The sequence below is a fragment of the Morus notabilis genome, unplaced genomic scaffold (assembly GCF_000414095.1).
Source record: "Morus notabilis unplaced genomic scaffold, ASM41409v2 Scaffold752, whole genome shotgun sequence".
In the NCBI taxonomy this organism is placed as follows: Eukaryota; Viridiplantae; Streptophyta; class Magnoliopsida; order Rosales; family Moraceae; genus Morus; species Morus notabilis.
The window spans coordinates 131,200-203,288 of NW_010367838.1; the positions used below are offsets into that span (position 1 = coordinate 131,200).

The 72,089-nt window shown below is 33.2% G+C and overlaps 4 protein-coding genes and 1 long non-coding RNA gene across 6 annotated transcripts in view; 4 read left to right on the plus strand and 1 right to left on the minus strand.

Moving 5' to 3' along the window:
* The first annotated feature begins 27,604 nt into the window (after positions 1–27,604).
* LOC21392140 (conserved oligomeric Golgi complex subunit 6) lies at positions 27,605–32,526 on the plus strand. Its single transcript, XM_010113479.2, has 8 exons — positions 27,605–28,293; positions 28,383–28,450; positions 29,652–29,775; positions 29,886–30,032; positions 30,133–30,396; positions 30,478–30,762; positions 31,363–31,509; positions 31,601–32,526. The coding sequence occupies exons 1-8, from the start codon at positions 27,763–27,765 to the stop codon at positions 32,123–32,125; spliced, it is 2,091 nt and encodes a 696-aa protein (XP_010111781.1). The 5' UTR covers positions 27,605–27,762; the 3' UTR covers positions 32,126–32,526.
* Positions 32,527–38,382: 5,856 nt separating this feature from the next.
* On the minus strand, positions 38,383–42,015 carry LOC21392141 (probable apyrase 7). The gene is made up of 2 exons (XM_010113480.2): positions 39,913–42,015; positions 38,383–38,865 (listed from the first exon to the last, which is right to left on the minus strand). The coding sequence occupies exons 1-2, from the start codon at positions 41,822–41,824 to the stop codon at positions 38,549–38,551; spliced, it is 2,229 nt and encodes a 742-aa protein (XP_010111782.1). The 5' UTR covers positions 41,825–42,015; the 3' UTR covers positions 38,383–38,548.
* Positions 42,016–46,343: 4,328 nt separating this feature from the next.
* On the plus strand, positions 46,344–58,420 carry LOC21392142 (beta-galactosidase 9). 2 transcript variants are annotated; one of them, XM_024175655.1, is made up of 19 exons: positions 46,344–46,629; positions 48,550–48,645; positions 48,760–48,872; positions 49,539–49,605; positions 49,734–49,826; positions 50,403–50,546; positions 50,784–50,872; positions 51,455–51,560; positions 52,160–52,247; positions 52,424–52,545; positions 53,438–53,641; positions 54,050–54,282; positions 54,643–54,758; positions 54,964–55,061; positions 55,153–55,263; positions 56,158–56,268; positions 56,512–56,720; positions 56,944–57,295; positions 57,867–58,420. In XM_024175655.1, exons 1-19 carry the CDS (start codon positions 46,441–46,443, stop codon positions 58,002–58,004), a joined length of 2,679 nt encoding a protein of 892 aa, XP_024031423.1. In that variant the 5' UTR covers positions 46,344–46,440; the 3' UTR covers positions 58,005–58,420. The 2 variants fall into 2 exon arrangements, with proteins under 2 accessions (XP_024031423.1, XP_024031424.1); XM_024175656.1 differs by lacking the exon at positions 49,734–49,826.
* Positions 58,421–62,019: 3,599 nt separating this feature from the next.
* On the plus strand, positions 62,020–66,251 carry LOC21392144 (uncharacterized tRNA/rRNA methyltransferase YsgA). Its single transcript, XM_010113483.2, has 4 exons — positions 62,020–62,335; positions 64,677–64,974; positions 65,432–65,482; positions 65,768–66,251. Exons 1-4 carry the CDS (start codon positions 62,046–62,048, stop codon positions 66,155–66,157), a joined length of 1,029 nt encoding a protein of 342 aa, XP_010111785.2. The 5' UTR covers positions 62,020–62,045; the 3' UTR covers positions 66,158–66,251.
* Positions 66,252–71,393: 5,142 nt separating this feature from the next.
* LOC112094538 overlaps positions 71,394–72,089 on the plus strand; it is a 2,992-nt gene continuing 2,296 nt past the window's right edge. The window contains exons 1-2 of the long non-coding RNA XR_002903587.1: positions 71,394–71,647; positions 71,730–71,778. This is a non-coding gene — a long non-coding RNA (uncharacterized LOC112094538). The remainder of the gene's footprint in view (positions 71,648–71,729; positions 71,779–72,089) is intronic.

The following is a 72,089-nucleotide window of genomic DNA, read 5'->3' on the forward strand; positions in this document are numbered from 1 at the left end:
AAGAAAAAAGTTAAAAAAAAAAAACACTAAATGTAACTTATAAAAATAGTTGAGTTAAAAGGAAAGAAATATTCAAGTAGCTTTACGAGACGGTAGACAAATGAAGCAAAGAACGAAAGAAAATAAAATAAAAAAAGAGTAAAAGAAAAGATGCGTAAAAGGGAAAAAGGAAAAAAGGAAAAAAGGAAAAAGGAAAAAAAAAAAAAAAAACCTAAAACGGTCCGTTGAGGACGACAAAAAGGGAAAAGTAGAGCATATCAGGTCTTTATAAAGGTAGGAAATAGCAAATTTTGACTGAAAAGTCCTAAATGCCCTTGTAAGAATAATAAAAAAATATGAAAACTATAATAAAATAATAGTAAAAACTGTAATTGCAAGAAACTAAGGAGACGTTTGGTTCATGGATTAGAATCATGTGATTAGAATTATTTTTTATTTACGTGTATTTTTTGTGAGAGAAAACACTATAGCGAATCATGAACTATGATTTAAATTATGATTTGAATCCTCCAATCAAATATCCCCTAAAAGAACAAGAAAGAGCATAAGAGAAATATGAGAGACAAAGAAACTTTTTATTCTTTCTTGTAAGGAGATCATACAAGCAAACACCTCCTCTATTTATAGTCTAAGGATCATAACATGCAAAATTAAGTAGTCATAGGAGAAGGCATAAGTTACATGCAAAATTAAGAGAGGAATAATGGTGAATAATACACAATATTAAGAGGGGAAATAATGGGGTCTAAATGAATGGTTTAATATCTATATAGGTTATAGAATATCAAGATATGACATCCAATGTAATTGATTTACAACAAAAACTTAATAATCAAGATAAAAAGAAGGATTATTTTGAAGGATATTTAGGTCTTTCCATGATTAAATACAGAAAGAAAAGATTTAAGATGAATTTGTTTTGTAAAGGTTTGATACCATTCAAAACATAAGGTTTAATTTAAAAAAAAAATACAAATGACAAAAGTTTAGCTATACATATTTAAAAGAGTCAAGAACATGATTTTTAAGGAGGCTATTTATTGGCTTTTATGTAGGCTCCATGTTGCCTCCTCTTTCTTTCTTTTTTTTATTTTTTTTTTTTACTTTCTCTCTTTTTTTTTTCTATTTTTTGGCTTTTTTTTTTATTTTTCTTCTCTCTTTTTTTGGCTATTATTTTTTTTTAATTTTCTCTATACATCTAACAATATATAAAAGAGTCAAAAGCTCTATTCTATTTGGCAACCCCTCCACTTACTTCTTTTTTTCTTTTTTCTTTTTATTTTCTTGTATTTTTTTACATTTTAATTTTTTGTGTGTTTTTTTAAAAAGATACTGTTCCTTTACTTTTATGATAGTAACCTTTTTTGCATATGTTTCTATTTATTTTTAATTAGTTAAAATATTTTTTTAAATGTGTCCTTACTTAATTTTTTTAATCAATTATTATCTTTACACATATTTATTTTTAAAATAAATATAAAGATCTTTAAATTATTATATAAATGACTTTCTTATTATTAAATAAATAATAAATTTTTTAAGTGTTTTTAACACGACAATACATATATATCACGTTACAAAATTAATATATATGTCTCATTCATTTCACCGATTTGAATTTTCAATTTTAAGTTTCTACAGTAAAAAACTCTCAGAAAATATCACATTTAATTTTTTCTGCTACAGTGAAAAGCTCTCAAAAAATATCACATCTCAGTTCGAATTGAAAACTCAAATCTATAAAGTGAACGAGGCCATAATAAAACCAGCCGATCTGACATTTAATGAAAACTAACTGAAAAATGATGCTGATGATGATGACCGGTTAAAAGAACCTTCAATAATAATTAATGGTACGATAAAATAAAGGCAAATTAATCTGGGCCACCTTTTTTCCTTTTCTTTACTCGGCTGCAACTTGCAAAATAATGACATTAGGATCATTATCTTTACCGTCTATATAATTTTGTGATGCCCAGAGATATAATTTTGGATAGGCCATTAATATACATACAATATGTATATATAAGTCATTTTTGCAAGGCTAATTAATTTAATAAAATTTTGTACTCCACATTCAAATAAAAATTGATAAAATTGAATACATAGGACACTGATCATCTAGTGGACAATTATGGTGCTTCCCACCATATATCATCCAAGCATGTAAAATATACTGAACTAATAATTACAATAGCTCATTTACTTGTCAACATATCTTAGGGTATATAACTAATAATTATATATTAACGGCAAATAATTAAATATAAGACAATACATATAGTTTAACCATTAACGAGCTAGCTAGCATTGATGCTAATTACTTTTGAAGGGTTAAACATTTATCTATATATATGAACTTGTAGAAATTAATAATCATTTAAAGCAAAATTGTTAGTCAAACATTAAAAATAAAAGATTCTCCTTTCAAAAATAAAAATAAAAATAAAAGATTGAGAGATGAGATTCGCACAAACTTTTTTCTAAGTTTTCTAGGACAATGACGTGTGTAATTCGGGGCTTATAAGCTTATAATTAGGATGAGACCTAAGATTATAGAAGAAAAAACAATGTTAAAGGAAGCAGCTTATTAAGAAAGACAATTAGAGGACGTTTGGTTGGAGGATTCAAACCATGTGATTTGAACCATTTTTTATTTACGTGTATTTTTTGTAAGAGAAAATACTGTAACGAACCACGAATCATGATTCGAATCAAAGAACGAATCCCTCTACCAAACATCCTCTTAATTTAAAACCAAAAAAGCATCTTCCACATATTCTCCTCGCCATCTCCTTTTGCATGTGCCTCGCAATCTGTACTATATATATATATATTTTTTTTTTTTTTTTTTTTCATAACATTTTGTCATCAGATATGAAAATTATCCTATAATATAATATAATTTTAAAAACGGTTAAATTTTTATTAAATATATAACGCATAATTCTCATTGTTTTTTTTATTAAGCCTAAACAAACCTATATTGGATCGTAATAATTGTTTCAATTTTTTTTCTCTTTCAATAAGTTAATATTAAATAAGAAATATTATTATTATTCTTGTCGTTGTTGTTGTTACTGTTGTTATTCATGTTTCTTTTTTTACCCCTTATAAGTGCATCCTTTTCCATCCATTGGCAACTATATGCACATGGCATTGAAACTTTGCAAATGTATGTATCAGTAATCATGTTGTGATCATTACTGAGAGACCACAAAGAACATATCCATTCCAATATTGTTAGTTATTTACTTCAAAATAAAATAAAATATTTACTTTTCTATATCAGAAAAAAAATATAGTAGTGGGCGTTATTTCCTTTTCATCAAATTCTACTAATTTCGTATTTACTTGAGTGGGCGTTATTTCTCTTTTATCAAATTCTACTAATTTCGTATTTACTTTTTATTCTAATATGATTTTTATAATTTAATGTACAAAATTACACAATAATAGTAAGTATATCCAGTGGCGGATTTAAGTACAGGTAGCCCCCACTCAAATTTATTTTTAAAAAAATATTACTTTTAAAAATTTTAAAATTTTACACTTAAACCCTCACTGAAATAATATATGTCCACACTAAAATAAATATATATTTTCTTATATGACCTCACTGAAGTAAAAGGTTGGCTCCGCCACTATGGCTACTTATGGCTAGCAAGAATATACAAATTGTCATATATATATATATATATATATGTACATTAGTGGTCGGAAAGTGAATGGGAAAGGAGTGATGGATAGTATTCATAGATTTATAAAGCTAGCCAAGGTGAATTGAGTTGTCCAACGATCGAATCTCTAGTAAATTTATATAAAAAAAAAAAAAAAAAAAAAAGTGGAAAGAAAGGGTTAGCTTTTCCTAGTATTGCAAAATGATTCTTAAATTCTCTTTCTAAAATAAACATTAGTTTTGTCGGACTGTAGTTTTCAACATTCGTATCGCCGAAATTCGATATGACAATCGTATATTATCATTGCATGCTATTCTATCACTAATATTCAATTAAAAGTTGGACAGAAGTAAGATGCTAAGCAAAGTCTCTCTTCTTCTTTGTTTGCTTTATAATATCCTCTCGTTTTTCTCTCTCTCTCTCTACATTTCAAACATTATAAGCTGAATAAGAAAGACACGAATGATTAAAGGGAGAACCCATCTATCGGATTCCAATTTATGTCCATAAAAATTAAATGTTCTTTCGGTCTAGGCTCTAAGATAAGGGGTATATGGGTCCTCCCTCTAGTGCATTTATTTTTTTATTTTTGTATTCTTTTTAATGGTCTCAAAGACTTTAGGACTCTTTTGGCTAGCTAGTTGAAGTGCGCATAATGTTATGGTGCATTCTCTATCTATCCCAACTTGTGTGCGTGAATATATATATATATATATATATGTTTGTTAATATAGTTGTACAACATTTAAAAACTCAGTTGATATAAATGGTTTTTTAAGTTCTTCCACTACTAGTGTCCCCTTAGACCTCGCTTTATTGACATATAAATATTCTCTTCGATTCGCGCTTTTCTCATCTACGTTCTCTAGCTTCTTGATATATGCTCGGATTCTCTTCATTAATTAATTCAGTATTTGTATTTATCTATTTTAGACTTTGTGTAAGAAATTTAGACATGAAGCCTGTTTCAGAATGTGTCCTTTTATTTATGTCTCCTTTCACGTTCTTTTAATAATGCGTGGCACGCCAATTAAATTACCACGTCAATTAAAATATTTTTATCACATTAATTAAAAAATCATGACGTGACATTTTATTATTGTTGGAATGATACGGAAGATAACTAGAAAAAGAGGCATATATGAATTCATTCCTGCCTATACCTTATCAAAGGATATAGCTATATATATACCTAAATAAACTACTTTGGACGTGAAACTTGTGTACATATATATGCAATTTACATACATATATACTTGAGATTCTAATGGTTACTCCATTAATGTTTAGTATTTATCTGCGTGGTTACCACTAAGTTACAGAAATAAGTGCATATTTTTAACTATAATTGTTGACATGATAATTTTACATGACTACGTATATTAATTGCTATAAATTGTATTGGTCAACTATCCACCGTCTTTCTTATCACATAGTTAAAACAACAAAACCCTATAATAAATAAATATTAAAGTAATCATTAAAACCGCACCCTCTATAAATGTATTGTTGGACATTAAAATGCCTATAATAGTGAATGGCTCAACACTCGGATTTTTTTTGGAATAAAATCCATAAAAGAGGATCAAAGTATCATTTTGAAAATATTATGTAATATTTCCAATGTCTATATTGAGTGAAACAAGTAATTTACTCTCTTACCAAATTATGAGAGAGATACGTACCATGTTCTATACATGCTCCTTTATGATAAATATATGGCTATTATATATGTGAAATTTCTATCAAAATCTCTCTTTCTACTATTCCTCTGTCGAGTTCTTGAGTTGTGAATTTTTATGGTTATATGAGTATTACTGTGTAATAATTAATCACACACACCATGAGTAATTAAAAACACGACCATATTTGGACATGATGATGATTTTCGTAGCTATAGAGTATCATGAGGCTAATTCGTGACAATTTTTGTGCGATGTTAAATTGAATATTTGACCCAATTACACCACAGTAGATGCTTCTGAACATATATATTTGGTTTTTCTTTTTTTTTTTTCCCTTCATATATATAGACAACATGATTCGTATATGTATTTCGTATAGGTTCAATACACCTTCCCATTTCTTTTACGCTTGAAGAGTATACTGGCTTGGTAATTGATCTCTTGTAAAGTATTAAAGGGAGGGTTGTACCTTTTTGTGGATGACTTTAAAGGTTTGTGCATTTCGACTGATATTCTACATAAAGATGCTGTCGAATCATTGTTTCCAAACCCTAATATATATATATATATATATATACACTCCCTACGAACTTGTATATACATATTCATATAACCCGCAGAAACAATACTTCAGTCTTCATCACGAGTAAAAGTACACGGGAATGCATCTATGATTGAATTTTATCAACTAATTGACTTGAGAGAAGTCTGGCACCGGATTACAAAAATTTATTTCATTAATTGATCAAAATGATGATTAACAAGTTTGGTGTACTGTATTAAATCTCTATATTGTATCATTTTAATACAATGTGTAAAATGAATACAATACATATATACTTTTATATGTTTGTTAATACAGTTATTGGATAATTAAGTAATATAATACAATCTGTTACATAGGCTTCTTACGCACTAGGGTTAGGTTTGGACACCAAGCTAAGGGTCAAGGAACGACACGATGGTCAAGGTCAGGGATCGACACGTAAGTTTGGTCTCAAGACCAGAACGAGCCCGGTCCATGACCAAGAACATGGTCAGTATTTTAGACTAGCATTGAGGTTGGGGTAAAGGGTTGGAACCAAGGCTGGAATTAGGGACTGACAACAGAAGAGGGTTCTGAAATTGGCATATAGGGTTAGGATCTATGGATTTAATACCGGGGATCATATTAGGATCGAGGTCTAGAGCATGGATCGAGATTGACACTTGAGATCAATGAGAGGGTTGAGGTCCATGGTCGGGCTTTGGTAATGGGAGACCGGGGTCGGGTTTGGGATGCCACTAAGGTTTTGGTTGAGGAACGAGTTCGATGTTCGACACAACACTAGGGTGGGGTCTAAGATTGACACATAATGGTCGTAGTCTTGGAAAGGCACCAAGATCGGGGTCTTGGACAGGCACATTGTAGGAGGATTAGGGTTTGGTGTCGAGATCAATGTCGTGCTTTAGAATCAGGATTTGAATTGGTCCAGGCTTGACACTAGGGTCGCAATCCTGGACCAACATCAAGTTTACATGGTGGGACTGACAACGAGGTTAGGGTCCAAGAACAATATCGAGCTCGGGGTCTTGGACTGACACCAAGTTCGGGCTCTGGTACTTCAATTTGAGTCTAGTTTTCACAATTCATTTTTTTATAAACGAAACAAGATAGTGAGGATGGAAAGGAGTACTTCTTATCTTGGTTAAATTGATTATGGGAGAAAATACATCATTATTATATTTATCTTTAAAATATGTAAATATATGGAGTTTAGTTTTTGAATTCTTTGTAATTATCTAGGTAATTTCCTATTTCTTAATATTTGAATTGTAAATTACTTAGAATAAGATATCTTCTAATCTCTTTCTGTATTCAGTTAATTCAATGGAAAACGGTATTGCGTAATTTCCCAAATTCACTCTTTATCTTTTCTGATATTGACCATTTCTTGTACACCTAATAAACGAAACCAAAGGAATAAACGGGATGCTAAACATGATGTAGTAATATTTGAGTAGGAGATATAAAATATGATACTCGAAATTTTTTTCAAGAAGAAAATTGTAAACGTAAAATACTAATATTATATATATATATGTATATATAGGCCGTATTTGGAATTGATCCTGTTTTTATTTTTCACGTTTTTCAAAAAAAAAACTAAATCGTTTCCAAAACGGCGTTTGGGACAATAAAGACAAAAAACAGAAATGAAAACAATTTTTTTATTTAGTGTAAAATGAGAAAGAAATAAAAAATGATTTTTAGTCGTTTTTTATTTTTTATTTTTGTTTTCTCCTCTCTCGAGCACAGATATATATATATATATTAATAGGTTTTTTATATTGAAAATAATTTCTAGATAAAATTACCAAACTCATTTTTAAAAATAATTTTTATCTGAGATTGAAAACGTTTTCATACAAAAAATAAAATCATTTTAAAACGAGTTTCAAACGCGCTCATACATTCTTGTAGTAAGAAATAGACTTTGAAAATAATCAAGTTTGTAATGCTAACATGTTATGAGAACGAAATACAAATTCGTATAGATAAGGCCATGCCGATATTTGTATTTGGCAATTAAGAGCCCGTTTGGTTGGAGGATTCATTTTCTGATTCGAATCATAGTTCATGGTTCGTTATAGTCTTTTCTCTCATAAAAAACACACATACATTAAAAATAATTCTAATCTCATGATTCTAATTTATAAGGTTCTAAGAGTGGACTGCGAGTGTGAAAATTAATTAAAGACTCCTTAATACATCAAGATAACAAGTTGCAATAAATATAACCGTCATCTGATGACAAACAAAGAATAAAGTATTAATAGAAAGCACTAAAATTTGGAATGCGCGCGCGCAATGGGATGAGTGGAAGTTGTCGTTTTGTAAGTTTGAGATGGAGTTGGGAATTTGACACGTGGTACGCACTCCTACATCCTCGTTGGGAGGATGATATTGTTCTTTAGGGTGTCGTTTTGTGGGTTAGGCTTAGACATAATGGCTATCAAAGCGTGAAAAGGCCAAAGGTTAAATAATAATGAAATGTGAAGTGATATCCAAATATATAACAACTCAATAAATAGTTCCCTCAGAAAAAAAAAAACCCATAAATTTATACATACATATATACTATAGTTATGTTCATTTTACCGATTCGAATTTAAAATTTAAATTTTGTTACAGTAAAAAACTCTAAAAAATAATCACATTTAACTTTTTTACTACAGTAAATTTTTTTTACATAAAGTCACATTTCAAATTAAATTAAAAATTCATATCAATAAATTAAACGGTCTTATATATAACATGCACATGATCTCATCTCACTCACATTTCCCAAATCTCAAATAGTGTGAGGATTGATTTGGCATTTGGTGGAGAGAGGTTGAGGGAGGTGGCCCACCACTCATTTCATGGTCACTCTCTCTCTCTCTCTCCACCCTTTCCAATATTAAATCAATAATTTTTCATTTTTGTTTTTGTGTTTTTGTTTGAGTTTGGTCGATAGAAGACAATCCTTAGTCTTATATAACTCTCCTCCTGATTACTCCTATCTATTTGTTTAAAGCAAAAATTTACTAATGGATTTCCTCATCATTAGTCATTTTTCTCTCTTTTTCTTATTTATTATTTGTCAATTAAATTGTCGTTAATTTATTATGCGGACGTTAGGTCTCTCATAAACTATCTTATGAGATATTTATTTCTTGTATTCGTCTTTGATTTTAAATCATGATTCATGATTCTTTACAGTATTTTTCTCTCACAAAAAACACACATAAAACGAGAATAATTTTGAATCCACGAACCAAACGTCGATGTAATATTTAATATCTTAACTTTCTCTAGAGCTATCTTCCTCACTTTCCTCTCAACAATTGTCGTTTGCTTTTAGAGAAACGTAGTTGTCTCTTTGACCACCTATACACAGGAACATTAAATATAAAAATATATGTATACACATGTACATGAATTAATACTCTTTAATTTTCTAACCAATGCAAATTATTATGTATATGAATGAATGAGTATTATTGTATAGTACTCTTCAATCTAACCTAATTGGGTGAAAAAAAGGCAATGAAAATCCTTTATTCTTGGTTCTACATTAGTAAAGTTGTTTCATTACGGCAGACCCTTTTATCCTAGCTAGCTACCGAATTCACACACAGATACTATAATATACATATACACGTATGGTTTTAATAGTTACTCTAATATTTATCTATTAATGGGTATTATTATTTTAGCCATAAGATGTTAATTCGGCGGTTGTAATAAATTAAATAGTTGAATAAAAAAATAATGACAATTTAATGAAATTGGATTCGTATCACGCTAAGTCATTAAATTTCTATATTTATAGGTGACCACCGATGAAAACGTAACTATTGATATATATATATATATATATACATGAATATTTTTTTAATAGTTATATTTCCATTAGTTGTTACTATTAAATATAATAATTTAATGATATGACGTAATAAAAATCTAGTGTCATTAATTGTCATAAATTTTTTTGTCAACTATCCAATTTATTAGTACAACCGTCAGATTAATATCTTAATATTAAAATAGTGATACTCATTGATGAATAAATATTAGAGTAACTATTAAAACCACAACATATATATTATATATATTTCATAAAAATTATATATTTTTATATATATCTTATTATATATGATCGGTTGTAGAGTTCGTGTTAGTACGTAAACTGCAGTTCGATGAGATGTATTTCTGCTATAAAAAAAAGAAAAGAAAAAGCTATGTGATCTATTAGGTCAAGATCCAATTTACTATTGCAGTTCCATAATTTATATTATCTCTGGTTTGTCTTCTTCATTATATCTTCCATATATGTGCAGTTATGCAGCATGACATGTCATTCATTAGGACCCTTTTTAAATTGTTACATCCATCGACGTCGGAAACTATATAAGCGATAATAATATTAATATTTCAGATATATATGGTAAAAGGGGAAGTTAATATTTTCAATAAGAAAAAAAATTTTTGTATAATCGAGGTGTATGTATATGTAGCTGGTCCTACTGGATAAGTAGTTTGTTAAGACAAAATTAACGTGTGAATGTCAAATTTCAGATATATGAGTGAAAAAAATTGCAATGTTATTTTCTATTAAATTTGATAAAACTGTTATACTTTTTTTTTTTTAACAAATTTACCACAAAATATAACAAATTCAAAAATTTAACATTTGATTGTTACTAATTAGTATTTTAACATGTTCATTACAATAGTACCATTTTTTTAAAAGAATTTTAATATTAAAAGTCCATATCTATAAGTTTCAAAGCTTCATATTTGATAAAATAACATTACGTATTAGAGTACAAAATCGAACAATATATTAAATATGTTATTTTAAACTTTCTAATGACAAATTAATATTTATATCGGAGATGATGTTACGGTTAACCTCAACTCTTACTGAACCAATGTTACCAAAAGACTAAAGAATCCACTTGTAGGTGAGGATGATTTGATACACATATATACATATATATATATATATATACATATATATATATATATTAATCAGAATATTGGAAATAATGTGTATATCATGAATCATGATGAGCATGCTTGTGATCGTGAGAAACAGGTTATCACTATTGTTTTAGTGGAAGACCACGTTCTTCATCTTTTGAGCCTTGAGGTGGAGATGACCGCTCAACTGATTTCTGCGCCTCCGACTAACTCACACGTTAATAATTGTTAAATTGGCTAATACTATTTCTTTTTACATAATTATTACATAATTATTGTTTTCAAGCATACAGCTTAACGTCAATTATCAAATTACTAATGATGATGATCAAGCCACAATAATTAATTTCTAACTAGGCTTGTGACAGACTGATGATGTGGAACTTCCTTTTTTTTTTTTTTTCATTTTCTTTAAATCATTACAACCCGGAGAAAGCGCATATAAGTGATACTTGTTAAATATAATTTCGGTCGCATCCTTATTATGTATAATATGAAATTAAACTACCCAACTAGCTAAAGAGACCAGTAAAAAAAAAAAAAAGATTTATTATGAATGCTAAAAGACTGTCATTTAAAAAAATAAAAAAAAAAGAACACAATATCACTAGAAGGGTACACTCTTAGCGGTGGTTCACACAATTTGTAGAAAAGATGACCAAATTTCCGAAAAATAAATAAATAAAGAAGGGAAAAAAATGGAATTATTGCGTTTAATCATCAGATTAATTATAAAAAGAAGATCTTCTAGAAACAACATCATTGACTGAAGCTAAGACGCCTTTTCTCCAGTAAGTATAAATGATTATCTTCCTGTTCTTCCAAATTTGTTAATTTATAAGAATATCCATATGGTTAGTAGTCTAAACTAGAATCTTACCAAAATTAAAATCATTTCTGCCAGATATTCTCCAATATTTTATAAATCTCACTTTATCATAATTAAATTTTTTTTTTTTTAAATATAGTTTTGTCTTAGTTGTATTTGTGGGCAATCAATTCTTCAATAATGAAAATGATATGGGCAGGTGGAAGGCTATGTCAAGTGGGCAATGATTTGATTATAGGATTGAATTGAAAGTTAATGTAGATATATATATATATATATATATATATTAATAAAATATATAAGTGGCATGTATATTTAATGATTATATATAGGTTATGTCACTTAGGAAGTTGTCTAATGATAACATGAAGACGACACGCAGAGAAAAAGGAATGGAAGAGATCTCCCAAAAGTGATTGGCATGATACTCATGTTTCTTTCAGTGCCATTTTCTTTCTTCTTCATTCGTAGAGATGAAAAGAAAGGCTTGCAATTACGGAACTAGATATGACCATTATTCTCCTCTGGCCCTGCGCCATTATAACCTTACCACTCATTAGTCTACATTTATGCTATGCACCTACTCAGATGAACAATAATATTTACTTCTAGATGACGCGGATTTACAAACATCAAATATTACCGCGGTTAAAAACTGTCGTTAAAAGATGTGACAATAGTTTGTCTAATTGTTCATCATATTGTCAGTTGTAATGAATGTGTTTGAAATTCGTTTTAAAATGATTTTATTTTTTGTATGAAAATAAAAATGAAAATATTTTCAATCTCAGACAGAAATTATTTCTGAAAATGCGTTTGATAATTTTATCAATTGATTATTTTCAGTATAAAAAAATCCATTAATGTCTCTCTCTCTGCGCTCGAGAGAGGAGAAAACGAAAATAAAAAATGGAAAATGACTAAAAATCATTTTTCATTGCTCTCACATTTTACACTAAACCAAAAAATCATTTTTATTTCTGTTTTTTGTCTTTAATTGTGTCAAACATCATTTGTCTCATGTTTTCATTTTTTTCTCAAAAAACGTGAAAAACAAAACCAACTTCAAACACGGCCAATATGTCTATTACATTTACGACGGTTGAAAAACCTAAATCCTAAGAAATTCGTAAATGATAGAGTTTACATGATGGAGTTTGGCGAAGTAGTGGGCAGCGGCGACGAACAACGACGATGGAGAGAGAGAGAGGATTTTGAGGTGCATTCGGCGTCATGAGGATTTTGAGTTTTTATCATTGGCAAATTTGTTTGTTTTACAAACATTTAGATCGCACGCCTATTTTAAATGGAGTTTGACAAGAATTTAGGGGAAACCATCATCAAAAGGTTAACATTAGGTGACTATTTCTTAGAAACCGGCCGTCATCTAGTTTGTCGTGTGGACTTCCAAAACACACAAAGTCTATGGCATGTTTCTCAAATGCACATTAGAAAACTGGTAGGACATTAAAATGCTCTAAAACAAAGCTAGCATGGAGATTTCACAATTCAAAAATTATATAGCACATTACATAAGTTCCCTGAAAATAGGCGTCTAACGTATCAAAAAAAAGAAGAAAAAAAAATAGATGGGTCCGTAACCCTAAAAATAGTAAAACTTGAAACCCAAAACATAAAAAATTGGGGTTGTTCTTTTTTAGTATAACTTGAGTGTAGTTTTTGAGTTGAATTTGAATTATAACTTAAGTTGAAGTTGTAACTTAAATAAAGTTGAATAAAATTAAAATTTAAAAGAACGTAAACTTAAATAAAGTTGAAACTCAAATTATCTTTTTTTTTAATTTTTTGGACAAAAATTGCTCCCACGAAATCTAATTCCTACCGCCACTTGAGTCATTGCCTACCTCGTCATCAGTGTCGGCCCACTTTTTAGTTGTTTTTCAGTTTGTCAAGGTAAGGTTGAGTTACTTTCTTGAGTTAAATTCATAAATATTTTCTGAACTTTTTTTCTCTTTATATAATTAGTTATTGTAGTTGATTTATCTCATCAATAATCTCTTAACTCAAAAATTTCTCATAAATGATACATTTCTTAAATTTTTTTTATGAAAACGGTTGACTTTATCTCATAAAAAGTCCTTAAAGCATTTTCTCTTTATTAAATTTAATTCTTAAACTTAAAAGAAAAAGAATATGTCAAAATTACTTCATTTTTAAATAAGTGGATGTAAAAAAAAAACATTAAATATGAAAGTTGTACCAAAATTAGTCCCCAAACTAAAGTGACATATGAAAAATTTATGAGACCCCTTTTAAGTTTAGAGACTATTTATGAGATAAATTGACTAAAGGACTAATTGTAAAAAGATAAAAAAATTAACAGACTATTCATGAATTTAACTCTAGTTTCTTTTAGGATATTTTTTTTCTTCATTTTTTGTGTGATTTTGAAATTTACTTTTGCTTCGTGGAGATTAGGATGAGAAAAATAACTACGAAACCACAAGAAAACAAAATCGTCCCAACTGCGCACATCATGCGACATGGGGTTTTTTTTTACTTCGTGATTTAATTTGGGGTCTGATTAGCTGATTATATTTACTTGCGTGAGCGTTTAGTTTGGTTTGTAATTTGAAATATTAAAATAGCAATTAACCAAACCGCAACACGTAGGGCATGTTCTTTTACCTAACTCAAATCACAACTCAAACTTTTTATTATAGTATTTTCTCTTATAAAAATTCAAATTTAACTTTTTTACTACATTATTTTTTTCTCACATACTAAACTTTTTATTACAGTATTTTCTCTTACAAAAATTCAATTTTAATTTTTTTACTACAGTATTTTTTCTCACATACTAAACTCAAGTTTAAAAAAAGAACATACCCGTAATTTCTTTAATGTAGTTTTTAAAATTTTTCTTCAAGTAATTTTAATCCTGTCTATTTTAGTCAAATTTAATTGTATGATTTTTCCCCTTACAAGATAAATCTTGGACATATAACTCTTGAGGGAAAAGACCATGCACTTACACTAGAATACTTGTTATGATTCTATAATATTTGGATATAAAAATGAGTAATTTAATAAATATTAGATTCAAAGTAGATTATTTACAAAAAATGATGTATGAAGTAACTTGTTTGGTCTAATTCTAAATTTGATAAGACATAAAGCTTAAACCGTACTACTCACACCGCATCGTACTACATAAAGTTAGTTTTTTTTTTTGTTTTGTTTTTTTAAAGTTGAGTTGATGGGATTAGGCATTTTTCTTTTTGATCATTTAAAAAAAAAAATCCTTTAACCGCATTCTTGTTTGGTCTTGATTTTTAGGTCTAACAGCCCAAACCACAACGCACTCAACTAGTGGATACGTCAATTGTCACATATACGAGTTATTAATTTAGGTTTTTTTATTTTTTTCTCTTTTGCTTGAATATTAATTAGGTTTGTTTGGAATGTGTTAAATTGATTTATTACATTGTGTTGGGTTCAAAATGAAATTGGTTGTTAGATTTTAAAATTTGTTGTTGTAGAGGTCTGCAATTAAATTTATTTAGAGAGTCAATGAGTACTCTCAGGTGACGATCGCGTTGGTGAGTTGATTATAGTTGATTTGAGTTGATAGAACGTTTAAACGGGAACATAGAGTGTGAAAAAGTAAATGAACACATAGAATTATAATAGTTCATCTTCAATGTAAAAGTTACGTCCGTTATGGGGGTCTTGAGATTTCACAATATTTTGTCAAAAGTACAACACAATGAAGAAGGAGAATGAGAGAGAAAAGAGGAAGGGATTTAGAGAGAGAATCTAAAGAGAGAGAGAGTAAATATAAAGTGTGATCGGGTCTGAATCTTAATCCCCTATTTATAGGAGATGATATATAGTTTCTATTTTTTCTTGAGTTGATGCGCTGTTGATTGGAGAATGGGTAGTTTTTCTTTTTCTTCAGTTGACTTTCTCGTTCCTTGTTTCTTTATTTGGTTCTTGGTAACTTTTCTCTTCAATATTGATCTAATCCGTGCCTTTAATATTATATTTAACTAGTTTGGACTTTGTGGCTCCAAGGAGCATTCTTTCCTAATTCATTCGTGGTGGTTTCCACAGTTTCCTATCATCATACTTCTCCTATTGACGCTATTTCTTAAGTATATTTTGTGGTTAGTCAATTTCAGTCAACTTATTTCTCTAAATGTTGTCCGCGTGTATATTATGATTATGGTGTTGATTTTGACCCTAAACATATGTGAATTTAATTGTTGAGGTAATGAAATTGATTGCTAGATTTTAAAATTTGTTGTGAGTTTAATTGTTGATGAGGTTGTATAATGGTTTGGTTGTATTGAAATCGTAGATTTGTGTAATTGATTGTTTTAATTGTGGTTTTCAACTTTTAGTATATTTTTATTTAATAATGTTATTTATATTGTGTATTTCATGAAAAGAAGACTTCGAGATTATATGTACAAGCCTAAACACATTTTTAGTACTTTGTCAAGAGTACGAAATGATACATGCGTTCTCAAATAATAGTTTCATTATTCGAAAGAATATACTAAACACTTGAACAAATGTCCCATATGTGTTAAGTCAAGGTAAAAAAATGTAAGAAGTCAACAAATGGTATTAAGGAGTAATAGCGAAGTGTCAAGATTTCTACATGGGTATTTGGTATAAGGATTCGTGTCATGGTTTGAATTATGGTTCGTGACTCGTTACAGTGTTTTCTCTCAAAAAAATACATGTAAATCGAGAATAATTCTGAATCTATGAACTAAACGTCAACGAAATGTAATGTTGATGTGGAAAATATTTAACGACTTTCTTGTTTATAGAAACTTATTTGGGTAATAAGTGACTAGTTCAATACTAGATTGCCTCGTTTATATGAAGGTTACATGTTCATTACGATTGAAGAAAGGTAGACAATCAGTTTTCCTTCGCTATAGAAGATTCATGTCTAAATGTCATCGATATCACATACAAAAGAAGGATTTTAGTGGCAACATTGAAGAAAGAGACCCTTCTTGACCTTTTATGGGTGAACAAGTGTTTGAAATGACTAAGGAATTTGGAAGACGAAGTCAATTTTCTTTGAACTTACATACCGGAAGACACTCTTTGTTCATCATTGCTTGGATCTTATGCATGTTGGTAAAACATATATGAACTGGAAGTGGCCACGTTGCTTAACTTTTTGAGAAAAATAAAGACAGTATCAGTATCATTGGTTTCTGAAACGATTTTAGATAATTTTTTTATAACGGAAGCATATCGATGTGGATTGTATATAACAACAAATTTTTCTAAAATTTTGTAGCACTCTATACAATATATTAAGTTCTGCAGAAAAATTAATTTAATTAATTCTTACTTTTGAAGCGATTATGTCGATAACTTGAGTTTCACTCCAATGATTCTCAAAAAACCTGAATCTTTCATGTCTAGTTCAGGATGCTTGCAAGAACTAGCTAGTGTGGGCACTAATTTCACTCCAATGGTTCCGTTCATTTTACCAATTCAAGTTTAGAATTCGAGTTTTGTTACAGTAAAAAACTCTCAGAAACAGTTACATCTAATTTTTTTATTACAATAAAAAACTCTCACATAAATCACATTTTAATTCGAATTAAAAATTTAAATTAACGAACTAAACGGATTTTTTAACTTTTTACTATGTGGAATGTCCATCACATATATATATACACACATATATATACACACACATATATATATATATATACACATATATATATATATATATAGAGAGAGAGACAAACAGCAAAAAGACCAAGACTAGCTAGCTATAGCTCTACCAAGCTAGGGTTGCTATATAGACAAATTCAAATGAGATTATGTGAAAGAAGATATGATATAGATTTTGTAGACAGCAAAACCCACGAAACCCACGCCACGCGTGTGCCTCGTATCTTTGCGGATTTTGATTCTTTCCTTTTAGCTTTATTTATTTTTTAAAATTAATTTATTTGTTTATTTTTATCCTTTTAGTTGTGCGCGCCCACCAAATTCAATTCTCTCAACGTCATGTCTCTCGTGGAAGCAAATATACTCTCTCTTTACATGAGACACATCATGAGTACTTTTATTCGTCTTATCAAAAAATGTCACCGCATGTGTGTCAAACTGTTGGATGTTAAAAAAATGAAATTTTATTTAGGATTTAACTTACGCATTCAATTTTCAGTATATTATAAATGGTTTCTAATCAATTTAAATATATAATATCATTTAATAAATTCAAACATTAAAGCAGATTATTAATCCAATGAGATAATTTCACCTCTCTATATTTTGAGAGCCACATTTTCACCTCTCTATATACATCGACATATGTGATTATATGTGCATAAATCAATCCATTGAGATAATTTCTCAGCCGTGAAGAAATTAGAGTTGTCATTAACTAAACGGGTGCAAACTTTGTATATATATATATATATATATACATATTACACATATACATATATTAGGGATGAAGTTAGAAAATGGTTTCACGGACTTGAATTAAATTATTATTTTAGTATATAGTTAGAAGTAAAACTAAGACTTTATATGAAAAATATTTAAAGTTATATAGAAAATTTTACTAGAATAAAGTTATAAACTTTAGTTCAAATTTAAGGGTATTAGTGAAACCTTTTGAAACAATGAGTATATAATTTAAAATTAGAAAAGTTCAAGGAGGAAAAAATGAAAAAATGAGATGGAAATAATTTTTTTTAAACCATACTAATGGAGTCAGTTGCGCCTAGGAGGCCTTAGTTTGCTGATATACATAAAAACATACATATATACATACATACATAGATACATACAATATACGTATATACATACACCTCTAAGTTTATTCATCAATTTTTAATAGAAAAAATTGTTAAATTTACTTTTAGAGTGCATAAGTATGAATTTTTACCCGTCACTCTTGATTAATACCCTTTTGACTAATTAGTTATTTGACTAAAAAAGATATTAATCAAGAGTAAACAGTAAAAATTCAGACCCATACACACTAAAAGTATTTGTTTTCTTTCCCCTTTTAACATCTATAAATGTGAAAGCTCATTTCAATTTTATCCCTGATGAAAAAATGGAGCGAAAAGATAAAAGTTTCCTGTAATTGTTTTGAAAAAACATTTTAAATATTGAAAAAATCATAAAAAAAATATTTGGAAGTTTATTTCTTAAAAAAATTACAATATTTTTCAAAAAAAAAAAAATTCAAGTAAAAATATTTTTTTCAAAAATGAATTCGATCAAATTAAATGTGTCTTTATTTTTTCTTTATTTTTTTGTCCACAACGTTTACGTGGGATGAACTTGAAATAATTTTTTAAATCTAAAGAATATCTTTGTAGTTTCTAAAACTAAAGAGATATTTTGTGAAAGATATTTTTTAAATTAGTTACTTAGTAGTTATGATTGTTTAAATGATAGCTTAGGATAATATATTGACGTCTAGATATATATAATAAGTAAGTAAGAACCTCCTCCATGTTCTATGTTGTTGTTGATGCACACACATATACATGGGGTCAATAGGTAGATGCTCATTAGTGTTTTGTAGCAAGTGGAACAACAGTATAAACTATATCTGATAATTGGAAATGATTGCTAAACTTGAAAATCTAACCAGTCTAGTCCTATGTACAGGTATGGATGGAGCACGCGTAAAATATATATGTTGGCGTTTGCCACAATCCTCATCCTCGCGTAAGCATGAGCACTATAATACTATTCTAGGGCTTGTTCTTTTGATATTTTTGAGTTAGGTAATTGAGTATAGATTTTGAGTTGAGTTTAACTTATAACTTGAGTTGAAGTTGTAATTTGAGTTTGTGTTTAGTTGTGTACATTTGAGTTATGGTTTGAGATAAGAATCTTTTTGAGTTTGTGTTTGAATGAGTCAAAACTTGAATTTGTATTTAGATAGTATTTCAATAAAAACTCAATGCTGATGAAAAGTTTTAATAGGGTATATGGGTTGGGTTTTATTCGTCTTTTCGTTGTCAACGCATAGAAAAAAAATCATCTCAATTAGAATTAAAACGAAAAAGTTATAGCACTTTTAAGAATAGAAAAAATATTGTTCATTAATTTGAGTTCGAGTTTCTGAACTCGAGTTGAAGGGAAAACTTGAACCCGAGTTTTAATCCCAAACTCGAGTTTAAACTCGAGTTCAAACTTAAAAAAACATGAATTCGAATAAAGTTGTAACTCGAGTTACTTTTTTTGAGTTTTTCACTCAAAAATACCCCAGCCGAACAGCCCCCTAGTTTCTACCCAACTCACTTACATTTTAAGAGAATGACACATATTAATATATCATCTAAAATCTTGACTCTCGAGTTTTTTTTTTTTTTTTAAAGTCTTTTGTTGAGAAAATTATGAAACTTACCCTTTCAATTCATTGTTTAAAAATTTAATCCCTTTGTTTATATACCTTATCTTTGACTTATCAATCATATTTCCATAAAAACTTAAAGATAAAATACCCTCAAAATAGAATTTTCTTTTTTGAAGGGCAAACTCAAGTTTATCAGATAATGTTGCTCTTCCCCTTCTTTCTATCTCTCTTCTGTAGTCTCTCTCCATGCGATCTTGATAACTCTGTGAATAGAGTTAGTGTTAGCACTTTTAAACAATACAAATTAGCTAGGTTCATGAGATTTTTATGTTTATTGTAATTTGATTTAATTTGTGTTTATTTATTTTGTTTCTAGTTTAATTTAGTTTAATTTTAATTTTATTTAGTTTCCCCTCTCATTAATTATTTGTTCTATTTGTGTAGTTTTTTTTAAAGCAATTGCCTAACTTCATTAAAAAGCCACTAAAGTGCTAAAATACAGAACAAAACCAGAGTAAAGAACCAGATGTTACTCACATGACTAGACAATATAAACGCACCCCTTACCTAATAACAAAGAGAACTACTCTAACTAGTGAGACTATAACAGGGTTCGGCCACTTTGAAACTACTCCAAATAAGAGGCATAGGGAGGTGCAAGGAGCGTGTGGCACCGGGAGAATCCAACTGGGATTCTAGTGCTTGCTCTTCATGAAATCTGATTTACTGGTTTGACAAGTTTTACAATCAAATTCAAAAGAAACGTGAAGTTTGACTTTATTTAAATTTGGATTTGAGGTAAAATTAGAAACTGGAAAAAGGATGAATTTTTCCTCCTTCCCCTGCCTAAAATTTGCGCCAACCACAGGGAGATCACCCCATGGTATGGTTGGCCATGTAATAAAGGGAAGGGAGAGAATTTTGTTTCCAAAATTAAATGGAAAACTGTATTTAAATGAGATTTAAAATAAAATTTTTTTATTGTTTTGTCTTCAAGTTAAAGTAAATGGGTCCTCTTAGTGTTCTATAAATAGGAGAAGACAATTTTTTTTTTTTTTTTTTTTGCTTTCCTTTCCAAAAGGTGGTCAAATTTCCCAGAGAGAAAAAGAAAAGAAAAGTTTTTCCAATTCTCAGTTTTCATCATATACATGCGTCGATAGTGGTGAAATAGAAAATAACGAGTGATCATAATCCGATAGTTCTATATTAGAGTCCACACTCTAGATCTTGCAGATTCCAAGCTCTGAGAAAACTTAGAGCTTGGACTATTTGACGTCAAAAAAATCAAGTTATCCGCCTAATCGTTCGTAGGTATCTATAATTATAAATTAATATAATTAATTTATTATTGTGTAATTTAATATATCTGTAGAGTATTCAAAAGTTTTATAAAAATTTTTGTTATACATGATCACATATACATGTTCTGCATCCGAAAACGTTTCAGAAACCAACAATTAGTATCAAAGCGGTCTATATACTATATTAGTATATACCGAAATTATGTGATAATCAATGTTTATATTAAATATGTAATATTGAATTTGTATGTATGTGATGGGTACACACTTGTATTTATTATGGATGTTTATATTTATCATGTTGATGAATATATGGATTATAGATTTGATCGTTATTTATATGGTTCTATAGACCGGTTTTTATTCGTTATATAAATTATTTGTAATTTTATTCGGGAATAGAATTATTGTAATTCTAGAATTTGACGTATTAGATTTGGGCTTAACATCAATGACGATTGAGGATTAGATGATAAATATAAAAAACTAACGTCAAATTCCAGCTCTACAACTCTGCCTAGAAATGTGCAGTAAACTAGGCCCAGAGTAAGGCACTACGAGCCCAAGCGTGCGGCGGTGCGTGCGCCCAGTGCGCCCATGCACGCGCCCGCGCAACCCATGCAAGCTGTACATTGGTGCGCATTGCAGCGGCTTTGCTCGAGCTGCAGTATACAAAATTGAGCCTAGTTGGGCCTGAGGGTTTTCGAAACCCTATTTTGTTAAATTTTTTATCCGAAAGAGTTTTGGACGGAGAAGAGGATGCATGCCGACCCGAAGATGAACGAAGCCAAAGAACGAATAACTCAAGATGAAGACCTGTTGATGTAACAGATGTAAATAATTATTGTAATTATTTTTTTCATTTTGGTTGTAATAATTATTCGTTCGATATGGTTGTAATTTATATTTCCCATGGAACCCAATCAAATTCATCTTAATAGCCGATCGAGTATTTTATATATTTATTTGATAAGTGTATATTATATGTTGATGCATATAACATGCCATATAGACTTAGTGTGCCTACTCATATATTTAATTACATGTCATGTATATATGCGCATATTATTTGTTTATTTTATGTTGTTAAAAGAGTTTTAAAAAATAAAATAAGGATTATGTGCTAAATTGATTTTAATTGCAATTTTGATTTGTATAATAATGTAATTATGTGAAATTGAATTTAAGAGTTAAATTTTAGAATTTCACATATCCAATGAAATAAATTGTTTATTTAATTGAAGTTTGAAAACCATGAGATGTTTTTCAAAGAAAATACATATTTGTAAAATATTGAGTAGGAGAGAGTTGTATGACAATACGACCTACTGGTCTCCACCGTTAGTTCAACACTGTGAGATACGGAAGGTACTTCACGACGACATTGATTTCGTCCTCTCTATGGAGAGTGTCCATTCTAGATCGATATCAATGTTGACTTCCTAGTGATAGGATTCAAACATGTATTTTCAGTTTGACCTACCCTATTGTGGCACTCTAGAGTTAAGCTTGTAAAATTTGAAACGGTGAGTTACACTCATAAAATATAATTAAATGGTTAATTATATTTTGACCAAAATAACAATAATTAATATAGGTTGAAAATATGAGATATTTTAAAAATCTTATTAATTGAGAGAGTCTCAGTTCAATTTGTTAATACTTTGACCTACCCTACGGTGACACTATATTTGTGGAAAATTGGATTATCGTTGACATTAATTTTAAACTATGATTTTATGTATTTATCATGTGCATCATGCATCACGTTTAATTATGCCAAAATATTTGTTTTATGATATTTATGCACATAGGATTAAAATGAATTTTCTATTTATTCCAGCAACATGTCTAATCCAATTATCTCGTTACTTGCAACTGAAAAACTGAACGAAGACAATTACGTTCAATGGAAAAGTAATATGAACATTTTGGTAATCTATAATGATTACAAGTTTGTCCTAGCGGAGGACTATCTTGCAGAACCTGAAGAAAACACATATAAGGAAGCCTATGATCACTGGATTAAGGCTAACAACAAGGCTAAGTGTTACCTGTTGGTAAGCATGAGCGATGTGCTTCATAAGAAGCATGAGGAGATGAAACTGCTTATGAGATAATGTAGTGGCTGGACACCGTGTTCAGAGCTCCATGTAACAAGGCACGTTTGGATGTTATCAGAGCCTTTACTAATTAGAAAATTAAGAATAGATCTTCCATCCATGCTTATGTTCTGAACATGATCGAGCTCCTCCACGAGGCTAAGATCAATAGTGTGTTCATTGATGATGCTATCCGTGTCGATATAATCCTGGAAAGTCCATCCCCACGGTTTCAACAGTTCAAGAATAACTATGTTATGAACAAAATGCACTCGAACTTGATGAGCTGCTGAATGCGCTATAAAACTTTGAGTCGACTAATATTAATTGAAAGACTGGAGAAGCAAATATTGCTGTTATATAGAGACAAAGGATTCAGGGGAAGGTGAAGCCCAAGGATAAGAATAAGAAAGTAAAGAAGAACAATAAAGGCTCATACTAGAAACTGAAAGGAAAATGTTTCTACTGTAACCAATAAGGTCACTAGAAGAGAAACTATAAAAAGTATCTCAACAAGCTGAAGAAGAAGAAGAAGAAGGAGCAAAGTAAATATAATGTACTAGTTCTAGAAATATGTTTAGTCAAGGATGATACCTCATCATAGATAGTTGATTCGGGAGCAACTAATCATGTTTATCTTTCTTTACAGAGTCTTAGCTCTTACCGAGAACTTACCGATGGGGAGTACACGCTCAAAGTGGGCCACAGTGCAAGAGTTTCGGCACAAGCAGTGAGATAAGTTAAACTTCAGTTTAGGAACAATAAATATTTAATTTTAAGTAATGTTTATTATATTGCAGACATTCGAAGGAATTTGATTTCTGTTTCCAAGTTATTTGAGCAATTATTTAAAGTTTCTTTTAATGATGAATTAGTTCATATTTGTCGAAATGGTTTGAATACTTGTTCAGGACGTCTGGATGATGGTTTATATAGTATACAATTAATGCCTAACTCACTGCTTAATATTGAAATGCTTAAGGCTACTGAACCTAAGAATAAAAGACAAAAAATTTCCCATTAAAACAACACATACATGTTGCATCTTAGACTTGGTCAGATTAGCCTAAACCTGATTGAAAGACTGGTAAATGATGATCCTTTACGCGAACTAAAAGTTAGTGAGCTCTCTGTCTGTGAATCCTATTTGGAAGGTAAGATGACTTAGAGACCTTTTTCGGCTAAAGGTGAAAGAGCCAAAGAATCCCTTGAGTTGATACATTCGGATGTATGTGGACCTTTAAATGTCTAAACATGAGGAGGTTATGATATTTCGTAACTTTTATAGACGATTATTCAAAGGTTACACTCAGATTGAGGGATTTGATTATAAGGAAACCTTCTTACCGGTAGTCATGCTTAAATCCATTCGCATACTCCTGACCATTGCAACATATTTCAATTACGAGATATGGTAAATGTATGTCAAGATAACTTTTCTGAATGGCTATCTTGAGGAAACCATTTATATGGACAGCTAGAGGGTTTTGTAGCCAAAGGCCAAGGGCAGAAAGTCTGCAAACTGCAGAGATCTATTTATAGATTAAAACAGGCTTTTAGATTATGTAACATCTAGTTTTATAAGTATATAAAACATAAGAAAATGGTCTTCCTAATTCTTTACGTGGATGACATTCTATTCATTGGAAATGATGTAGAATTTATGAGCGACGTGAAGAAATGGTTAGCCAACCAACTCCAAATGAAAGATTTGGGAGATGCGAGCTATGTTCTTGGAATCAAGTATATTCGAGATCGCAAGAAAAATATGTTGGCATTGTCTCAGGCGTTATACATTAACAAGACGCTTGTTAGATTCTCGATGCAAAACTCCAAGAAAGGAAATTTACCTTCTAGGCATGGTATTCATCTTTCTAAGGAGCAATGTCCTAAAACCCCACAAGAGGAAGAGGACATGAGAAAATATCCATATGCATCTATAGTTTGGAGCCTTATGTATGCCATGATGTGTACTAGATCAGATATCTATTTTGCAGTAGGAGAAGTCAGCCACTACCAGTCCAACCCAGGATTAGATCATTAGGTTGCGGTGAAAGGTATTCTAAAGTGTCTTAGGAGAACGAGAACTTATATGATTGTATATTCCAGAGAAGATTTGTCTCTCACTGGATACATAGATTCTGACTTCCAGTCAGATAGGGGTAATCAACGGTCGACATCCAGATCTGTGTTCACTCTTAACGGAGGAGCTATAGTATGGAAGAGTGTTAAACAAAAGTGAGTTCCTTACTCTACCATGGAAGATGAGTATGTTACAGCTTGTGAAGCCATAAAGAAAACAACATGGCTCCGTAAGTTCTTAACTGGTCTAGAAGCCAATTAAACTATATTGTGAAAACAATGGAACAATGGCGATTTCAAAAGAACTAAGAAATCATAAGAGTGCAAAGCATATAGAGAGAGAAAATATCACTCAATCAGAGATATAGTCGAACGAGGTGATGTAACGGTTCTGAAGATCGCATCGGAGAACAACCTCACGGACCCGTTCACGAAGACATTTCCACTAAATGTCTTTGAAAAACACCTAGAAGGATTTGGGATTAGGGACATGTCACACCTGTTTTAGGACAAGCGGGAGATTGTTAGGAATAATATCCTTAGAGCATGAGATGTAATAAAGATATTTATTATTTAATTAATAAAATAGTTTTTCATTATTTATGTGCATGTATTATTGAATACTTTATGAATATCATTAAAAATTTCACGATTATTTATGTGACCTTATATATTGTATATAAGTGTTATATACGGGAGGATAATAATCGAAATAATGTTCATAAAGAATTTAATTAAAGTTACAAAATCTTTAATTAAAATATTACTAATACACGTCATTCCCAATAAGAATGGAATGGTATTATCTGCATAATTAATGTAGAGAGATATTGAATAAGTGTATTACGCAGCATTAGATTATGTAGAACTGAAACACATACACAATTTGATTTTTTGATAATTTTTATTAAGTGTAGAAAATCAAATTTCAATTTACCAATGGTCATATATAGAATAAGAAAATCTAGAATGAGAATAAGAAAAAAAAACCTAAAAAATGAAAGCAGACACCCTAAAATGAAAAACAAAATAGCCGATTAAAATTACCATATGTAGAAGAAGATACCATCAAAATAGCAACATAAACACGATCAAAGCAAATCACGATCGAAACAGTCAAGAAAAACTGCTGAAATCTGAAGAAATCGCGATGAAAATCAAGAGACAATTGCGGAACTTAGAGCGAGAAATGGAAGAGAAAAGATAAGCGGAAGTTAGTGAGAGAAATGAAAAGGAAAAAATGATTTGAAACAGTGAAAACAAGACTTAAATATCAAGGACAAAAGGACAAAAAAGTTTTAAAACGGTTTTCTTTTAAAGAATTAAAAGAAAAAGGTAGAATTATTACGACTTATTAGGGTAAAACATGTAGGGGTTGCTTTTTTGTAATGAAACTCAGAAAAAGTTTGAACTCGAGTTACAACTTTATTCAAGTTCATGTTCTTTTATAAAATTTGAGTTTGAACTTGAGTTTGGGGCTAAAATCGAGTTCAAGTTTCTCCTTTAACTTGAGTTCATAAACTCGAATTCAAGTTAATGAACAATATTTTTTCTATTTTTAAAAATACCATAACTTTTTCGTTTTAATTTCGATTGAGATGATTTTTCTTGCTATGCGTTCACAATGAAGAGACGAATAAAACCTCTCCTATATACCCTATTAAAATTTTTAATCACCATTGAGTTTTTATTAAAATACTATCTAAATACAAATTTAAGTTTTGACCCACCCAAACATAAACTCAAATAGATTCTCAATTCAAATAATAACTTAAATGTGCACATCTAAACACAAACTTAAGTTACAATTTCAACTCAAGTTATTATCCAAACTCAACTTAAAATTCTTATTCAAATCACCCTAACTCAAAAATGCAAAAGAACAACCCTGTAATTCTTTGAATTTGTTTTTATTTTTTTTTATCGTAAGCAATCCAAGTCATGGATCTGGCGTACTTGGGTAAGGAGCCCAACAAAATGTGGGCTGGGCGGGCCTGCGGAAGGAAAGTTGTTGTTTTTATTTTTATTTTTATTTTTGGAGAATTGCGATTGCTCGCTATTGGTGTGCCTACTCCCAATTCCGTTGGTTAAGTTGAGATTAGGAGTAGGAAGAAAAAGGAGGAGAAGAAGAAGAAGACGAAGAAGTAGATTCCATAAACAAATCGTCTTATTTTGAGAATAGGAAAACCAGAAATGAAATGAAAAAGTAATCCTACAAGGGAGAATAAAAACAACAATGGCGACAGGGACATTGGCGCCGGGGCTATCCCGGAAGCTGAAGAAGGTTCTGGAATCAACGAGAACGGAGTCGCCGGATCTGATAGCGTCTCTCCAAACCCTCTCCGACTTCTACTCCGACAACACTCCCCAGGCACGCCGTAACCTCCGATCCACCATCGAGAAGCGCGCCCTTTCCATCAACCTGGATTTCCTCGCAGCCTCCGACGCCGCACTCACCGCCTTGGACCGCGTGGAAGCGGAGGTTGCTTCCCTCGCCGGCTGCTGCGATCGTATCGGCAATGCAATCTCCGCCTCTGCCGCCTCCACCGCTGACATCGTCTCCACCACTGACCGCCTCCGGCAAGAGCTCCTCCTGACGGCGCAGCGGCAGGAGATCGTGTCCTGCTTCCTCCGCGACTACCAGGTCTCCCCCGAGGAAATGGCGGCGCTGAGGGAGGAGGAGCTCAGCGAGGCTTTCTTCAAGGCTCTCTCTCACGTGCAGGAGATCCATGCCAATTGCAAACTCCTCTTGAGGACTCATCATCAGGTACTATGCTATTTCTGTCAAATTGAGTGAAATTGAGTGAAATTGAGAATTGGGACGATTTCCTTATGATGAATTTCTCTGTTACTCAGCGCGCTGGTCTGGAGCTGATGGACATGATGGCCGTATACCAAGAAGGAGCCTATGAGCGTCTTTGCAGGTGATTCTTCTATAAAAGAATTAATTTCCCTTTTAGATTTTAGATATAAACAGTTTTAGGCCGTTCATTTCGCTAATTCGAGTTTAGAATTCGAGTTTTGCTAAGTAAAAAGCTCTCACAAACAATCACATCTAAATTTTTTACTGCAGGGCGAACTAAACGGGCCCTTTCTAATTGAGAATAGATAAATTTAATGTCGCAGAAAAAAAATAATTTGGATTGCTGATGCTAATTTTCAAGATTTATTATTGGCACCACGCGGCTAAACAAATTATCAAGATGAATTGGAATTGAAGAAAAACAATTTGTTTTTCTTTTATTAAATTTCAATTCATCGACTATTTCTCACAAAAAAATGCTCTATAATCTGGTTCAACCCTTACATTTTGACGAAAATACTTTTCAATTCCATTTCGGTTACAAGAAAAAGCATGACCTTTTCTTGCACTTGATCATCATGTGTGGAGATTTTTTCTCCTCTTTAATGTCGTGATGCAGCTTTTTAACTTCCGCTTGGATACTGGGAAAGCACGCAGAAAATAACTTCGGACGCAGGACATCCGTTTCGTTTTGCCTTTCCGCTTCTTCTTCTTCTTCTTTTTGTGAAAGATTGCTTCCCACGTTCTTGCTTAAAAACTTTTCTAGTTGGGAAGCCTACGAAAACAATGGAATTACAATCTGCTTTGTTAAGTGACAAGTTCTCAATTGCCTTTGTCATGCTTCATTCTCAATTGCCTTTGTGAGGATGATATTTGCTGAAGAATGAACGATTTCTGATTATTGATTGAATTGTGTTCATATAACCATAAGTATAAATAAGGAATTCTATCCTAGCCATTGATAATCATCAGAAGAACCAGAAGAACCAGAAGAACCAGATAGTTATTCAGCCCTAACCGACTCTAATTAGAAGAGTAACCACTCCACTAATATTTACAGTGCTAAACACTTCTTGACAGGTCTAACCATCAATCACAAGTAAGAGCTTAACTTGACTAACTTCAGTTTAAAGATCTCTGTATACAGTGTTCCTCTACCTGGGTTAGATACGGTTTAAAGAGCACTGTATACCTAGTCACAATACTCATTTCTTCTTCAAGTACTTTTGTCCATAAAGGGGATTTTGAAGTTTTTACTTAGCTATTATTTCAGCTGCGAAATAGCTTAGATGATTTTATGGCTTTGATTACTCTTTATGTAGGTGGGTTCAGGCTGAATGTAGAAAGTTGGGTGATGCTGATAACCCTGAAGTTAGTGAACTTCTGAAAATGGCAGTTCGCTGCCTAAGGGAAAGGCCTGTTCTCTTCAAGTATTGTGCAGAAGAGGTGATTCTACCGGATCAGACTTAATGGTTAATAACCTGCATTCTGTAACATATCACCTGTGGGTTTTCTGGTAACATTTATTGTTGTTTATTTGTTTTCAAACATTCCAGGTAGCGAATATGAGGCACAATGCATTGTTTAGAAGGTTCATCAGTGCTCTTACTCGTGGAGGACCGGGTGGTATGCCTCGTCCAATTGAAGTGCATGCTCATGACCCCTTGCGATACGTCGGGGACATGCTGGGATGGTTGCATCAAGTGGGGCTTCCCTCAAAGTCCTATTCAGAAGTCTATTACTGATTTTAAAACTATCATCCTTTTGTTATATATTAACTGCTTGAAATTATTTATATCGCAGGCCTTGGCATCCGAACGAGAATTTGTTCTCGTGCTACTAGATCCTGACACAGTGGTTGATGGTAGACCAACTGAGGAACAAGTCTCTAAGACCGTGCAGAGTGATTCTGGAAAAATAGAATCCGACTTGACATTTGTTTTGGATAGAATCTTTGAAGGAGTTTGCCGGCCTTTCAAAGTGAGAGTTGAGCAAGTTCTACAGTCTCAACCTAGTCTCATTGTATCGTATAAACTCAGCAATACCCTCGAGTTCTATAGCTACACGGTATATCTGTTCTTTCCTGTATTTTATGTATTATTAAACCTGGGCGAGAACTTTTGTTGTAGTAATTCTATTCGTTGGCAGATATCAGATTTGCTTGGGAGAGAAACAGCTTTATCTAGTACACTTTGGACGCTAAAGGATGCAGCTCAGAAGACATTTTTTGATATTCTAAAAATTCGAGGCGAAAAGCTTCTACGATATCCCCCATTGGTGGCTGTTGATCTTTCCCCACCTCCAGCTGTAAGGGAGGGAGTCTCTATACTGCTTGAAATTATTGCAACTCATAACGGCATGATGATTCCTGCTTCGGAGAAAAAACCTGATTTCAATCCAGTGATATCTGCTTTACTCAACCCTATTATTCAGGTAACTTTTATAAAAGTAACTTTTCTACTTTTTAAGGGCTTCACATTGACAGCTTGGTTGCCGTTGTATTATAATTTCCATTTAGCGGTGACGGGATTGAGAACTTCCAAGTTCCACTTTTAATATAGCATTTTTCATTTAGCTTAGGGTAGGATAGATATCAAATCTACAATGGGCAAACTATGTCACAACATCTTAATGTACCTCCTTCTATTGTATGTTGTTCTATACGTGGCTTTAGTCTGGGCTTGTTTTGTTTTTGGAATAAGCTCTACGTTTTACTTATAGCAAAAGGAATAGTAAAGCAAAAGTCAAATGTTTAAAAAAAAAAAAAAAAAAAAAAGAAAATCAAGGCTATTCAAATAAGTATGAAAGGTGTATTGGTGCTTGTGCAAATAACGTTTGGGGTCTTAAAAGCAATACGATGAAGCAATACATGTATGGCGAGGGGGTTGAGGAGGGCTTTGGATGGAGGTTATGGGTCCCACTTGTAATCTTTATTAGAGAATGATATACGGAGTGTTCTTAGTAATTATAGCCGCTTATTTTGGTTTACTGTGCGAGGGGATTAAAATCATTTGTCCAATTATCCTATTATAGATATGTGAGCTAGCAGCAGAGGCACACAAGTCCAAGGGCATCGGTCACTCATCACGAAAAAGCAGAGTTAGTTCTGATTCGGGTCAAATCAGTAAGTCATCCGTTGATGCGCTGCTCTCCAGCAGCATTTCTGGCTCATCCTCTCAGGTATTATTGATGGTTTGAGCTTGTGTGCATAATTTCTAGGAAAGAAGACTTCTTTCCTGCATCCTAATACCTGATTAACCTCTTCGAGCAGAATAGCGAGACGCTCTCAAAGATATTCCTCATAAATTGCCTATGCGCCATCCAACAACCGCTGTTGGGGCATGAGGTCGCGGCTGAATATGTGAAGAAACTTGGAGCGATGATTGACAATCATGTAGGGATCCTTGTGGGAAAAGAAGTTGACGGCATCTTAAGAAAATGTGGCTTGCTACAGAAGATGCATCATTTCCGTAATGTGCTGAACAAGGAAGGAGGCGATGAGAACATTATTAAAGCCCCGCTAGCGGAGATAGAGGACACGTCACCTGCTTCTCTCTCAGAGTCTCTGAGGGCTTTCTTTGGTTTAATTTTGGGAAGCGAGAGTTCGCTGCCAGAGTTTGAGCAGATGCAGGTTCCAAAGTTACGTTCTGAAGCTTCGGTCCAGGTGGCTAGATCACTGGCTGAAGCTTATCAACTTATTTACGATGCAATTATGGATCCCAAGAATGGCTACCAAGACCCTAAGTCGTTGGCAAGACATCCTCCACATCAGATAAGGACTATCTTAGGAATATAAAGAGCATTATCTCTTCATTTTTTTTTGTTTCATCATTTTCCTGATCAGCACATATACTTATGCGGGTTTAATCATGTTCGTGTACTTGTTAAACAAAAAAAAACAAAAAAACAAAAAAAAAAAGAGCTATTTTCTCTTCACCAATAAAAGGGGGCTATTTTCTTTGGCTTTCTTGTTGTAGTTTGATGAGAATGAGGCTCTGTTACATATCAGAGATTGGTGTAATGGACAAGTTGCATTTGCTATTTTCTATTGTTTCTGAATTTTAGCAAGATAGACGGGCGTTGTTGTAGAGTGAAGGTGTATTACTGTCTTTGTTATAAATCAATTGCATTGGATGCCACTTCTTGGTATTACATAACCTACATGGATATTAAACCATTCATTTAGACTCCATTATTTCCCTGCTTAATATTTTGTATTATTTCTCCATTACATGTAACTTATATAACTTATGCCTTCTCCTATATGACCTCTAGTTATGATCCTTAGGCTATAAATAGATGAGGTATTTGCTTGTATGATCACTCCTTACAAAAAGGAATACAAAGTTTCTTTGTCTCTCATATTTCTCTTGTGCTTTCTCTTATTCTTTTAGTTTCTTGCAATTGTAATTTTTACTATTATTTAATAACAAGTTATCAGCACAAGTCTCTTATCTGTGAATTGTTTGATACATTTTGGTTCGATCACTTCCCACTTTGAAAGGTATATTGCACGTATATTTTCCGTGATACATGGTCATGATTTTATTATAGTTTTTCTTTTCTACTTGAATGGATATTACATATCTGTACTCTTTTTCTTTAGTATTCTTGTTGCAATGATTTTTCTACTATAACATTGTATCTATTGCCTGTTCTTTCCTTCATTGGTGTTATCTGTTAGTTTTTGATCATTTTAATTTTGGTATGAAATTTCGTTTTTGATGATTTCATTATACATGCATCATTACTGATTTAGACTATTATATATATATGCTTGTATAATATATCATATGTTCTTATGGGCTATTATTATTGATGTACATGAATTGATTATATTACTGTTTTGCTATAAGTTCTTTTATTACATTAAAATAACATTTCTTTTATGATTAGTTACTTTACTGTTACATATCATGAGTTCTATGTTTTTTATGGTTATTTTGTATGAACATTCCCTGAACTTTTCGAATTTAGCAATTTAGTCCTTAAACTTTTTTTCCTGACAATCAACCACCAGAACATTTAATTTTTAGCACTTTTAATTCTTATTGCTCAAATTCGTTCAAATTTTGATGGTTTTTTCTGTCAAACTTATAAGTGACAGCTTAGGATTAGGAAGCACATTGATGTTTTTTTTTTTTGTATTAATAAAATTTCATGTTAAAAGTTTATATTAATATTTAAGTTATAATTAAATTAAGTTTAAGTTTTTAAATGTATTTATATTGAAACTAAACAAAAATGAACATTAATGCCCTTATTAGGATGTCATTCGTAAGTTGGGTGCAAAATATGTCAAAATTTTAATAAATTTGAGCAATAAGGTGTTGGAAATGTGTCCAGAAAGTATGATGTAATTTGTTATTTATGAAATGGTAAATATCGGATATCATTGTTTTGCTGACGTTTATAAATAAAATAAAGTTACGTTTTAATTCATATTCAAAGAGTGTTAGTAATATTGCTTAGTCCATAGACTATGATCAATGAAAGAAGAGTCAGGGAATCCCTGCCGGACAAGCTCTTCTGATATAGTTTAAAATACATATTCGCAGTCTTAGGATCGATTGGGCAATCGAATCCGATTATGACTGTTAGATCGAACCATATGATGCTGGTCTCGGGGCATGGGAGTTGGACTCTGTGGTTGATCTAGACATGTTCACAACATGTTGAATAGACCATGTAACTAATTAGGTTAGAGCAAAAACCGTTTACAGAGCTCTAAACCTAATTATTACAACTTAAGTATATTTGTATAATTATCTCAATCCTGAAGTGAATACATAACTCGACTTAATTTCTCATGGTCTTTGATTCACCAATGAGATTAGTTCATAGTTTTTGAACAACATCTCGGCTATTGGGATCATGAAATAATTAAGTTGGAGTTGTGTGATTCACAGATATGGAATTCGTAAGCGATAATGTCACCTCATGCTTTATTGATGGGTGTGTGAATAAATAAACCAGGCCTGGTATTCATTGATTAATACATCGTGACATGTGCGAGACATCTTACGAACATATGTCTTTCTTATTCACAGTCATATAAAGGAGTCGAGGAAACAATGACTGGAATGGTAAAACGGTAATTTTCTATACCATTCTAGTCACTGATATTTACGAAGGATAATAGTGCATTTATTCTGTGGACCGTGTGATAAATTGTATTAACACCATCAGAAAAATAGCGCATATGAATCAAGAGATTAGTCGGCATCGAACCTTTAGTGGAGTCGTACGATGTCGGAATTAAATACGTCGATAACTTATCGGGATAAATTAGTCGAGTATTGTAATTCCATAGCTTTGTTCATATGGGTCCATTCGGTCTCAAGGCTAGCTCTAATAAGTGGGAAAATTGAAACTGATGTTTTGTTACATAATTGTGTTTAAATAAATTCATTATGTTATTTTTCATTTATTTGATAATTGAAAAATAAAAGGAATGAATTTGAATTTTGAAATTAATGGTGATTAATTTAAAATTCAAAATAGAATTTGAATATGATTTGATTTGGCAATAAAAGGGGAAGGAAAAATTCAGAAATCCCTAAGGCAAGAGGGAATTCGGATTTTGATTAAAAAGATGAAGGAAAATTCAGAAATCCCATCTAGGGTTTGAGTTTTTGAATTTCCTTTTATAAAAAGATATTATTGAAAACCCTAGTGGTGGAAAAGAAGAAGAAAAAAAATATCTCACTCTCACTCTCTTCCTAGGGTAGCCGGATTTTGTAACAAAATTAGAAGGAAAATTGTTTCCTTAGGTTTTTGAAAAAGAGCCCACTCTCTAATCCCAAAACACTTAAAGTCATAATCTTGAATCAACGAGTGGTTTGTGGCGTGATCGTGTTCATAAATCAACGGTCTTGTTTCACGGCAATTCTCCATCTCAGAACGTGAGATAGTGAGACAAGATCCTTGCGGCCATATTTGATCCGATCATCTTAAAGGTATGATTGTCATTTTATTCCTTTATCTATAAACATATATCATGCATGTATCTCTCGTTGTGATTTACGTTTAATTTGGAATTAAAAGAGATGTGAAAATTTTTGAAATTTCCGCCTACAAATTTGTTGTTGTTTAAATGATTTTTCACTTAAAAATCACAACTTGATCCTTCATAAGGTTGAAAGTGTCAAGAAAGGAGTGTTGATTGTAAAAAAAAAGTTTAGGGACTAAATTATCAAATTTAAAAAGTTTAGGAGGTGTTCATACAAATAGCCATATTTTATTACAGCTAATCTATGTCATTCATATTTATTATGTTTCTAGCCATGATCTTAACGTTACATTTCTGCCTCTATTTACAGACAAAAAAAAAAAAAAAAAACGTTATTTATCTGCTACCAACGACAAGTTCATATCTTTTTTTTTTTTATCAGTTTCTATCCTAATAGTTGATATTCTTATATTTTAAATCTTTGATTGATTATAAATTATCATTTACATTCTTATTGACTTTATTTTTGTCATATAATAGTTTCACAGTGTTGAATCTTACAAAGCTCAAGTTTGTTGCCCTTGATATTTTTAGCAACAATTATTTGGTATGAACTCTTGATGTTGAGATCCACCTTGATGCTATGAATTTTGGAGAAACAATAAAAGAAGGAAATGAAGCATCCTCACAGGATCGCGCGTAGACAATGATATTCTTTCGTCATCATCTCCATGAAGGATTGAAAACTGAATATTTGATGGTAAAAGATTCATATGTCCTTTGGAGCAGTTTGAAGGAAAGGTATGACCACCAAAAGCTCGTAATACTCCCAAATGCTCGTAATACTCCCAAGATTTTAAAAGTGTAAGCAAGTATAATTCCACAATGTTTAAAATTAATGCGGAGAAAGTGTTACTGATGAGGACATGTTAGAAAAAAAAAACGTATTCTACTTTTCATGCCTCTAATATGCTCCTACAACAGCAGTATCGAGAGTGAGGCTTTAAAAACATTCTGAATTAATTTGTTATATGCTTGTTGCCGAGCAAAGTAATGAACTGTTGACAAAAAAATCATCAATCATGTCCAACTGGATCAACGCCATTCCCTAAAGCGAATGCTGCATCTATTGATAATTCTGGGCATGGTCAACGTCATGGTCGTGATCATAGACGCAGACGTGGACGTGGACGTGGTCGTGGTTATAGTCGTGGTTCTCACCACTAGAAGTGGGAGAATAGTAAGGAAAAACAAGAAGAAAGGGGTTCTCAAAATAAAGCCACCAAGAATAATGAAGATGTTTGTCATCGGTGTGATATGAACGGACATTGGCGACGCACATGTCGCACGGTTAAACATTTTGTTGATCTTTACCAAGCATTGTTGAAAGAAAAAGGAAAAGGTGTAGAGACAAACCTTGCTGAACACCATGATCCTGTGGAGTTTACGCACTTGGACGTTGCGAATTTTTTTGAGAATTTATTTGGCAATGGAAACATGAATATAGCTTGAAAATGATGTTCCCGCACCATATTACCCCAAGTGTGTTATTTTAAGGGGTGTTTTTATTTTTAGTGTGTTTTGTGATTTTCAGTGTGTTTTATTTTGAGCTTGTTTTGTAATTTTTGATATATCTTTATATTTTTAGCTTGTTTTGTAATTTTTCAGTGTGTTTCTATTTCTTGTGTGTTTTATTGTAAAAAATATATATAAATGATTGTGGTTTGTATGTTATATTCTCATAATTCTTTATTTTATTTTTCATGAAGAAATATGTATTTCAATGATGACAAAAATAGTGCTAAAGTTAATGGTGAAACCCTTTGCTTGGCAGACAGTGGAACAACGCATACCATTCTTAAAGATAAAAGATATTTTTTTCATCTTATATTAACTGAAGTTTTCCTGGCAATGTTTTTAATGAGGTAGTTATAAAGCGCAAATCCTACAAAATTTAATGTACTCTTTTATCCTTCACTAAGATTTTTTCTCACATGATTTTTTCTTAATAAGGTTTTTAACAAGGCATATTCTTAGTAGGTGAACATGTAAGGGAGAGTGTTGTAAATTAATTGCATTGGATGTCACTTCTTGTTATTACATAACCTACATAGATATTAAACCACTCATTTAGACCCATTATTTCTCCTCTTAATATTGTGTATTATTTCTCCATTACTCCTCTCTTAATTTTGCATGTAACCTATGTAACTTATGCATTCTCCTATGACCTCTAGTTATGATCCTTAGGCTATATATAGAGGAGGAGTTTGCTTGTATGATCACTCCTTACAAGATAGAATACAAAATTTTTTTTACTTTCATATTTCTCTTGTGCTCTCTTGTTCTTTTAGTTTCTTGCAATTATATATATATATATATATATATATATTGTTAATCGTATTACTGTGTTTTTTGTCCAATAAGGTGTATTACTGTGTTAATTATTTATGGATAACCTTGATAAATACTCATTGAAAATGCATAGGTTAAGATTTCTACCCTTTACTCTTGATTCATAACATTTTAATCAAATAATTATACTAATAAAATGATATTTATTAAGAGTAAAGAGAGTCCAGATTTAAATGCTCTATTTTTTTATTGTTTTTACTTAAACTACATAAAATGAGGAAGTTCTTTTAGGCTGCATATTCCGGACAAGTTACGGCAACTATAAGCGCATATTACAAGGTGTTAAAATACTAAAGGTCATTTCCTTAAATATATATATATATATATATATATATCAAAAGCAGTGGCAAGTCCCTTCTATTAAGCCATGAGTTTGAGTCAATTCCACCAATCCGAGTATATAAGCAATTTATTTCACGACGATGTCTTCTCTTTCCAAGATTATCTGAATATATAACCCTTTATACATATCTTTTTCTTCCAGAAAAAGAAGGTGCAAAATGGTTATAAAAATTCTTAGCTCTCATAGACACATGTCATGAGAGAGATCCATTGTCATTCTTTTGTTCAGAAGAAGAGCGGCTTCAACAAGTTTGGAGAATTTTCAGACTTGAAAAGAAAAACTGTGAAAAAAAAAATTGTGATAAAAGAAATAATGATCAAGCAATTTCTTTATAAAACTTTTTCTCAGCTGAATTCAGGTATATATGTTACAAAAAGAATGTGCCTAAACTTAAATGGAAATTTCCATCTCTTCTTTCTCAATTTTTTCTCTCTTTTTGCCTTTTTTTCCCTTTCCCTTTTCCCTTTAAATCATCACCATACATCCCAAATTTTCTAGATGAGCACCCGCTAACCCTTAACCAGGTGTGCCTCAGCCAGCGAAGAATTAAGGTCTTCTCGAGACTGCGATCGCCTACTCTGCAGACGCATCTGGCTTCGGTGAGGTGACCAGAAAGAAGCCATGCTTCCACTGTCAAGTTGTATTTGCCCCAGATTATTGGAGGAATAACTCTGTGCCACACTGCTCGTAGATGCGTACAGAGAAGATTCCATAAGCTGGATTTCGCCGCTGCTACTGCTGCCAAGACCACCGTGTCCAAAACCAAATGTTCGATGTTGGGTGCCTGCAACTGTTGGACTCAAAGGCATCTTTGCTCTTCCATCCCCTGAAACCCCACAAGGTCAACCATCTTGCATTCAACTAAATATAATCGGATAACAATACACTCACACAACCCTGCATGCCATATTGAAAATAAAAAGAAATGGAATAACTATTTCCTGAAACTGGACACTATTCTTTCACGAATTTCTTCGTATCAACATGAAAACTGAATTTATATTGCACAATAAACAGTCACAAATCCGAGAGCTTAGTCATTTTCAAGGTAATATGATCAACCGATTGAAACTTTTTTTTTTTAAACTTTTTTTATACGGTATCGGGCCTAGGGCTCCCAATATATTAAGAAGAAATTAAACAATTAAAACCCGAATCTTAGATCGTACAATCACACTCTCACGTACCCAACCACTTAGCTAGTCTCAAGTGAGCAATCAATTGAACTAAACCTCAATAGTTGAATACTAAAGGTTGATAAAGACTTTTCAGCATTTGTCATACGTACGGTTTCTTCACAAATATGAAACCGTTTCAAACTCCCTAAATCAGAAGTGCAATTAATTTTTTCAACTAAAAATTGTGCTATCCCTCATCGCTCCTAGGACTTGAACACAGGACCCAAGACATTAAAAACAACTCACACCCCCACAAAACAACAATTGATCTTAACCTCAATTGGAACTTTACAAGTTTTGCCTTATTACTAACCCGTCATTTCACAAGTGAAAGCCATGGCTTTCTAATATTCTATCCAAAAGAAACAGAAACAAAAAAAAAATGGTATCAACCTCTATGATAATACAGGAGTCTTTTTGCTCATGATAGGCCATGAAACTAAAATACACAGCTTGTTACTGTAAAGAAGTTGGGATAATACAGCAGCAGTAGCACTTTTATAGAACTACAGAATAACGATGCATATGCATTCATGGTGTATAATAGGCTCCTAAGCCATCCTACAAGTCTAATGAATGTGAGAATTATATTTTCAATTATGGCTAGTGAGCTAATACTGATAGTACCACTATTATTATGTAAACATGAAAATAAGAACTGTGTAAAATCAAAACCTCGAGGATTGATTGCTTACCAGAATTCATAGGACTCCATCGCTGGAAACGAAACGGAGATGAAATACTAAGAACCGACGCGGAAGATGCACTATTATGTCTGAAAAGAGGGAGGTACGACCTCCCGAAAAATTTAGGCCTCCAATTCCAAACACAAGACAATGCGCAAAGCAGAAAAACCAATGACACAACCAAAACCACCATAAGAATCAACGGGTTTATCTTCATCTTTAGTATTTCATAGCTTCCGAGCCCCATTCTCGCCGTAAACGTGTTCCCTGCCTCCAATAGAGCCACCCCGAGCGTCCACGTGATACTACCGGAGCCAATGACGACTTTGTCTTCTGTAATGTGCAACCCCTGTCTCAACAGAGACACAATGTATGGTGCTCTAAAGCAGTACTGCTCAATATATGGCTGCGGGGCAACGCTGTTCTTTGCAACTTCCCACGTACTTTCACAGAACCCCCGACCCTTTTCCAAAACATCGTCGAGTGTGGCATCTGCAGTCAGGTTGAAAAACCGATAGATCACGTAGAAGCCCGACATTGCGTAGAACTGGCCTGAAGGGCGGGCAAAGCCATCGGCAAGAGCACAAGGTCGTACATCACAGTCGATTCCCGGGCTCACACTGTTCCATTCCGACACATTGACAGCAATTTTCGCAAGCGCGCTGCATTCATCCCAATTAGGTGTGCCAATAAGCATCACACTGGTGCCTGATTTCCCGAAACTCTTCTCCGAGACAACGGGGCTCTCGCCTTGCTGATGATTTGCGGAGGCACACTGCGAGCAGGTGTAGCTCTCCTTGTACCCTGTCTGCAAACAGGGATGCTTAATCTCCACCTTCCCATTCGATAATTCCGTCCTTGGCGTTGCCTTAAAAAGGCGAGCCACGGACTTATCGAAAGCGTCATTCAAGCCATAGCCAGGGAGAGAATAAGCAGTGAGGTGATGATTTACACTCCCAATTCTAAGGTCCAAATTAGTTTCACTCTCCACATTTTGCACATTCTCAAAAGTAACCTGCAACGACGAGCCCCCCAAATCAAGCGCCCCGAAAGTCGGCTTCCTCGGCCGGGCCCCGAGCATTCCAGTCCGGTGGTTAAGAGCTATCCAACCAAAGTAAGCCTCTTCCATTCCACTAATGATCTTAACCCACTCTCTCCTACACAAGAACGGAGAAGCCTGGAGAATGGACCAGGCATTGTCCAGAAGCCGCCTCGAGTCTGCGGCCGGCAATCGTCGCACTCCGGCGGTGGCATAAACGAAGACGGAAGTTGTCTTGTGAGCGTTTCGCGGGATTTGCTTCTCTGCCCACTTAATCAAAGGCCTAATTGCAGCCTTCAAACCAGTCACATTGCCGACCAACTTATGAAATCCGGGCTCGGTCTCCATCCGATTGTAGGCCCGGCCAGCCGGCTTTCTCCGTCCGGGCTTCCCAAAAGGCTTAACCGAAATCGGGAGAGTACGGTCGCGACTGTGGCGATCAAGTGAAGCCTGGTAAATATAAACGCGAGTGCCGGTGCTTCCGCAGTCGAGGACGACGTAGAATTTGGAGGCGTTTTGGGGCCAATAAGAAGAAATCGAAAGAGCGAGAAGGTAAAGAAGGAATGCGGAGATTAGAAGGACAAGAAAAAGTAAAAAAGAACGAAAACATGATGATGAATAAGAAGAGGAAGAAGAAGGGAACTTGTGTTTTGAGAAACTGGGGAGATTTTGGTTTTGGTTGAGAAGGCGGTAGGTGGAGAGATCTTGAAGAGAAGAAGAGAGTCTGAGATTGTGCTTTGAGTTATTGGGTATTATGGTGGTCGTGTGATCATCTTCTTGTGTGCCCAACAGGACGGAATCGGAAGACGACGTCGTTGCGGAATCCGACGACGGAGACGAATGATGGAAGATCAACAAATTCTTAATTCTACCAAAAACCATTTTCTTTCGTTTTTTGGTTTTTGGGTTAATGGATCTGGGATGTTTGGTTGAGTTTGAGTTTCACATTGATGATATGGAAATCGGATAAGAGAGGGGTTTTGGGATTCTGGGATTACGGCGGATCAGGCTAAATTCTCGCCGTATTTCAGAGATTTGTGTGAAAAAGAAAATCTCATGGGATGATAAGAAGAGGGAGAAGAAGAGGAAGAGTTGTTGTGTAAATTGAAGAGAAATTCTAATTTTAATTTACCTGCGAAGGAAAGCAGAGACGAGCTTAGGAGGACGACGACGACCACCACCCCCACCTCCACCACCAACACCACTTTTTTTTTGTGTTTTGTTTTTTTTGTTTTGATAGAACAACGTATTTCTTGCAATTTTAACTTGGGCTCAAGCCGCTCAACTATTGGGCTTCATTGAGCGAAAAGTAGGCCCACATCACTTTCATTGTCATTTGAGAAAAGAGTTAAAAAGTAGTGTGCAAGATTTTAAGAAGAATTAAAATGAATAAATTAAAGTTTAAAAAAAGTTAATAACTAAGTTAATGTGATGTAAATCTGGATTTATAATTAGTTAAAATTCTAAAAATACACTTTTAATAAATTCTGAATTTATCCGAGATTTACTTTTAGAACTTTTATTTTTTTCTAGACATGTGAACTTAGTAAATCTAGAATTTATTATTAGATTTTTCATTTTTTCCTACTAATATGAACTTAGTACATCTCGTAAATTTAGGACTTATTAAGTATATTTGAGATTTATCATTAAAATTTATAGTGTTCTTTTTTTCTAATAATATGAACTTGGTAAATTCAGATAATTTATAGTGTTCTTTTCCCCTAATCATACAAACTTGGTAAATCTGGGAGTTACCAGTCATATCCTGAAATTGCCATTAGATTTTTCACTTTTTCCCAACTAATACAAACTTGTCAAATTTAAGATTTACCAGCTATATTCGAGATTCCCTATTAGATTTTTCACTTTTTTCCTAGTAATACGAACTTGGTAAATCTCATAAATCAAGAATTTATCAGGTATATCCAAGATTTGCCATTAGAATTTGTAGTGTTCTTTTCCGCTAGTAATACGAACTTGGTAAATTCAAAATTTACTAGGTATATCCGAGATTTACCATTCGAATTTGCAGTGTTCTTTTCTCCTAGTAGTACGAACTTGGTAAATTATGTTGTGCAATTTTTACCGTATTTTTTGACATATTGAATGAGTGTATTATATATAATGAGATTATTTAGGAGTAGGACAAGAAATGATTTGAATTTCTAATAATTTTCGTTATGTATAGAAATTCGAATTGAGTCGATCAATAGTCATATATAAAATGATTTTAATCATGAGTCATTAGCACACTGCTATTTATGAATTTGTGTTCATTGATTTACTCGTTATGGATTTCGGGATTGTTAAATCTTATTCCTTTTATCTTATAGACATGATAAAGTAGCCAGCCGTGAATGTTAATATACGAGATGAAATTTGTTCTTTCTTGAATAAAAACGTAGATAAATAATTTTCTTAAGTATTGATTCCGTCCTGAATAGTAAGAGCGCTCAATTCGTGATTAAGGTTATAAATTTATGAATTATTTATGGAGAATCGATCTATATATAATAATTATATCAAATGGATGCTTCACATTATTAGAAGTAATTAAATGTCTATAATTTTAAAAGTGCAATTTCAAGATTATAATGGAGCAACGTTTAGAATTAATGAAAATAATTTATTAATTAAAGAGTTTAATTGATTATTAATTTTATTGAAGCTTGAAATTATGGATCCATGAGTCCCCCTTCATTCTTTTATACTTGTTAGACAATATGAATATTCGAGAATTTTAAATTATGAAATTCTAAATTAATATTACTCAAGTATAATTAGTTGTGAATTAATTTGGATTTTAAACGATGAGATTATTTAGCAGAGAACTTTGGAACACATGTGTTGTGAGACAATATGCACTACACACCCAAGCATATGGAGAATACATATAGAATTCAGTTGCTTGCTCTTTAAGTTATTTGATAAGTGCGTAATCTGATATAGCTTTCTGATCAATTTTTATTTTTCCTTGCTTGATTCTTGAGTATTTTGTATTTTCATTATGTTTTTTGTATTTTCTAGGTGTTTTGGAGGCTATAAAATGGATGAGTATGCTTAAATTCCAGGCACCATGGCGCTCTAAAGCACGAAATCAGGCCAAATTTCGAGATCAGAGCGCCACGACCCACAATCAACCCGCAAAGCACTCAACCCGAAATCAACCCACAACTCATCCTTGACACGTGATGTTTTTTACTTTAAATATGTAATGTATGCACTGAGATCATATAAACGCAACATAAAACACATATGTCCTTAAAATTTAATCAATTTATACTACAACAACTAATTAAATCCAAAAAATTTAAATACATCTAACAAAAAGTAAGCAAAAAAATATGGAAAAAATCATAAAAACGTACTTAAAGTGGTAAAAAATAACTGTCATTCAATTAATAAACAAAAAATAAAATATCACAATAACACCAATTATTTAAAATGACACAAATAATAGACATGCACAAAATTATAATAAATCACGTATTTTTCTTAAAAAAACATTTTAAAAATAATAGATTATTAGAATGGGTCAATTTAGTGTCAAGCATGTTGACGGCACGACCCTTTTTTGACAGGTCACGTGGCTTATCTTTTTAACCCTTAATGGTAAAAAATTGAGTCGTGTTCATGTAGACATCGTTTATTTTGTGGATTTGAGTTTTTAATTCGAGTTAATATGTGACATTTTTTAAGAGTTTTTTACTGTAATAGAAAAAAATTAAATGTGACATTTTCTGAGAATTTTTTACTGTAAAAATTTAAAATTAAAAACTCAAATCGGTGAAATAAACGAGGTTTATAACCCATATTGTGAGCTCTAATTGTAAATATAAGTGAGGTTGACCTGTGCCCACGTATTATGTATGGGCCTAGCTTAGTCCACAAGGAAAAGTGTTAAACAATACATGGGTCTTTGATCTGCACGTTGGGCCAGTTCAACTTGTTAGATTTTTATCTTCTTCTTTTTGTTATAAGTTGCTATCTTAGAGAAATATGTGATTTTTGTGTTGTATTATGTTAGATCTACAAGGTCATGTTAAAAATAAGTTGGTTAATATGTTGTATTCTTTATTAGGGTGTTAGGAAGTGAGGATTTATGGAAAATAAACTAGATCTAAACCACATTAAAATTTTGGGTGAACGAACTTCACAAATTTAATGTCGATAAATATTATAGGTTCTAAAAAATTCTTAAATTTTAGTAATTAAGGGTCCGTTCACTTCGCTGATTCGAGTTTGTAATTCGAGTTGAGATGTGATTTTATGTGAGAGCTTTTTACTGTAGCAAAAAAGTTAGATGTGATTGTTTGTGAGAACTTTTTACTGTAGCAAAACTCAAATTCTAAATTCGAATTGGTGAAGTGAACGGAGCCTAAGAAACTAAAAATCATGCTAAACAGATAAGTTTAAGTAACTTTTAATAACTATTTAAGAAGTCGGGCACACTCTTATTATTAATTGATATGATAATATTTTAAACATTTACTAATAAAATAAGGTGTCCTTAGTATATGGGATCTTTTAGTGTCGACTGGTTTTATCCATCAACAGTAGTAATTTTGTCAAATAAGTTTTGCTGCACTTTTTAATATGTTGAGCTGGTCTCTCCATTGTGTCTCGGCACTAATGTTCGTCTCTACCTCTATTTGTCTTCATTGGTAAATCTTATCTTTTTCGTGGTTGAATACCCTTGTATTTGATAGCCATTTGCGACTATAATAGAGTATGTTTTGACTTTATTGTTAAATGGAATTTTCCTGGATTATGATTATTAGTGCCCCTGAGCTTTATAGTCATTCTCAGTTTTTTTTTCCGAATTTTAAAATCTTTCACTTTACCAACTTTGAATTGTTTTCACATAACCCATTTTGTTGTAATTTATGTTAAAAGCAAATAGAAAAAAAGAGAGTAATACAGTGACGTGTTCTTCTATTTGAATTTCTATTAAAATGAACAAATAAAAATCAGATTCTCACACTTAACCATGTATTTTTTTTGTCTGATTTTTAACAAAAATTAAAAAGAGCTAAATGTGACAAATTTAAAATTTAAAAACTAAAATGAGAGTTTTTAAAATTTAAAGATTTAAGTAAGAATAATCTTAAGTTTCGTTGATTTTATCGATTTAAGTTTTACTACAGTAAAAAGCTCTCAGAAACAATCGTATCTAACTATTTTACTATAATAAAAAACTCTCACATAAAATTATATTTAAACTTAAATTAAAAATTTAAATTAACAAACTAAGGGACCAGCAACACTAGCATCAATCGAATTTAATTTTCCTATTAAAAAAACGGAAAACAACCATTTATTGCCCATTTCACCAATCGGACATCTTTCATAACTGGATTAGGTGCCAGTTCCTGTCCTAAACAGCCATTTATTTTTATTTTTAAAATTTTGTTATCTTCTTGCTTACTCCGCTGCTCTGCATACAGCACGCAAGTCGCAAACGCCTATGCCCGGCTCTCTCTCTCTCTAAGAAAATGGAATATCAGAGAGCTTGGATCAGGCTCCGATGGCTGCTTTTGTGCCTTGCTGTTCAATTGGTGGTGGCCGACGCGGAATTCTTCAAGCCGTTCAACGTAAGCTACGACCACAGAGCTCTGATCATCGACGGCAAGCGTCGCATGCTCATCTCCGCCGGCATTCACTACCCCCGCGCCACTCCCGAGGTACCTTCAGAATTTCGCTCTCTCTCAGTTTTGGTTCCGAATTTCCTTCTTGTTTTTCGGTGTTTGGTTGGTGGAAATATTCAACGGGAAAATGAGTTTCGATGGAGCAAATTGTTTTAGGAATCAGAGGCTTTGGTTTTTTGAATTATAACTCTTTCGGTCAATATTTACTCTAATTTGATTATGGAAAGTGGATTAGGAAGCAACTGAATAATCGTCAAAATTTTTTTTTTTTTGCTTCATACTCTTTTTTTTTTTTTTTTTTTTTTCCTTTTTTTTTTTTTTTTTTTTTTTTCCATTTTGTTTATTTTTTTCGTTCGTTTTTTGTTTTGTATTTTTTTTTTTTCAATTTTTCCAACTGGGACTTGCTTTCCTCTATTGATCGTCTTATGCTGTTCTGACCAAGTAAGACTTAAAAACATTAGCTCAAATAGGAATCCAAACAATAAACATTAGACCAATATGAATTAATCCATTCAGATATGCTGGGGATCAGTATGATCATACAAGCACTAACGCACTGAACTGCGCCTGAATTCTGAGATAGTAAAGCCTACACTAAAAATTAAACTACATGGTGAATTTTTGAGAGCGGAGTTGAAAATGTAGCACATTTAAAAACATTTTAGGAATAGCAAAAACTACGTAGTAGTTATTATAATGATGTTCAATGTCGTTTCGTTGTTCGAGTTGAGAACTTGAGTTGAAAGTGAATTCATGTGAGAGAAACACTATAGTAGAAAAAGTTGAGTTTGAATTTTTGTGAGTGAAAACATTGTAGCAAAAAGTTAAAGTTGTGATTAGAATGGTAAAATGAACACAGCTTACAAAATTCCGTAGTACTTATTAAAATGATATTTATTTTTGTTAGGGGTGTTCATGGATCAGATTACGTGGATTTGGAGTTAATCTGCAATCCAATCTATTACCGCGGATTGGAAAAATCTCAATCCGTTACTAATCCGTGAGACCCCTATCCAATCCAAAAACAACGATTCCGTGTATTGAATTATGCGGATTCACGGACTGGCCTACATTGGACCTTGACTCTTGTAGGCCTAAATTAGAAACAAAATTAAAGACAAACATAACATAACATAAAATTAAAATAGTTCCAAAAAATCTAATTCATTACAGCACAAAATCTAACATAAAATTCAAGTCTTTGACAATTATTTAAATGTAAAATTCAAATCCGTCATAGCAAACAAACTTCAATAAATAATGTCTTTGATAATAATTTATATATTTTTCTATATATGTTATTAAAAATACGTATAATATATATAGGTTGGATTGACGGATTATGCGGATTGAGAAATGCTCAATCTGTAATCCAATCCATAATTGCGGATTAAGAAAATCTCAATCCATTATCAATCTAAAATTCTTTCAATCCAATCCATCCAATCCGCCGGATTGGATTGGGTTATGCGGATTGGACGGATTGGCAGATTCGATGAACACACCTAATTTTTGCTATATTTCAACATGTCTAGTAAAATTTCTCTATATTTCTAAAAAGCCCTTTTTTTTTTTTAATAGGAGAATTCTGTGGTGGGGCATAAAAGAAAGTACTCTGTTTATAGGACATAGTTTTTTAGTGTAAAACCACAATAGCGTTATATCAGACTAAGAAGAATATGTCAATTTAGCAATATTTAATGAAGATCCGACTTTTGGAAGTGTGCTCTACTAGTAGGCTATTTAGTCATATCCTACCGTAAAATTCTTCTTTATAGTTAAATAATCTGCTCTATCTGTGAAATTTCCGCATGTTTCTAGGCCATCAGGAGACGAAGTTCATCTGATCTTTTTCTACATCTTTTTCTAAAGACATTAGATTGGAATTTCTTAAATGCTTAACCTCATTTTTCTTTTGTTCCTGTCTTAAAATATCTTGTTCGTTTTATCACTCAGATGTGGCCTGATTTGATTGCAAAGAGCAAGGAAGGCGGGGCAGATGTGATTGAGTCTTACACATTCTGGAATGGGCACGAGCCTGTGAGAGGACAGGTGCCATTGCTTCTCTGTGGAGATAGTCCACGGTTATAGAGTTTTATCATTTCTTGAGTACAAACAATTTAATTCTACTAAAATATTGACCTTTCATGTGAACTTCTTTGTTAGTATAACTTTGAAGGGAGGTATGATATTGTTAAGTTCATCAGGCTAGTGGGATCCAATGGACTATATCTCTTTCTCCGGATAGGTCCTTACGCGTGTGCTGAGTGGAATTTTGGGTATGGTCTTCTTTCTTGTTATGATTTTAAAGAAGTTTACTTCCTCAAGTTTATAACTCCATCCAAGAAAGATGATGCCACATTACTACTTCAGTTTTCCTTGCTATATCTCATTGATGCATGACATAGATATGTGTGCTTGCTATAATTGTTTCCTCTTCGAGTCTTCTCTCTTGCTATAAGGATTTCTTTGTTCGGGTTTCTTGTTCATCTGTTCTGTTGATACTTGTTTCTGCATAAGTTTCTTGAGGATCCCTTGTCCTCTTCTTTTTGTACTTTTGTTATCCTTTCTAAACAGTTTGTTTCCTATGTATAAAAGGAAAACTCTTGGGGATTTAATCTTAAAATGTCAAGACGAACTGTTATGAGTTGAACGTGTATTAATGTTTTCAAATGACAGATCTAAGAGTGGTAACTTATGTCCCCTCTTCCTGATCCGAAGCTTGAGATTCCTGGCCTCATATTGCTTCAAATAAAAAGCTTTGAGTTTGAGCTTAGTAGCTTACTGAATACATTTAAAATGGGACATTAAGAAGAATGTTATCTTGACTGTGCAACTAATTAATTCTAACGTTTTAGCGTTGTTAGTTTTCAGGAAAAAGAAATTAAAAAAAACAGATCTAATTCTTACTTGACAATCTTGTTCTATTGGAACTACTTGTGCAGAGGTTTCCCAGTGTGGTTGCGTGACATCCCTGGCATAGAATTTAGAACAGACAATCCTCCTTTCAAGGTACAGACTGTTTACAGTTCTTTTGCTTGCGCATTTGTGTCCCTTATTACATTGTAGTTCTTTTTCTTTCTTGCTTTTTTATTTTATTTCAAAACTTAAGGATTTATATTACTTCTTTTTTCCCCTAGGAGGAAATGCAACGTTTTGTTAAAAAAATTGTGGATTTGATGCAAGAGGAAAAGCTTTTCTCATGGCAAGGTGGTCCTATCATCATGCTGCAGGTTGTCAGCGATTAAATTTGAGCATTTATAACTGGGATTTGGATTTTATTCTTCAAATGAAATCTGGGCAGTTTCTGTGTTGTGACGTTTCAAATGATGATAAAAAACATCTTATTGTTTAATGGACTACTATTTTAGGATGCTTTAGTGGGGAAGGAAAGAGTACTTGTGGGTGTCTTATTTATTTCCTCTGGCACATATCGTTGTAAGATATTGTTATTTTAGAATCACACATACGTAGGATAGAATTCCACTATCCAAGTTTCCTAACACCACCATCATCCGAGTGCTCTTGGTTTGTGCAATCTTTTCTGGCTTCAAGTCTAACTGTGACTCCCACCTGTTACACGTGGAAAAAAAAAAGCAGCCTCTTTTAGTCTTAACTCTGATCTGAGTGGTGACGGTGCCTTTCCTATCTAGTTCATATCTAGTTCTCAGCTTGCTTTATATTAGACTCATTGCATGGTTCTCTTAAATTATAATTCCACTTGCACATTGAGTAATTTGTATACATTGTTCAGCTATTTTAGTTCGCACGTTTATGCTTATATATCCTTCTTAATGAAAATTCATCAGATTGAAAATGAATACGGAAATATTGAGGGGACGTTTGGGCAGAAAGGAAAGGACTATGTTAAATGGGCAGCTAAGATGGCTTTGGGCCTTGGTGCTGGGGTTCCATGGGTGATGTGCAGGCAAACTGATGCCCCATATGACATTGTAAGTTCTTAGCCTGTGTGCGTGCATGTGTTTTAACTTAAACGCCTTGCCTCACAAAAAGAAAATGCCTCAGTACCCAATTGCGCAATTTTAAACCTTGGTTTTAACTTATATAAATTTATAATTAGTTATTGCAATAAAATTGGATAGATACAAGTGAAAATATCACGAGTGATCACTGTGAAAGTACATTAAGTGCATTTTTATACTGCTATTTACAATTTTGTTTGTTTACAGATCGATGCATGCAATGCATATTACTGTGATGGTTACAAGCCAAATTCCTATAACAAACCAACAATTTGGACTGAAAATTGGGATGGATGGTACGATATATCTCATGACATGTCATCAGTCTTATGTTTTAAGATTTCTTCTGTTATTGTGTGGTGTCCCTTTTTCTTTTGTTTTCTGTTTTTTGTTTATTGCTTTCTCTCTCTCTCCATCTAAAGAACCTTTTACTCACCTCTTGCCACCCTCCTTGCCCTCCACCACCACAACACACACACACACACACACACACACACACAGTATGCTTTTCACATTCATCTATAATTTTTCGAATTTTTGAGGTTCCATTGATAAATTTGGGAATCCCAAATGAATTATGACTTGAATTAAATCGATTATTTGTTTACTCTATGTATGTCCAATTCCCTCCACACTAGAAGATATGTGTGTGTGTGTGTGTGTGTGTGTGTGTGTGTAAATTGTGGTTTATCGAACTGTTTCTTCATCTCTTAAAGTGTCCTTACCCCTTGGACATGTACATATACATATCTTTGACTTTTTAATGCAACTATTGTTTGGAAGCCTATCAATACTATTAACTGGATTTCAATTTATGGTGCAAATCTGGTTTCTTTGTAAGTGATAAATTTATCTTTTTTAGGTTGATGTTTTTGAAGGTATACGTCATGGGGTGGGAGATTGCCTCACAGACCTGTTGAAGACCTTGCATTTGCTGTTGCACGCTTTTTCCAACGTGGAGGGAGCTTTCAGAACTACTATATGGTATGATGTCAGACTATGATTAAAATTGACCAAAGTTCTTTTGCAGAATATGGTTTTATCTTTCAAGTAAAAAAAGGAAAAAAAAAATAGAGCTTTGTCGAGAAAGAATCAAATACTGATAATGTAGATATTTTCTACCTCACCTTCTACGTCGCAAAAAGTTCAAGTTGGTGCTCTTCTTCTGGTCGAACATGTTTAAAGTTATTTCTTTCTTGCCTTATTCTTTTGTCTCCTTGTAAAGTTTTGTGTAAGCAATTGGAGGGTCATTGGGCTGATATGTTTGGAATGGCTACTGAAATTGTAGTAAGGTGAATGTATGGAAGACTCTTGGGGTTCTAGTATGTAACTTACCATTGATATTATCTTGTCCTCTTTTCCTCTGTAATTTATTTTGTCATCAATTAAGGATGTCTCTTAATAATAATAATAAAAAAAAAAAAAAAAAACCTCACCATTGATCTTAATTTGAAAATGGGACTTAAAATGAAACATGATTGCCTATATTACTTCAAGATCAATCATATTTGTCGTATATCATTATTCTTTCCCCCATTAATAATATGTACATTCTACTCCTTGACAATCCTTCTACGTCGCAGTTCTTCGGTGGAACAAACTTTGGTCGGACTTCTGGGGGCCCGTTTTATATTACTAGTTATGACTATGATGCTCCGATTGATGAATACGGTGGGTGACATCTCCAAATAACCGAAATTATTTGCAGTTGTCCCCTTGTCTTTTGTGTATTTATTTACTTTTTTTTTACCCGCTTGAGTCAAGTTTCCCATAGATTTTCTAAAATTTAAGGGTGAGTATAAGTGCCACAATATGGTGAAGTTGATTAGGTGTGATTACTTGTGTAGGTTTACTGAGTGAGCCTAAATGGGGACATCTGAAGGATCTGCATGCTGCTATAAGGCTTTGTGAACCTGCGTTGGTTGCTGCTGATTCTCCGCAGTATATAAAATTGGGACCAAAGCAGGAGGTTTGTGAAACTGTAACCCCTATTATATCCACTTTTCTTAGCTTTTTGATTTCTAGTGTCACCTTAATAACATGCTCAATTAACTCTGCCGATGACATATAAATTCAAAAAAAAAAAAATTCATGTTCTGTTATTCTAGGATCTTGCTTTTCCACTGTGGTCGTTTATCATTCTCGTCAGTTGATGTACCTTTTAATGCACTTTTCCTTTCCTGATCACAAAGGCAAGTAAAAAGGGTTCTAGAAAAAGGAAAACTTAACTGGGACCTGTTTTCCCTTTTTTACCATTTGATCTACCTTTTTCCTTTGGAAAATTGCCCATGTGGAGTTTTACTGCTGAATTGGAATAATTACCTGCACGTTATATGGAACATGAGCTGCTAGTCATTAGTTGGTTCGCCAAAACATTCAGTGACGCTTGAGATCCGATGGTCATATATAGTGGCTACAAAATAAGTTTCCAAGGTTGTTTATTGATCTAGAGTGAAGAAGTTACATGCAATTGAGAGTTAAACTAGATACATCACCACAGCGCCAAGTTTTATGTTGAATATAAATATTCTATTCAGATTCCTAATTTTTTTTTTTCTAATGTATACTGGTTGCTTAGTTGAAGAGTTGGGTCTTTAATTGCTATGGAAAGAAATGAGCTTATTTCAAACTCTTTGCACTATGGGATTAATTATTTTCTCCCATCACATTCTGTTGGGAAAGTATTAGTATAGATGTCTATGAATGATGGCAAGAATAAAAGTTGGTTAGATGATTTATTGCTTGTGGCTTAAATCCGAAGAACTAACAAGGATTGTTTTCCGCTGGCATTTTTTTCCCTTTTTCATTTGTGTTCATGTCTCACTTTTCCTCAGATAATTATGGTTGGGTAATTTTTTCAGGCACATGTATACCGTGAAAGTATGCACGCTGGCAACTTAAACTTCAGCATATACAGAAGTGAAAGCAGTTGCTCTGCTTTTCTTGCAAACATTGATGAACATAGATCTGCTAGTGTAACATTCCTTGGTCAAAAATATACCTTACCACCATGGTCAGTTAGTATTTTGCCAGACTGCAAGAGCGTGGTGTTCAACACTGCTAAGGTGTGATTTTATTCGTATGCATTTGGCCTTTAATGAGTGACCATTGAGTACTCGTTGACAGCATTTCCTCTAAAGTGGCTGGGTCCGATTTCTTTACTCTTCTTTTTTTTTTTTTCCTTTTGTTGTTGAAATGCCTATTTTTTTACTTTAATGCGCACAACAAGAATACACTCAGAGACACGTATGCATGTTGCATGAACACACACACGTCTTTATTTTTCCAAGATACATGTTGGATGAACTTTTGTTTTGAATATGAGGATGATGGAGAGCAATCATTCATTTCTCACCATGAGCTTTTTCTTGGTGCTCTGTCCTTTCGTCCATTTTTTCTACATTATTGAAATGTTCACGACTCAACTCTGGTATATTGCTGAATGCTTTTCCTGTTTATCCATATTTGCATAGGTCGGGGCACAAACTTCAATCAAAATTGTGGAGTCTAGTTTGCCCTTTTCTTCAGATGTCTCTTTGAACCAACAATTCTCCACTGAGAATAATGGTTTCCATGTCACCAAGTCCTGGATGACTATTAAAGAGCCAATTGGTGTTTGGAGTGAGAACAATTTTACGATCGAGGGTATATTAGAGCATTTAAATGTGACAAAAGACTATTCTGATTATCTATGGTATATAACCAGGTAAAATCATTGTTCTTGAATATGGTTGTGGTGAAATCAGATTGCCGCTATGAAGTTGTGTTTCTTTCATTCTTTTTTTTTTCCCCCTAAAGAAAAAAAAAATGTTGCCTTTATGAAGCTGTATTTCATTCTTTTTTAGACGCAGACTAATCAGATTGGACGCTCTTTTTGTTCAAACATTTCTTTGGGTGGAGCTATCTTGTCTAGTGTAGGATGGGTATACTTGGGTCTTAATTATGTTTAAATGTTGTTTCTCCTCGCATCTAATCATTCCAATTCTTTGGTCAGTCTATTTATTTCTTTCCCATTACTTTCTAATGGTGTCTTTTAATACGTGATCAATTCTCATTTTGAATGTAGAATATACGTTTCAGACGATGACATCTTATTTTGGGAAGAAAACAATATTAGTCCAGCAGTTAAAATTGATAGCATGCGCGATGTGCTGCGTGTATTTGTTAATGGCCAGCTTCAAGGTAAGCAATCGCCTTATGCACACTGTTTCTTGTATAGAAGCAATTACCCAGATGCTAAGTTTTGTTTCAGTTCTTGAATCTTTTTGAGAAGGAAGACTATGCTGCCTATTATATCCTAGTCATCACTTTATGCGTTTATTAACTAGTACTTCTTACCTTTATATAGTGGTAACTAATACATAAGTTGCGACTTCCTGAAATGAAGGCAGTGTGATAGGTCATTGGGTTAACGTCTTTCAGCCTGTTCATTTTGTCCGAGGTTATAATGATTTGGTGCTCTTATCTCAAACAGTTGGCTTGCAGGTACATTCAGCATTTCCTAGCCAATTGTCAAAAAATTTTCTTAAAACTTTCTCATAATTATTCTATGATATGGTGGATGATCATGATACAGAATTATGGCGCTTTATTGGAGAAAGATGGAGGAGGATTTAGAGGGCAAATTAAACTTACTGGATTCAGGAATGGAGATATAGACCTCTCCAAGTTTTTATGGACATACCAGGTATGCAATAAATTCAAGGTTTGCTTTGCTCTGTTTTGGATTTGATTATAAAAATCCAAGTGTTAGGTTTTTTCTTTTAACCTTTTCCCTCCTTTCCATACTTTATTGATCATTTGATTGGTCTTGCAACTAACTGCCATTTTACCTGTGTGTGTTGGCATGGTAACAAAGACAACTGACTTTTGTTGACCTCTATGTCTGTTGGCATGCTAATAAATACTATTGAAATTGAACTGATATTTTTCTGGTTCTATGTCTGTTGGCATGCTAATAAATACTATTGAAATTGAGCTGATATTTTTCTGGTTCTTTCTTTTTCATGACCCAAAAACTCTGGAATCCCTTCTTGTCCCTCTAATTATGAAACTTGGATTTTTACATATAGAAATTAGCATACTGAGTTTTTAACTGTGGAGAATTATCAAAATTTTCCCATCCAAAACCTTAAAAAGATGGAATATATATATATATATATTTTTTTTTTTTGATAATAAACATTTAACCTTTATTGATAAAAAGAGATCAATACAAGGTGATTGTTAAGAAATACTATCACTAAAGCTGATCAAAAATAATTTTAGGGATCAGCACGAACAGAACCAAGGTTCAAGAGATTTAGTTGTCTAACTGTTCCTCTTTTTTTTTTTTTTTGTCTCCTATAAAAAAAAACTGTCCTTTCTGTCAATTCGTACAGCATGTATTTGTTTATTGGTTCCTAATCAACGTATAGAAACTATTAAGTGGTGACTACACCTCCATCAGTAATCTTTTTTATCTTCTCTTTGCTTTTCATCTTCGTGAATATTTTTGTAATTTGACATATTTTAAGAAACTTAATTCTATTTAAATTGGGTTATAGTGAAGTGGATTCTGAATCGTTCAACTTGTTTCTAGGTCGGGCTCAAGGGGGAATTCTTGAAAGTATATGCAGTTGAAGAAAATGAAAAATCAGAGTGGACTGATTTTACTCCAGGTGCTGATCCATCGATATTTACATGGTACAAGGTAAATTTATTTGTTTGGAAAAGTTTACAATTGTGATTCTGTCTACTTGCGTGATTGACTTTATATTTTAAATGGCTGTAACAAGAAAACAATTGTCTCAATAGCGAATCAGAGCGACATTTCAAAGATAAGTTAGCTCCATGTAGTTCCTGGTGCTTGCTTTATCCTGCTCTACTAATGCGTATATGTGATAATCCAACCTCTTTATTTACAAATGGTTTTTTCTCCTTCCAATCCATGCAGACATATTTTGATGTCCCTGCTGGCACAGATCCAGTCACTTTAGATTTGGGAAGCATGGGAAAGGGCCAGGCCTGGGTCAATGGCCACCATATCGGAAGATACTGGACGCTGGTTGCCCCAAAAGATGGATGTCAAAAAGTTTGCAACTACCGTGGGGCGTACAACTCGGATAAGTGTGCATTCAATTGTGGGAAGCCCACTCAAATTTGGTGCGTATACCAAAATAGACCAATATAAAAATAAGTCAAAACTATCATATGTCAAAAAACAAAGACAGAACTAGCGAAAAACATTGTTAGATTGATGCAATACTGTTGATTAATGTATTAAATTCCCGTGCGTAGAATAGAAGACTACTATATAGTTTTAGTCTGTCTATCAAATTGGAAACTTTTTTCGGTGCCTAATATTACAGTACCTATTGATCCCCAGGTACCATGTACCACGCTCATGGTTAAACGATTCCGATAACTTACTTGTCATCTTTGAGGAAACGGGAGGGAATCCACTTGATATTTCTATCAAGTTGCGTGCAACTGGTATTATTTGTGCTCAAGTCTCAGAGTCTCATTATCCACCTTTACACAAGTGGTCGTTAACCCGAGGTTCTTTTGATGGAAGACTGTCCGTCAATGATCTCACACCAGAAATGCATTTGTACTGTCAAGATGGTTACATGATCTCATCCATTGAATTTGCTAGCTATGGAACTCCTATGGGTGGCTGTCAGGAGTTTTCTATTGGCAAATGCCATGCAACCAATTCATCAACTGTGGTTTCTGAGGTACGGAACTCATAAATCTTTTTATATTTTTTCTTAAGACATTTACTCGTTACAATATTGCAGTCACAATAGGAAAGGAAATAAAGGTATAAGCTAGGTAAGGAAAATGGAAAGGAAGGGGAAGGACCTTTCTTCTGTTTTGTTCGCTACATATTCCCTTCTCTACTCCCTCCCTATTAGGGAGAGGGGTGAGTGTATTGCGGTTCTTTGAAGGATTTAAAATCTCTCACACAATTCGTTCCCACCACTTCTTTCTCCCTCCAAACAATCCCAAAGTCTTTCCACTAATACACTCACCCATTTTCCTCTGCCCCCCTCTCACGTTTTCGTCCGACCAAACAATTCTAGATGTCGAAACCAATGTAGTACCAGTTACTAAAATTGAGTTACCATGTCTGAACCTTTCCTTGGTTTTTGTTTCATAAATTCACGCACTTGGAGCACTAGATGATTCTGTGTGTGTCGATATATATACAACATATAAATACGTGTACCTTTGATTAGTTGATTTATACTAAATTTGTTAGTGTGTTTCAAATGACATTCCAATTTGATCATATCCTTCACGCAGGCCTGCTTAGGAAGAAACAACTGCTCCGTCAAAATTTCAAACCTCGTATTTGGTGATCCATGTCGGGGCATTGTAAAGACATTGGCCGTCGAGGCAAGATGTATGCTGTCATCAAACGCTGGTTTTGCTCAGTTTTAAATTAACATAAAACAGCTGCAAGGAGTGGAATTATCAACATTGTTGCTGTACAAACTGCTTAGAGGATTGTCTTGCCGGCCGCGGCTATCTGATCTATTGTATATCCTGTTCGGAGGTTTGTAAAGGTTATAAAAAAATAAAAAAAACTCGATCCTACGAAATAATGGTCATTTGACGTTAGCTAGAAAGTCGATGTACTGTTTTCCATGATCTCTAGACATCGCCTTTGCTGTTGAAAACCTTGTACCACACTTGTTCGTTGTACGTTATGGTAAAGTTCCCCATCTCATTCCCCATGTACTTGAGAAGATTGATGGAGCAGAATGAGGTTGAGACTTTGTTCCATTTATCGTCAACATTATCATTCCGTTTGGTACCTAGATTCGTTCTCTGATTCGAATCATGGTTCGTGGTTCATTACAGTATTTTCTCTCACAAAAAATACACGTAAATCGAAAATGATTCTAATCATATGATTTGAATCTATGAACCAATTTATTTTTTTCTTCTGAGAAAAAAAAAAGTAGATTTCTGGACCGCATCAAATTTTTTGTCAGAATTTTCTTTTGGTTTCTTTTTCCTTAAAAGTTTTACTTGAGATAATAATTGTAGTCATAATTGGTGGTGGGTGAGAATCTGGTTTAAGGAAGCAAATATAGTCTTAATCTGCCTTGGATGACAATTATGACTTGTTTCCTGCTTGATAAAAGCAGATGCATAGTAAAACTAGAATCCCACTAGTTTGCAGACAAAAATGGCTTCAGCTTTGAAGTAATTACATAAAGTGTCTACTTCATAATCTGAATTTAAAAATGTCTACTGTCATATAATATTACAAAACTATCTATTTGTCTTTAATAAGGCAAATATTATACCCAGTATGCCTTTACGAATTATTTTGGAAATGTTCCTTATATGGTGAGTTTTTTATTTTTATGTTTGTGAGCTTATTTTTTTTATAGGGAAATTTCATTTTAATATTATCTGTTATATTAAAATTTGAGTTTGGTACTCTGTTTTTTAAAATTTCATGTCGGTACCTCGACCTTTTAGAAAATCTTTTTTTGGTACCTCCAAGCCATTTTTTGAGACACGAAAAGATAAAATTGCCCTTATTATAAAAATTCATCAGTTGACTAGAATTTTGAAGAAAAAAAAAGATTTTCAAAAAGGATTTTGAAGAGATGAATTTAAAAAAAAAAAAGAGATTATGCCCTACATGTATAACAATTTTTTTTTTTTTTAAAAGATTATGCCCTACAGGTATAACAATTTTTAAAATTTTTTTTAAAATTCTAGTCAACAGATGAATTTTTACAATAAGGGCAATTTTATCTTTTTGTGTCCTAAAAAATGGCTCCGAGGTATTAAAAAAAGATTTTCTAGAAGGTCAAGGTACTGACATGAAATTTTCAAAAACACAATATACCAAACTCAAATTTCGATATAAGAGAAATTACTAAAATGAAATTTTCCCTTTTTATAATAATATTAATGTACTACTTTTCGGATTTTCTTACGATTTTGACTTTCCTATTTAATCCCATTTAATATTTTGTAATCAATGTTTAATGTTGATGTGGTTTTTAAATTTGAACCGCTTCTCCATTTTTGCCAAGCAAGGTCTGAATTGCTGTTGCTAAGAATGGATTACAAACTCATGTTTTAGAGTTTTAGGAAATATTTAGGGTACGTGCCGTAACTTTTAAGTGTTGATTGAGTTTTACCGGGGTCACTTTAAACATTCAATTTTTTTACCATGTGGTAGAATAAATATTTAATTAAGAATATTAAAATGTCCTTACTCTGATTAGGTTAGGTTTTTCCTTGTTTCCTCTCACCCTCTTCTCTTAAACCCCCCTTCTCTCTCTCTCTCTCTCCCCTTCTCCCCTCCCTCTCTCTCTCTCCCCCCTTCTCCCCTCTCTCTCTCTCTCTTTCTCCCCCCTCTCCCTCCCCCTCTCTCTCTCTCTCCCCCTTCTCCCCCCTCTCTCTCTCCCTTTCTCCCCTTCTCCCTCCCCCCCTCTCTCTCTCTCCCCCCCCCTCTGCCTCTCTCTCTCCCTCTCCCCCTCTCCCTCCCTCTCTCTCTCTCCTTCTCCCTTTCTCTCTCGCTCCGCGCAGTCACCGTGGGCTGACTGGAGATTTTTTACCTTTGTGGAGATCTTTTGCTAGAGATTCATGGCCATTCCCTTCCTTTGCGACGTCGCCATGGGCTGTTCCTCCTTGTCTCCTCTTTGCCACCACCTCTTCCATCAATGGCACGAGATCTGCGTGGGGGATCGTGATGTCACCGTGGATTGCTCCTCCTTGTATCGTCTCTCTACCGTCACCTCTTCGTCTATGGCACAGATCTGCAATGTTTTTTTCGTTAATGCATTCCTCCGCTGGTGAAGGAGATTTCAGAGATCTTGTCACGACGACATGGATTGAGAGATCTCTGAGCAGGGGAGATCTCACCGGAAATATCACCTCATAGGAGGCTAAGTGGATTTTTGTGAATTTGTTGAGATTTTAGGTATTCTAGTAATGGTGATGGTTGTACTACCACCAATTATGGTGTTTTTGCCTGGATACTGTTAGTTACCGGCCACGATACCATAAGTACGTCCAGATATTGCAAGTTCTGGTTGCGGCCGCCAATAACGGCGATTCTTGGCGGAATTGGGCAGTACATGCCGATAATCGGTGGTTACCGGCCAGTGACCTAGTGGTTTCCAGTTGGTAACCAATATTCTTGCGGATATCAGTCAATATCTCGGTTAGATATTGCCACCAATACTGGCGCTAGTAGTTGGTAGCTACCGGCGACTACTGTTGCCAATACTAGCAGTTATCCTCCGGGTATCTTGGTTGGATACTGATTTTGTGGCCAGGTACAAACAGGTATCTCGATTGGATACTGGTATTATGGTTGAATACCTACCGGTATCCTAAGCGTATAATATTCTAAATATAATATGATGACGTGACTATGATATTCTCTTCAAGAATTTATGTCCTCAGGCATATATCAATTTAAGCTTAAAACTTGTGGCAATTCCTTTAAAGCCCAACTTTTTTGCCAATCGTGAGTCATGCCACATCTATTTCTGATGGTTATATGCAGAAATCAGGCATGCACTAAGTTTCGGAATTTTTGTATTTGCTGTGTGTGAACGATACTGTACGGCTCGTGACGGTGCTGTATTATTTTAAGAAACATTTTTACGGATTAGGACTAAATGTATTATTATGAACTTTTAAGCCCTTACAAGGCAGTAATTTTATTATTATTTTGAGTCGATCACGTTTTTACGGAAATAGTTGATTTAAATAAACCCTTTATGTTTTTATTATTTTCGGGACGTTACACACGTAATATGATTTTTACATTATTTATGTAAACATGACAAATTAATAAAGCATTAGCTCCCGTCAAGATTAAAGGTGGATTCTATGGCAATGTATGAAAAATATCTTACCATTATAACGTAACTTTTAATCGTCAAATTGAATTCGATACAACTTTTAACTATGAGATTACATTCTACGTTTGGTTCGCTAATTTGAGTTTTTAATTGTAGAGAATATGAACTGTAGCAGTCAGATTCGAGTTATTAAAATTTGAGGGGGTAGCTGATGTTTCATAACTCCAACTCTAACTTGAGTATGGACTTTGAGTTTGGGTTACTAAACAGTCAACTAAGCTCAAAACTCAAATTGAATTGGGCTAACTCAAGTTTAATAGCCCAAACGAACGCACCATTTTATTGTAACAAAAAAGTTAGATGTGATTGTTTCTGAGAGTTTTTTACTGTAACAAAACTCAAATTTTAAACTCGAATCTGCAAAATGAACGAGTACATTTTCTAAAGGTTTTTATTTTTATCTTTATTTTTCCTATTTAGCTAATCGATTCTAGTATCTAAGAAGATAATAATTAAAAAAAAAAAGAAAAGAAAAAGAAATGTATGAGACTTCCTCATTTGATGGTTTTTTTATTGGGACTAAATTTTATTGCCCATAAAAGATTCTCAATTGTTCTATGCAGACTTGGGAGAGAAAATGCAATGCATGAACACATCCTTAGTAACAACTACTTATCCCTCAAAGCTGAGAGCAAGAAATTCGCAGCTATCAACTCCAGGAAGACAACCCCATTTCCAGAGTAACTCAAGAGACAAAAATGGTGAACTCTTCGAGTCTGTGGCTGCGAATATTTCCCTCCCTTCTCATGTGAAATCCATTACAAGCACTTCAAACCCATTTGTCAAACATTGCCTTAAGCTCCGCCATAGCTCTTCTTATCGCCACGCTCATGGCTCAGCCCTCGTTGTTGGCGCTACCCCTCTCAGGTTTTTCTCTCTATTCCTTCACTTTTTCGTTTAAATTTCTCTGGGCTCTTCGTTAACAATAATAACAATTAGATAAAAGAAAGAAGAATAACGGGAAAAAATAATGAAGAGTAAAAAATCTGCAGTGGAATTTCATTTTCTGTTGTTAGCTACTCGAGAATTCGGCTGCAAAAGAGCTTTGGAAAAGTGGGACTTGATTTTTGTTTAAACTCCCTTTTACTCCTATAACATCCGACCACATTTCTTCGTAACCACTATTCTTCCCATTGACATATTTATGATTATATAGACCTAAATGGAGAACCAATTCTACACAAATATCACATAAATATCTGATTGGCCTATTATTTGTTGCTTGTCCTCAATAAGATAATGTATGAGAGCTGGTGAAAATGGTTGCAAGATGATCATTGATGAGGATATAAAATGCTTCTCACAGAAAATACTCCTTGGTTCACTAGGATTTTGTGTAGTTTTGAGTTTTCATCTATAGACAGGCAAGAACTCAGTATCTCCATGACCTGTTTAATCCCAGGCCATTTATTTTATTTCAGCTTAAGACCTCTATTTAATCTTAGTTGAGAATGCGTTTTGCTAACTACAGAAAACCTTTTAACATTATTTGCTTTATTATAAAAAATAATGTCCCCATTTCTTCTTCTTCTTCTTCTTCTTTAGCATTTGACATTTGTTAGGTTTGGTTTTTTGTTTGTTAGAATGTAAAATTTAAATTTACTTGTGTACAGCTGCTTGTATAGTACTCTGTATAGGATCTGATCAATTCTGTTATTTTAGATTTGTGACAGTTGAATAGCTGATTATTTATACTAGCAATGTTGGGTATAAACTATAAATGATACTTTTCTCCCTCAGCTCACCTTTGAGCTAGGTTTTCCTCATCTCTCATTCTCGTTCTCGTCTCTATAATTTCTGTTTTTGTATCAGAGCCATTGGGCTCCCCTCAATCCATCAACAATGGCTGACAATCCTAAAGAAAACCCTCAACCTAACCCAGTTCAAGCTCCTCTTCTGCTTCAAGTTCGACCCAATCCTCAACCTAACCCAGCATAAGTTGCTCTCCTAGCTTCTCAATTTCCACCGCAACAAAATTAAAGCCACCTCCCGCTCAACCAGTTTCAAGCGTTTCCTTCACTCAATCAACCTATTTGAGTGAAGCTTGATGCTACCAACCACCAGCATAAGTGCCTCGTCTCCTATGGCCTCTGATGCAGTACTTTCTCTATATGATGGAGAACCTCTCGCTGATCCTACACCTACAGGCAGGTTGTTGGAGCTTTGCAATACTGTACCATTACTAGACCTGATCTTAGCTTCGCTGTTGGCAAGGTTTGCCAATACATGCATGCTCCAACCACATCCTATTGGAACGCAGTTAAAAGAATACTTCGCTACTTATGCGGTACACTTTCCTACAGCATATCATTCCAGACCTCTTCTGATTTCTTTGTGTCCTGCTTCATTGATGTTGATTGGGCCTCTAGTCCTGATGACCGCAGAAGCACCAGCGCGTTTCTTGGACCCAACATCATCTCTTGGTCTTCAACAAAATAGCGTGTAGTCTCTCGAAGTGGCACTGAGTCTGAATACCGTGGCCTTGCAAATGCTGCAACTGAAGTGTTATGGCTTCATACCCTTCTCATTGAACTTCAAATTCCTCTACTTCACAGACCGGTGCTTATCTGTGATAATATCAGCACACTTCATCTTGCAGCAAACCTTGTGCTTCATGCTCGCACCAAGCACATCGAAATTGACTTCCACTTTGTTCATGAATGAGTTATGGACAAAATTCTCACTATTGAATACACTCCTTCCAGTGACCAACTAGCTGACACAATGACCAATCGTCTGCCTTCTTCTCGATAATTCTCTCTGCGCAGCAAGGTGGTGCCTCGCACCATTCGCTTGAGGGGGATGTTAGAATGTAAAATATAAATATACTTGCGTACAGCTTGTATAGTACTCTGTGCAGCATCTAATCAATTCTGTTATTTTAGATTCTGACAAGTGTATAGCTGATTCTTCTGTACTAGCAATATTGGGTATAAATAATACTTTTCTACCTCAGCTCACATTTGAGCTAGGCCTTGCTCATCTTTCATTTTCATATTCTCCTCTCTCTATAAGTTCTGTTTTCCTTCTAGAATATTTCATTTGACTGTTATATTTTGAATATGTCCCCTCCCTCTCTTATAGATTTAAGCTTTGGAAGGACCCTTGTATAATCCTCTAGAAATTCATAGTAATTTAAACTTAAGAGAATAGTACCTGTATTTGAAATTTGTAAATGATGATGTTTTGGCATTTTACAACTTTTCAGGGAGATATATAGGTTTCAAGAGTCGTTGCAACAGAAAACTATCACAATGGATTGTTTACTTGTACTTGATAAAGCTGAAATACCTGAAGAGATAGAGGGCTTTCCCTCTCGTATAGTGCGTGTGAGCTCTGCTGTCATAAAAAAACTTTCTGGGCTGCAATCAACTGAGTCTACCGAAGCAATTGGTCTAATGAGAATTCCTTCTAGTTTTTTCAATTTAGTTGGTAGTCAACAAGTAGCAGATTGTGAAAGATGGTTTCCTGTTGCCCATCGGATTCTAGTCCTCGATGGCATCCAGGTGATTGCCACACCGATTGTTCTTCATTTCTAGTTTTTTTTTTATTATTTATTATTTTTTATTACTTACTCTTTTATTCTGTATTTCATCTTAGAAAATGACATGTTATACTTGTGGAGCTTTCCTGGTGTAAAGGCAATATCCAAGTTAAATAAGAACATATTTTTGGGTGTTATGATGAAGTAAATCACATAATGCCTTTTCGGTTCTTGCATATGAAGCTAAACATTACATTTAACTGTCTCAGTGAACACTAATCTTTTTCACGCCACTGCTGCTGCAACATAAATTGCTTGAAAAGAAGCTAAGGTTTCTTTCCATATTTGGTGTTTAAGTAGTGTTAGTTTGTTGATTGCTTCATAGATCTCAATAAGTGGTAAGGTACAATTGAATGATTCCAAGAACTTTGTGAACATTTACCATATATTATACTTATTCATTTGATTGTTTACTGCAGGACCCTGGTAACCTAGGTACGTTAGTCAGATCAGCCATGGCCTTTAAATGGGTATGGAATTAGTTTGCGTTTCAACTTTCTTGAGTCCTCACTTTAATTTACTTTTGTTTCTGAATTTTCTGTGCTTTTGCTAATTCATTTTCCGACTTTTAGATTTGACTTTTTTTTTTCCCTTAACAAAAAAAGTCATCAAGCACGTTTCCCGCCTTTTTTATTTGGATGTTTAATCTAGAATCATGTTTCGTCTGTACCGTACTCGGATATAATTTGGCAAGAAAAGGATTACTTTATTTGTTTCTCTTTGAAAAGTCTAATTCAAGGTTTGATGTTCAACAGGGTGGCATTTTTTTACTTCCTGGCTGTTGTGATCCATTCAACGAGAAAGCAATCCGAGCGAGCCGAGGAGCCTCTTTTCAGCTCCCTATTGTTTGTGGCAGTTGGTTCTATCTTCAAGCCCTCAACAGAGAACTTCAAATGAAAATGCTGGCTGGCCATCCGGAGATTCACGAGGAAATGAAGCCAGTCCTTCAACTATCTGAAGAACTTGCAGATTCTTTTGCTCATCTTCCATTGTGCTTGGTTTTGGGTAGCGAAGGCCGTGGCCTGTCGGAGAAATCTCTGAGAGAATGTGAGCTTGTAAGTATTCCGATGGCAAGAGAATTTGAGTCTCTTAACGTATCAGTTGCTGGTGGCATTTTCTTGTACATGCTGCAGCCTAGGAATTAGACATCATTCTTATTCTTGTTGTGAAGTTCACTTGGTGGTCTCTCACTTACAATCACAAAACTAGGTCAGCATTGACCGAATTTTCCAAGTTGTGCCCCCCTGATTTTTTATTTTATTATTATTTTTTCTTTCATTTGCACGATTCATTTGTTTCATAGATTAGTATTTGATTCTTCCCTTGTACATTTGCATGTAAAGAATGATAAAGTAAAAAATGAACTATAGATAGAAGGATTTTGCTGTCTCATATCGCTTGATGACCGTGACGACTATGAGAGGAATATGACCAAGTGCTAATACGAAGCTTTGGTTGAAAATTGAAAATTTTCTTCTTACAATTATATTGGCCGTGTTTGAAGTTAGTTTTGTTTTTATTTTTACGTTTTTTTGAGAAAAAAAAAAAAGGGAGAGAAACAACGTTTGGCATAATTAAAGACAAAAAATATAAATGAAAATGATTTTTTAATTTAGTGTAAAATATGAGAAAAATGAAAAACGATTTTTAGTCGTTTTTCATTTTTTGTTTCTGTTTTCTTCTCTTTTGAGCACAAAAAGAGACATTAATGGATTTTTTTTATATTGAAAACAATCTCTTAATAAAATTATTAAACACATTTTCAAAAAAAATTTATGTCTGAAATTAAAAATATTTTCATTTCCATTTTCATGCACCCATTAATTTTCTTTTCCGGTTTAGTATTTTTTATCTAACATGAGGTTTTAATTCTCCTTTAATTCTTTCTTTAATCACTAAAACAACTTTTACTCGTCAACTTTGTTCTTTCTTCTTTGTACAGTCAAGCATGAAATAAAATCATGGTACAGTTTCGTGTCGACTTTAGAAACCGTGAGATGGGTGGGAGTATGATAATTACGAGTAAATGAAAACAAAAAAAATCTGGAGATTTATACCATCTTTTCACTCCTCCCGTGTTTCTCAATGTTATATTAATAATTTAAGATCAGTTTATTCAAATTTTTAATTTAAATTAAAATGTGAATTTATATGTAAATTTTTTATTATAATAAAAAATTAAATATAATTATTTTTAAAATTTTTTTACTATAATAAAACTTAACTTCTAAAATTAAATTACTGAAATGAACAATGCATTAAATATTTTATTTTTAGAAATAAAATCAATATAAATTCCTTACATAGCTTTAAAAATTGGTGGGTGGGGAGAGTACAATAATTACGATTACATCAAAAATAACAATCCAGAAATTTATATCCTCTTCTCACTTCTCCGGTGTTTCTCTTAGTTCAATTAGGTCTTATTTATTTTACTGATTTAAATTTAAAATTTAAATTTTATTACAGTAAAAAGTTTTTAAAAACACACATTTAATTTTGTTATTATAATAAAAATTTTCACATAAAATCACATCTCAACTCGAATTTAAAACTCAAATCAGCGAACTAAACGGATCTTAAAATAAATATTAGAGCGTTTTATCTTCGTAAATAAAATAAATGTAAAGGCTTATCAAGTAATTTTCAACCGATGGAAATGGACGGACAGGATTCGTCACGTCTTTACAAAAGTATTCGTAGGTGCTAGTTGCCACAGTGTGAGCTTTTATTGGTCATGTGTTGTACGAAGAGAAAAAGGAGAAGGAAGAGTCAGGTTTGCTGGCCACATATTGATGTGAGAGACAAGAGAGATGGGTGTGTCAGAGTTATAAGTTAATGCAGGGTATAGATGTAATTTCGTCAAACCTAAAATGTCTATTATATAGGCTACACGAAAAAAGTTGACTCCATTGCGAAATAAATGTAGGTCCCGTTCATTTCGCCGATTCGAATTTAAAATTCGAGTTTTGTTACAGTAAAAAGCTCTTAGAAATAGTCACATCTAATTTTTTTACTACAGTAAAAAGCTCTCATATAACGTCACATCTTAACTCGAATTAAAAACTCAAATCAACGAACTAAACGGGCTCGTAGTAACCAGTTGTGAAGGTTGCAAAGCCGGTAAAATGCCCAAAGCTGAATCAAAGTGGTTACTAGTGTAAAGCAGTGTTGGAAGTTCGGGTCGGCGGGCTGGCCGAAGCCCGAATTTTTTCAGAGGCTCGGGCGGGCAAGCCCATCTCCCGCCCGCCCAAGCTAGATTTTTGGGTTCGGGCTCGGGCAGCCCGAATTTGACACTAACTCTCTTGCCCGCCGCCGTCTAACCGCCCTATTCCGCCGTCCGCCGGAATTTTTTTGAATTTTCCGACCATGCCCGACCCGCCCGAATTGCCCGACCTGAAAACCCAAAATTTGCCCGAAGCCCGAGTTACCCGATTTGCCCAAAACCGCCAGAAAATTTTAGTTGCTACAAATTGGGGCATTTCGAGAATCGAACTTGGGACCTCTCACACCCAAAGCAAGAATCATACCACTAGACCCAATGCCCATATTTGTTATTTAACTTTTTAATTAAGGTAAACACATAATTCCTTAATAGAAAGAGCAAATTCCTATTTTAGCAGTTTAATATTTCAGTTTTCACATTCTTGACCCTTTTTTATAATCAATCACATGATAAAATGATTCCTCAAAAAACAATATACACAAGGAAAGAAACACATTGCCATCACGTTTTTATTGTTTTTTATTTTTAAAAAGTGTTGTTTCTATATAATGCCGGTTTTGTTCTTATAGATACTCGTGTTTTTCTATTCTATATCACTATTCTTTCTATCTTTATCTATTTTTCTGTTCACAATCTCTCCTCATCCTCTTAATTATCCTCTTTTTTCTTCAACTTTCTTCACTCTCTTTGTGACTCTATATCAAAGTAACTTTCTACTTGCATACCAAAGTAAATTGATAATTTATCAAAAGTCACTCAATGATTGGTTTGGTTTAATAACTTCATCGCTATTTGATGATCTCTATTTTAAAAGACCAGTCACTCAATGTTGATTGAAGCCTTGGTTTGCATTAAGGATTGGGATCGGGCCGATCAACATTTATAAGATACAATTTCACCGGCAAGCTAATAATGGATCGATGAATTTAATCGATTAACATTTAATTTTGAAGACGATCCTTTAGCTTTAAATTAAATTGTAAATTTGTAATTTGTAAATATGTATTTACCTTTGACATTGTATTTGTAATTGTATAACTTTGTAAGTTTATAAAATTTGTAATTCGTCACAATATGATTGCACTCTTTTTTCCTTGCCAAGTTTTTATCCCAATTGGGTTTTTCTTGGTAAAGTTTTTAATGAGGTAATCATGAATTATAAATTTAAAAATTAATAAAGAAAGAATTTTTTTATATAGTTCGTGTGTTCATTTCAAATTTCAAATTGTAATATATATATATATATAAATTTTAACACAAAATAACTTAATATTAAAAAAAAAGTTTAAATAATTCGGGCAATTCGGGCCGCCCGGCCGGGCTCGGGCCGCCTAATACAAGCCCGCGGCCCGTTCAAGGTGAAATTCGGGCTTGGGCGGGCGGCCCAAATTTCTCGGGCTCGGGCAAAAACTCGGGCTTTTCGGGCGGTCGCGGGCGGCCCGTCCAAAGTTTCAGCACTAGTGTAAAGCTTCTTTCCCATCAAAAGCTAACAATATTATTTAGGACATGTTCTTTTGTCTAAAAAACTCAAAAAAAGACAATTCAAGTTTCAATTTTATTCAAGTTCACATTTTTTTAAATTTTAATTTTATTCAATTTTATTCAACTTTATTCAAGTTCTAACTTCAACTCAAGTAATAACTCAAATTCAACTCAAAAACTACACTCAAGTTATACTCCAAAAGAACAACCTCTTAGTTTGTTGATTTAAATTTTTAATTTAAGTTGAGATATTTTAGTGAGAGTTTTTTATTGTAGTAAAAATATTAAGGTTTCGTTTATTTCACCAATTTGAATTTAAAATTTGAGTTTTGTTACAGTCTCATAAACAGTGACATTTAACTTTTTTACTATAGTTAAAATTTCTCACATAAAGTCACATCTCAACTCAAATTAGCAAACTAAACGAACCATAAATGTGACTATTTTTTAGAATTTTTTACTGTAACAAAACTCAAATTCTAAACTCGAATTAGTAAAATGAACTATGGCCTCGTTCATTTCACCGATTCGAGTTTTATTACAATAAAAAGTTATCAGAAATAATCACATCTAACTTTTTTACTGCAGTAAAAAATTCTCACATAAAATCACATCTCAACTCGAATCAACAAATTAAAACTAAACAGGCCTATGCCTTAATAAAAATCATAGATAATGTATGCCCATCTTCTAACTTCACCCCCTTTAATAATCTTAACTACTATTTGCCTATATTAATGACTGACAAATTCATGCAACATTTGCTGATTCCTACAAATTATTAGGCGGGGGACCTATCCAAAGATAAGAAAAATGTCGTCCAATGTCCTGTGCTCTTGGTTCAGACTACATTTTGCAAAAGGATTCCTCCACCACTCTTGATAGAACTAAGAAATAAGCATGAATAAGCATGAATAAGCATTTCTGCAACGTCACACATTAAACAGTTGAAGAAAATGATGCTTTGTTCAGAATGAGGACGGCATCCAATTGGATACGGTTATTCTGATTAGTAAAGCGCTAATTTAATTCGAAGTCATAATTACAAAATAAGACCTTTTGAACTCAATCACTTGTGTAGCAAGATCGACCAAATGCTATGAAGGTGCTCTTTTCCATGTCCACCACAAAAACTGGAAGACCATTTCATAATTTTCCGGCTCCGTTGATGTATCCTTAAAGAGGCTTGGGAACTTTTTGAACTATCTCTTCTTCCGTAAGTGGAGCATGTTGATCTTGGACACTTATGTCATGTTTGGTATGAGAATTGGTGTTATAGTTTGAATCATGATTCTTGACTCGTTACAGTATTTTATTTCACACAAAAAACACGTAAATAGAAAATAATCCTAAATCCGTAAACTAAACGTCCACTTAATTCTGAATCCAAAAAACTATTGGAGCTGCAAATCCTTCAACATCAATATATCATTCTGAATAAATAAATACATAGATGTATATATGTAACGTCTCAATTTTCAGGTTCAAAATTTTAAAGGAGCTCAATATCTAAATTATAAGGCTTTGGAAGTAAGATTGTAAGGATTCTTACATTTAGGGCCAAAATGCAAATATTAAAAAATAAAGAAACCAAACTGTAATTTTGAATTAAAAAAAAAAAAAAGAAGAGAAAAGCTGCCCTTTCAGGTGGCATTGTTGGAGTTCCAGCAAAGCCAGTTTTTTTTTTCCCCCTTAGACACGTTGAGAGGCTAAGAGCATTAAAGAGAGAGAAAAAAAAAAAAAAACAGAGAGAAAAAAGCTTAGGAATAAAAAAAAAAATTTCACTCTCTATGCATCCACCGAATACCCTCTCCCTCTCCCTCTGCGGTTTTTTTTTTCCCCTCTTTTCCTTGATTCATCCTTCTTCTCCCACAAAGAGCTGCAGCAGTTCATTGAAGTAAATGATTGATTTGAGCTACGGTTCAAAGTAAGAGTTTATTTGGAAAAAAATCTTTGCATGGCTGAGTGTTTGGTGGGGAGTAATTGACTGAATTATGTTTTGATTTTAGCTTGAGGAGAAGAAAGATTCAACTCAGCCCAGAATTGAAGAGGAATTTGGTGAGTTAAGTTTATGCTCTGTTTTTAATTCTGAGCAGTTTGAAATTTTGGTTTGGATAATTAACTTAGTATGTAAAATTGGTTCTGAGATTTTTATGGGAATTAGTAGACACCTTGAGCTTTCCAAATTGGTATAATTTAAAGCAATTGGAGTTGTATTGAATTCTGGGTGATTTTTGGAAGTGGGTTTAGTGTTTATAGTGTCAGGATTGAGTTAGCCGTGAAGATTTATAAAACGGGGTATCAAAATGAATTTCTGGGAAATTATCACTATTTTTACCAGATAATAGACTTGAAAACGAAATCACAAG

Bases quoted from the DNA above. Each gene is read 5' to 3' on its own strand.
- LOC21392140 (XM_010113479.2), top strand. From the start codon at position 27,763: ATGGCGACAGGGACATTGGCGCCGGGGCTATCCCGGAAGCTGAAGAAG. The intron at 30,763-31,362 runs GTAACTTTTATA...ATCCTATTATAG, and splicing joins TACTCAACCCTATTATTCAG to ATATGTGAGCTAGCAGCAGA. The intron at 31,510-31,600 runs GTATTATTGATG...CTCTTCGAGCAG, and splicing joins TTTCTGGCTCATCCTCTCAG to AATAGCGAGACGCTCTCAAA.
- LOC21392141 (XM_010113480.2), bottom strand. From the start codon at position 41,824: ATGGTTTTTGGTAGAATTAAGAATTTGTTGATCTTCCATCATTCGTCT. The intron at 38,866-39,912 runs GTAAGCAATCAA...GTGGGGTTTCAG, and splicing joins ATGGAGTCCTATGAATTCTG to GGGATGGAAGAGCAAAGATG.
- LOC21392142 (XM_024175655.1), top strand. From the start codon at position 46,441: ATGGAATATCAGAGAGCTTGGATCAGGCTCCGATGGCTGCTTTTGTGC. The intron at 49,606-49,733 runs GTACAGACTGTT...TTTTTCCCCTAG, and splicing joins CAGACAATCCTCCTTTCAAG to GAGGAAATGCAACGTTTTGT. The intron at 57,296-57,866 runs GTACGGAACTCA...TCCTTCACGCAG, and splicing joins CATCAACTGTGGTTTCTGAG to GCCTGCTTAGGAAGAAACAA.
- LOC21392144 (XM_010113483.2), top strand. From the start codon at position 62,046: ATGCAATGCATGAACACATCCTTAGTAACAACTACTTATCCCTCAAAG. The intron at 62,336-64,676 runs GTTTTTCTCTCT...ACAACTTTTCAG, and splicing joins GTTGGCGCTACCCCTCTCAG to GGAGATATATAGGTTTCAAG. The intron at 64,975-65,431 runs GTGATTGCCACA...TGTTTACTGCAG, and splicing joins TAGTCCTCGATGGCATCCAG to GACCCTGGTAACCTAGGTAC.